The sequence below is a fragment of the Ostrea edulis genome, chromosome 6 (genome assembly GCF_947568905.1).
Source record: "Ostrea edulis chromosome 6, xbOstEdul1.1, whole genome shotgun sequence".
NCBI lineage: Eukaryota > Metazoa > Mollusca > Bivalvia > Ostreida > Ostreidae > Ostrea > Ostrea edulis.
The window spans coordinates 25888512-25953485 of NC_079169.1; the positions used below are offsets into that span (position 1 = coordinate 25888512).

At 36.1% G+C, this 64974-nt stretch overlaps 6 protein-coding genes across 8 annotated transcripts in view; 1 reads left to right on the forward strand and 5 right to left on the reverse strand.

Moving 5' to 3' along the window:
* Positions 1-3780, reverse strand: part of LOC125646719 (uncharacterized) — a 9003-nt gene extending 5223 nt beyond the window's left edge. The window contains exons 1-3 of the mRNA XM_056142179.1: positions 3605-3780; positions 3090-3179; positions 1583-1686 (exon numbers count right to left, since the gene is read on the reverse strand). Of these exons, the coding sequence (XP_055998154.1) occupies positions 1583-1686; positions 3090-3179; positions 3605-3750 (340 nt within the window). The 5' untranslated portion in view covers positions 3751-3780. The remainder of the gene's footprint in view (positions 1-1582; positions 1687-3089; positions 3180-3604) is intronic.
* A 12857-nt stretch (positions 3781-16637) lies between these two features.
* Positions 16638-22453, reverse strand: LOC125647079 (uncharacterized). Its single transcript, XM_048873772.2, has 4 exons — positions 22390-22453; positions 20095-20361; positions 17880-17991; positions 16638-17070 (listed from the first exon to the last, which is right to left on the reverse strand). Exons 1-4 carry the CDS (start codon positions 22451-22453, stop codon positions 16638-16640), a joined length of 876 nt encoding a protein of 291 aa, XP_048729729.2.
* Positions 22454-34081: 11628 nt separating this feature from the next.
* LOC125646303 (uncharacterized) lies at positions 34082-42050 on the reverse strand. The gene is made up of 4 exons (XM_048872536.2): positions 41686-42050; positions 39420-39686; positions 34939-35050; positions 34082-34592 (listed from the first exon to the last, which is right to left on the reverse strand). Exons 1-4 carry the CDS (start codon positions 41747-41749, stop codon positions 34160-34162), a joined length of 876 nt encoding a protein of 291 aa, XP_048728493.2. The 5' UTR covers positions 41750-42050; the 3' UTR covers positions 34082-34159.
* A 58-nt stretch (positions 42051-42108) lies between these two features.
* Positions 42109-48677, forward strand: LOC125646301 (KICSTOR complex protein ITFG2-like). 2 transcript variants are annotated; one of them, XR_008796271.1, is made up of 12 exons: positions 42109-42274; positions 44111-44206; positions 44351-44392; positions 44628-44699; positions 44920-45010; positions 45404-45546; positions 45688-45818; positions 46251-46378; positions 46536-46624; positions 46894-47011; positions 47316-47571; positions 48070-48209. XR_008796271.1 is itself a non-coding variant. In XM_048872533.2 (12 exons), exons 1-12 carry the CDS (start codon positions 42176-42178, stop codon positions 48135-48137), a joined length of 1245 nt encoding a protein of 414 aa, XP_048728490.1. In that variant the 5' UTR covers positions 42118-42175; the 3' UTR covers positions 48138-48677. The 2 variants fall into 2 exon arrangements, 1 of the variants encoding a protein (XP_048728490.1); XM_048872533.2 differs by having other exon boundaries at positions 42118-42274; positions 47316-47483; positions 48070-48677.
* Positions 48678-48947: 270 nt separating this feature from the next.
* LOC125646302 (uncharacterized) lies at positions 48948-56597 on the reverse strand. The gene is made up of 5 exons (XM_048872535.2): positions 56361-56597; positions 52619-52804; positions 50225-50488; positions 49537-49654; positions 48948-49436 (listed from the first exon to the last, which is right to left on the reverse strand). The coding sequence occupies exons 1-5, from the start codon at positions 56383-56385 to the stop codon at positions 48989-48991; spliced, it is 1041 nt and encodes a 346-aa protein (XP_048728492.2). The 5' UTR covers positions 56386-56597; the 3' UTR covers positions 48948-48988.
* Positions 56598-62383: 5786 nt separating this feature from the next.
* LOC125683303 (carboxy-terminal kinesin 2-like) overlaps positions 62384-64974 on the reverse strand; it is a 30826-nt gene continuing 28235 nt past the window's right edge. For both annotated transcript variants that reach the window (XM_056142182.1, XM_056142181.1), the window contains exons 13-15: positions 64238-64377; positions 63620-63769; positions 62384-63457 (exon numbers count right to left, since the gene is read on the reverse strand). In XM_056142182.1, the coding sequence (XP_055998157.1) occupies positions 63413-63457; positions 63620-63769; positions 64238-64377 (335 nt within the window). In that variant the 3' untranslated portion in view covers positions 62384-63412. The remainder of the gene's footprint in view (positions 63458-63619; positions 63770-64237; positions 64378-64974) is intronic.

Sequence of the window (64974 nt, forward strand, 5' to 3'; positions counted from 1 at the left end):
AAACGTACGCTCCTCTTCTCTTTCACCCGTGGCTCTCTGCGTGACAATTTCTTCGTTTCTCATAAATATGCATGACGTGATTCTGCCAATCGCTGAGCTTCCGAGCAAGACTTGATGGGAGATTTAAATTGTTTATAGAATACGGTTATATTACTCTGACCAATCAGAACGCTTGTTCCACTAACAAACGCAAAATCATTGTGTAGACGTGTGTTTATGAAGGTGCTTAATGCATAAAGAATCATAATGATGTTTTTCTGTCACTAAGAACAGACGGTAAGAAGTCTTTATACTACCGGGTGTTTCTAATGCAAGGTGAAGATAACGAACAGTGATCAATCTCATAATGAAATATTCGGAGAATAATGACAACGAGTTTTGTGTATTGGTAACCGCCCTCTCCCCTTTTGGAACAAGTGGACATATATAAGAAATAAACCGCGAAACTGTTCAGATGTCATCGATCTGTAGGACTTTTGTTTACTGTAATTTCGGTGCAAAAAGAACATGTTTTCATTGCCACATCCTTTATAGCTGTTTTACTTCTATTGATAACGGATTACGTCAATCTCGTCATGCATATTTATGAGAAACGAAGAAATTGTAACGCAGAGAGCCACGGGTGTAAGGGAAGAGAAGCGTACATGTACGTTTCAGCCGTGGCGTGCGACGATGATACAAGGTTAACATTGATATAATTTCTATCATATTTTCTGGAATCGGGAAACTTCATCATGACCCCGTCAGTTGACTCTACGGTACATAAATGAACATTTTCTAATAATGCATTATTTTTTTTTCCTGACGATAATAAGAATTTGACAATTCTGACGTTTGAATTATATCGTAGGATAAATGGAAGTGGTGTTATTTGTACCACAGAATAACCACTTTACTCTGTTCACCCGATTGAGATATAGGACTTATGTCGGGTGTGACCAGTCGACAGCGAATGCTTACTCCTCCTAGGCACCTGATCCCTCTGGTATATCTAGCAGTCCATGTTTTCCCAGCTCTTAATTTTGTATTCTTTACAGGAGTTGTGAAATTGATTACTGTTTGTTATATTTACCTTTTCATCTAAGATATTCGATATACGCGAGAGACGGCTTGGGAGTGAAATTTCTAAGTAAACCCATTTGATGTTTATGATGCACCGATTTAGAACCCATCATCCCATCGAGAACTTTTCATTCTTTTGGAATACAGTTTAAGGGAAAGTACATAAATTTAGACCTCTCAGGGTAAGTTAGCAGTGCGAGTTCGTTAACTAACAACTATCGTTACAAGGTTTTTTGATTGTAAAGGATCCGCAACTTTCACTTCTAACGCCAAGCACTTGGCGATGAAACTGCGACCTCTACCTTTTTAACGATTCTGGTATGTCGTGGTCTACGTTCAGAACCGGGTCTTCCTAACACGAAGTGGACGTGCCACGACAGAGAGTAATTTACGCAATCAGAATTGAAGTAGTATAGCTAGATATGAAATACATGTACATCTTCGGTGGAATTTTTTTTTTCAGTTACGGATTAAATTATTGTTCTAATACACAAAATAATTGTAGATATTCATAACTTACTTGCTACGCAACCTTTTTTCTCTCTTTGAAAACCTTGACAACATTTGGTAATGTTGAAAGTCACGTTACGCCGAATAAGTTTCTCTTCATAGACCACATAGTCCCTTAATGTATATTGAAAAAAGGAAAATCATACATAATGTAAACAAATTTCAGCTATCCAATGCTTAATTACCTCAAAGACGGTTTCATTAGTGGAAAACTTTATCACAAAACTCTGGTTTAACATAAAAAGGATCGTCATTGAAAATAATTAGCAAGGTTGGTTGGTTCGTTATACGTGTATATTGTTTAAGGTCCCGCTCGAGAATCTTTCACCCATATGGAGACATCACCATTTCCGTTGAACGGCTGCAAAATTTAGGCCTATGCAGAGCGTTTGCTTCGTAACCAGGAGGTTGCGAGTTTGAGCCCTGATCGTGTCATAGCCGTGTCAAACCTAAGACGTTAACATAGGTAGTGATTGCTCCTACTGCTACGGCCCTGGGCACTAAGCATAGGTCTAAATTTGTGGCACTTCACCTACAGCTACTCAATAAGAGTGAAAAATTCTCGGCGGGACGTAAAACAAATAATCAATCAATCATAGTATAAAGCTCGTCCTTGTTTGGACTATTTCCCTTTAACATTGTTCAAATGATGAAACCGTCACCATATATGGAGACAACTCAAAGTCATGTAATTTTCAGTTTATATATACAGGTCAATAATATCTATATTTTACACACACAGAAAACCCTGAAAAATATAGATAACAAGATGTTTTTGCGAAACACTGATGCCCCCGAATTACAACATTTTAGTGAATAAGTTTGAAAATATGTCAGATGTCAATTGCAAGGTCACAAGGTCAACACATTTGGTTTCAATAGAAAGGTCTTCTCACAAGAAATGCACATGTTAAATATGAGAGCAGTGCCTTGAGATAGCACATTACACTAAAATCTTATCTAATGGATCGTTAGAACACCTCTTATGACGTATGATTTCACCCCGAATGAGTGATACAAGCTCTCGAGTATTTTATATGAATTTTTGTGATATATCCCAGATTGATAAAAAGGTGCTTTCTTTGCAAATAAGAGGCTCTAGAGTCCAAATTTGGCTGTGATTTGATGCATATTATGAATATCTTAGAAAACATGCCTGAACGACTCAGATAGACGATCTAATTTTTTAAATTAAAAAAACCATTTTCCGAAATAACCTGGAGTATTGTTCAAATTGATTGGTTAACAAGTGAAAAAGAAGTGAAGGCTTGGAAAATGTTGTGGGACTATTACTATAATTAATATTAAGTGGAATGAAATGCGATCATGTACAAATAAACGAAAAATACTTGTGGATAAGTTCCGAGTATCCATGGTAGGCGTTTCGTAGGACAAGTAAATAATCAGTAGAGCACAGCGTTGATGTTGTTGACATACAACTCAAACGAGGAACTATCAATGATAATTTCAATTTTTGGAATAAGCGGCTACATTTTAGAAGTGAATACCTTTCTTACTCTAATTCTGTCTTGTATCTTCTACCCTTCTTCACTGCCTTTGTCCTTGACCTTGTACTTTGGACGATCTGTTGAAAATGTTCTTCCCTTCTGTGACAAAACACAAAAGGAAATGAGACATATCGTTTCATTCACACCATTCCGTCCTTGGTTTTTAGAAATAGTAACTGAAACTTGAAATTTTGTATTCACCAAATCATGATATTGAGGAAGAAAAGGGAGATCTTCTGATATTTAAGATTGAATTCCATTAAGGAAAATACACGTAACATAATTTTCGAAATTGTAAAATGTAGGCCTACATGCATGTGCGTGCTGCGTTTTCTATAATTTATGATGTGTGTAAAGATGCCATAAAATAAATCCGAATTAGTCACTTTCAAACTGAAATTATTGCAACACTATGAGTAGTGTGATATTACGTTTCAGGGCAAATTCGTACATGTATTTGAGTATGAAAATTATGTATTGATAACTATTGAGATATTTTACAAACTATACAAAGTAAAACATACGTCTGTAGCTCGTAACATTCCTTTCCAGTCACACTCCAAACGGATCCCCATGAAATTAAACAAAACAAAGAGAGATGTCGCATCTTTGTGACTGAATGTCTGCAGAACTTAGATGTCTCTTCAAGGGGCAGGTTCCTGTGACACATGGGGACACTTAGGGACCTGGAAGTGCGCGCTGTACTGCTGTATTAGCAATGACAGCTAGTGTGGTAATAGTATAAACAACATCAACAAAACAAAGAGGATAAACACGTAAACACCAATACTAGTCATGAACAGTGTATGTATCGACACGAGTACCAGAAATAAAGCACCTGCCTTACAGAGAATTTCTTATCCGGAAAGCACAGGTGCAATGAACAGAAATCTGATTTTTATAAGTGATTTACACGAAGATTTATGTAACAAACATCATTATTTAATGTTGTTAAAAAATTATTTAGCTGAGTCATAACAAAGAAGTACAAGTTAACAGAATGGAGATGTTTTACGGAAACTACAATTTTTAAAACAGTTCTATGAAAATGTCATTAAAATGAAGAATGTCTGAATTAGTGAAGTGGTTGGGTTGTTATTTTCCTCACTTAAAGTAACCGTTTCGTAAGAAATCCCAAGCGACACCTTGGATTCTGCGACTTGAGAAACCACCACAGGACGGTACTGGAGTTATTTAAGTAGTCTATGTTATCAGCCCTCCAGGGAATCACTGAGTCATGTTCTTCGCGGTCATTCAGGGGGATATACCCACCCAAAGGACATGTCTGGAGAATGGTGAGAGTAGTTATACTTGAAATATGGGAAGTTGCGTTGCTTTGAAAGGCTGATGCTGAAATATTGCCTATCTGACCATGTCTCCCTTCAACTTTACCGATAAAAATCACATTACCACCAGATCTATCATTAACGTCTCTATGCACAGGTGCCTCTTATCCGCTCTGTTCTCTAGTACACATATTACTTATGCATTGTGGTGACAACTGCTGTAATTACATCTAATTGTGGGTATATCAACATAAAGTAACACTGTTCGTTTCTCAGACCTAAGTCACAATTATGCAAGTAAAAAAGTGAATATATCGAACAGTGATCTATCTCTTAACTCCTAAAAGAAATATGAAATAGAGAGTTGGGCAAACACGAATCCTGGACATACCAGAGGTGGGGGTCAGGTGTCTAGGAGGAGTAAGCATCCCCTGTCGACTGGTTACACCCGCCGTGAGTCCTATATCTTGATCAGGTAAACGGAGTAATAATTAACGTTCGTGTAGTACATAGATGTGGCTTGTACATTTAGATATTAGGTACAGCTTATGAATTTTAAAAAGAATGGCGTTTTAATTCCCATTTGAGAATCTTCCACTTGTGGAGAGAAGCTGGAGTCATCCCGTTTATCATAAAGTTGAGGTGTTGGTTTACCGTTAACATCTATGTTCAATAAAATATCTAAGTGCGAAGCAGATGTGGAATACCTTGCTGTCTTATTTATTTCGTGTACACCGGGATATATCGAATGGATATACGAATGAAAATGATTATTGTTAATAGATAAAACGTCGTTGATATATCTAAATGTCAAATCGAGTCAGCAAGAGATTTGTTTCTTCTCGTGTAGAGGCTTTTGAATAAATTCTGCCTCATAAGAATATAAAAAGAGGTAAGCTAATAAAGGAGCACAATTCATGTCCATGGGAATTCACAAAGAGTTATGTTTAACAAAGTAATTTTTTGAATGACTTATCACTAGATGTGAATATTTCCATTTTTGCTAAAGAAGCAACTGTCTTTGATGTCAAAAAGTCTAGTCGTTAATTTGTCGTGAGGAATGGTCGTGTAAAGTGTTGAAAGATGCAAGGTGAAGATAACGAACAGTGATCAATCTCATAACTCCTACAAGCAATACAAAATAGATAGTTAGGCAAACACGGACCCCTGGACACACCAGAGGTATGATCAGGTGCCTAGGAGGAGTAAGCATCCCCTGTTGACCGGTCACACCCGCCGTGAGCCCCACATCCAGACCAGGCAAACGGAGTCACCCGCAGTCAAAATCAGTGTGCCAAGAACGGCTTAACAATCGGTATGAAACACGTCAGACAGCATTTGACCCAATGCGAGGTTGTATTGACGAACTAGATCGCTACAACGACCATAGAATTTGCGAAATCCTGACTTCAATCGAGACTGTTGAAATCCCTGTACCATCAACTTGTTTGTCAGTAGCTTACCTCGATTTAAAAACTGACTATACCCAGAACAAGCTCTTGCATATCGAATCAGTTGAGATATATAAACACCATATGCAGATGATAATGGAATATTGCTACATAAATGTGGGAAGTTGACGATGGAGAAGCTGAAATCATCCCGTTTGTCATACAGTTGAGTTGTTAGTTTGCCGTTAATGTCTACTTTCAATAAAATATTTAAGTATGAAGCAGAAGTGGACGACTCTGTGGTGTCTTTTATTTCGAGCTCACAGGGATATATCAAATCGACATATGAATGAAAGCTATCATTGTTAATAGACAAAACGTCATCGATATATCTAAAAGTCGAATTGAAGGTCACAGCGAGAGATTTTTTCTTCTCACGTAGAATTTTTTGAATAAATTCTGCTTCATATGAATATAAAAACAGGTCAGCTAACAAAGGAGCACAATTCGTGCCCATGGGAATTCCAACAGACTGTTGGAAGACCTGATCACCAAAGACCACGAAGATATTGTCAATGAGGAACTCTAGCATATTTTTTATTTCCACTTCAGAGTACTTGTGCGTGGAATCAGAGTGGTGTTTAACAAAGTAAGTTTTTGAATGACTGATCACTAGATATGAATATTTCCGTTTTTGTTGAAGAAGCAACTGTCTATGATGTCAAAAAGTCTAGTCTTTAATTTATCGTGAGGAATGGTCGTGTATAGTGTTGAAAAGTCATAGGTTTTAATGCTATTGATTTGGGAAAAATTCTGTGATTTCAAGTTTACTAAAAGTTCTTTAGAATTTTTTAGAATCCACATTTGATTAACACCACTTCTGGCATATGTAGTCGCACAGTAAGTTTGAAGTTTCTCCTTCACAGCTGTTAACATTTTCGTGAGGAGCAAAGATAGGGGCTTGGTAGAGCACTTACTGGATCCAGCAATGTATCTTTGTTTGTAAGGGTTTTTATGTAGTTTAGGAATCCAGTATAGGTACGGTAACTCATATTCATTCGACCCATTGACTGGAATATTAAATGTGTCTAAAACTGAAGCATGGTTTTGAAGAATTTCGTCTTTTGAAAGGGCAGTTGGAGTATAAGTATGATTACCAAAAGTGGAATTAATGCCAAGTTCGTTTAAAATACAGTTGTAATAATGAGCCTTACAAACAAAGACAATGTTGTTACTAGCTTTGTCAGCTGGAACCAAAACATATTCCTCATGTAACCTATCTAATTCTTTTATCACTTCTGGTTTACTAAACACAGAAGGATAGATGGTACGTACTTTTGTTTTCATGTGTCTAATGCGGGATTTTAATATCCCTCTTATGCTTTTAACCCATTCTGACAATGTATCAAGTTCTTCTTTTTCATATTTAGCCCATCGTCTGGCATGATCTTCGACAGAACTCATAATAGAGATGAAGATCTGTCGCCAATTAAAAGACCGAGGTTCTCTGTATTTAGGACCTTTAAGAATAAGTGATTTGAGGTCCTCATTTTCAACTATATCAACATCACCAGTAATGACATGTCCAGCTGGACTGTAGTTGAAAGAAGATGAAGAACAAGAACATGTTGGTGGATTACGTATAAGATAGTCTATATCTAAGCACTGCAAAGTTTGTTTATAATTAAAAAGTTTGGATGCAATAGTAGAAGTATAGCTGTAGGAAATACAGGGTGTAGACTTGAACTTGAAATAAGTTGGAATACACGACTGAACCCTTTTATGACGAAGAATGTTGCTTATATTGACGGCATCTATTCCTTTGTTTGTAAATTTGAGCTTAAGGAACTGACGGCATGATTTGGAAGGAATATCATCCATGGTCCGTGCTGGTTTATAGAGCCTGTGGTAGGCAACATCCATAATCATAGAGTTCAGTCTATATTCAGGTGTTGAAAAATCCAAGTATAGACTAGCCATAGCTACTTCAAATAACGTATGTAAAACGTATGCAAGATCATACGTTGTTGATTTGAAAAAAAGTTTTGTGATTTCTTTACTAAAAGTTCTTTAGAATCCACATTTGGTTTACTGCACTTCTGGCATACGTTTTGGCACAATACGTTTGAAGGTTCTCCTTCACAGCTGTTAATATTTTTGTACTGCTATTCGTGAAGTCTAGGAATCCAGTATAAGTATGGTAACTCGTGTATTCTTCCAATTGTCTGGGATATTAAATGTGTTTAAAACTGAAGAATGGCTTTGAAGAATTTCATCTTTTGAAAGGGCGGGTGGATTACCAAATGTGGAATCATGCTTGCGATATTATCTGATATAAGTTTAGAAAGTTAATTTATTTCCATTTATAAGAGTTAAAACTGATAAATTATCAAAGAAAATATATAGGTCATCGCACTTTTTAACATGCGAGACATATATAAACAGAATCATATATCGATGTCAACAATTGGAATTTTCCTTCAACAACGTTTTCAAAATTACAGTAAAACTAGTTTTAATGATATAATAGTATTCAAAACAATTTCATGAAACTGTTTCTTTGCAAAAATATACGAAGTGTCTGTGGAAAATAAAGGAAATCTTTCGCATAAAGGACCTAATTAAGAAATCAATGACGACAGAGTTATTACCCTTGGATTCAATAATTTAAAACATATAATTGATTATTCATACATTACTTAGACTTTTGAAATATTTTATGCTAACAAGATTTTGGACAATAACTCTCGGGGAAAAAAACTTCCAGCAAAATGTATGTTCCTATCATGCACATTTCGAAATAAATCAATGACTTTGTAAGATCTTATTACGTCACACGAGGGTAGAATTACTTTAATTAATGTCAAGTTCGTTTAAAATACAAAGATGTTGTTACAGTCGATGCACATATGTCAGTTTGGTGATGTTTACATACCGTCACAATTTCAAAATCTATTCGCACAACTTCAAAATCTATGGGCCATATTCACAAAATATCTATAATCACGATCAAAATTTAAAACCCCTGCAGTTCATTATAAGATTATTCGTGCATCAATTTTCTCCCACCTGTGCTTTGAAGATCACCCAGAATTCAAAGGTTTCTTCATACTAGCTCGGACTTTTAAATGCAAATTTACATCACGTGATTTTCAATGACAGTAAAAGTGTTGTGTAGAAACTCATTTGAATACTCCTTAGGGGGTTCACGCTCGCCTTTCAAGTATGAAATTATTCCCTGCTTCTTATAATCAATAATAAATCATCATCTTAACAGAAACTTCCATGTTCTTTTTTACCAACGTTTTAGCTCACCTGAGGCAAAAGCTCAAATGAACTTTTCTGATCAAAATATGTCCGTTGTTTGTCGTCGCCGTCAGGGTCGTCGTAAACTTTTCACATTGTCGTCTTCTTTTCAAGAAACGCTGGGCCAATTTCAACCAAACTTGCCACAAAGCATCCTTGGATGAAGGGCTTTCACGTTTGTTCAAATGAAGGGTGATAATCGCAAAAATAGGGTGGGGTCATTTAATAATCTTCTCAAGAATCACTGGGCCAGAAAAGCTGAAATTTACATGAAAGCTTCCTGACTTAGTGCAGATTCAAGTTTGTACAAATCATGGCCCCCGAGTGTTGGATGGGGCCACAATAGGGGATCAATATTTTACATACAAATATGTAGGATAAATCTTTAAAAATCTTCTTCTCAAGAGCCACTGAGCCAAAAAAGCTGAAATTTACATAAAAGCTTCCTGACATAATGCAGATTCAAGTATCTTCAAATCATGGCCCCCAGGGGTTGGATGGGGCCACAATAGGGGATCAAAGTTTTACATACAAATATATCAGGAAATTATTTTAAAACCTTCCCAAGAACCACAGAGCCAGAAAAGCTGATATTTACATGAAAGCTTTCTGACAGATTTCAGTTTGTAAGAATCATGACCCCCAGGGGTAGGATGAGGTCACAAAGTTTTGCATACAAATATATAGGGAAAATCTTTTAATATGAGCCAACGTGACTCAGGTGAGCGATGTGGCCCTTAGACCTCTTGTTTAACTAACACGCGACATGTTCAGATAAAATGGAACTTACTTTTAAAACAGTGTCTTCGCTGGTCCCAGTGGCATATTTAGAGGGAGACGGGACCCCCTTCTTTATTTCGCTACAAATTGTGAGTAAAAAGATTTGGCACCCAAAATGGCCGAGTACTTTGGCTAATACTTGACACATACCCCTCCCTTCGGAAATCCGGGATCCACCACTGTCCTATTTGTGTTTTTTTCTAGCTCTTGGTTTTCCAACCATTATGCTGATCTCAATGTAAATTTTAGTTCACGTATGAGTTTTATCTCATTCTATTTTTACCTTTTTTTCTCGCACAATCTGTCAAAATCCTGGGTCTATCCACTACACTTTCTTTCAATGAACGACATGCTGCATTGTTTACCGTCTATGCGCATGCGTTTAAAGACCAAAAGGAGGAGATTCAATGAGCCCTCAAAAAAGTATTAATATTCTAGTTTAATCGAGAATTTTGGAACTTTAGAGAAGTGTTATTTTCGCAAAGTAAATACATTCAACTATGCAACAAAATCTGCGAAACTTCTGAGAAAATTATAATTTCATGATATTTGTGCAAAATGAGCTGTAGTGTCTCTTGAAATAATATCTCCTTTAATGATATTGATAATAAATTGAAATTAAATAAATAGATAGATATTTCGAAGGAGTAGGTAGTCCTTTACGAAAATCGTAAATGCCATCATCCCAGGGGTAAGGATTTTGGTTCCAGGGTGGAGCCTTAATTATTTTAGTGATTAATGTCTTTATCATTTGAAAAGCTTCTTTAAGTTGGCTGATACAGTATAAAAACTAAATGCATATCTAGGAAAAGCAGAAAAGGATGTACCAAAATTGTGAAATTCGCAACCCCAGGGTTTTGACTCTAGGACGGGTCTAAAGTAGTCATATTGTGTTAATGTTACATATATTATATTATGTAAAGTCTTACACCAGTATTTAAAGAACACAATCATCTTGTTTTTTATTGTTGTTGAATATTAGAATTAAGTTTAGATATGCAGAACAGGATCTTTTCAGATTCCATAGCCCTTGGAGTAGTGATACTTTTAACTAATACTCAGGTGATCGATAAGGCCTATGGGTCTCTTGTTTGTGAAACTAAACTTTAATTATTCCTTAAATTCCCATTGTATTTTAACGTTATCGAGAAAAGCTTTCAGTCCTTCGTGTGTATCCTTTTATGTATTCTATTCCACACCTGTTATCCTAATTATCTTATTCACCTGGATGTCTTAATGGACAACCATCAAACTGACACGCGTGAAGCTTGTAGAAATCACTATCTAGTGACCTCACATCTGATTCAGGAATGTCAATCTCTCTAGGTGGATTTGGGATCTTGACATACTTAGAGACATTACGGGGAAGAACATCGTATTTTTATACGCCCGTCTTAGGACGGGACGTATTATGTTATGGCCTTCATGTCCGTCCGTCTGTCCGTCCGTCTGTTAGCTTTTTCGTGTCTGGCTCATAATTTAAATACTATGAGGCCTAGAATAATCAAACTTTGTCAGATGATGCATCTTGGGTAGAAGGTGTGTCGCACATTAAAACCAGGTCGCTGTGACTTTTAATTAAGAAGATATGACCAAATATGGCAAAACCCTGTCCGACTCATAACTTGAAAACTATGAAACCTAGAATCACCAAACTTGGTCAAATAATGCATCTTAGGTAGAAGGTGTGTCACACCCTACTTTAGGATCACTGTGACATTTAATTAAGGTGATTTTTTTTTAAAAAGTGTATGTTTTAATGGGTACAATCCCTTCTGATCTAATGGTTTTTATACGCCCGTCTTAAGACGGGACGTATTATGGTATGGCGTTCATGTCCATCCGTCTGTCCGTCCGTCTGTTAGCTTTTTCGTGTCCGACCCGTAACTTAAATACTACAAGGCCTAGAATCATCAAACTTTGTCTGTAGATACATCTTGGGTAGAAGGTGTGTCGCACATTAAAACCAGGTCACTGTGACTTTTCATTAAGAAGATATGGCCATATATGGCAAAAACTTGTCCGGCTCATAACTTGAAAACTATTAGACCTAGAATCACCAAAATTGGTCAACTAATGCATCTTAGGTAGGTGTGTCGCATCCTACTTTAAGGTCACTGTGACATTTAATTAAGGTGATATAAAAAAATGTTTTAATGGGTACAATCTAGACTGTTAACAATATGTGACGGGCGTATCATGTGCCGTGGCGGTGCACTTTATTTAGGCGTAGCGTCACTTAGAGAAATACAACCACATGCAAGAAACGATACTGAAAATTTGTAACTCTTACATAATTCCTTGCATGAAATATAAATGTATAAAACAGTTTTTTATCAACGTGAACCAAAAACAAGAAAAGCATATTTATAAATTTGACTTCTATAAGATATAGCGGTTACATGAAAGTGGATGCCTTAAAATGCCAATGTGAAGGACTAATATCAAGTATACCCGCCTCTTGCGTCTATCACTGCTCTCAATCTGCACCTCATGGACGCAATTAGTCCTTGCATTGCAGCCTGTGGGATGTTGTTCCACTCTTCTAGCAATGCGGCTCGTAAGTCGTAACTGTTCCAGTGGATTCGGGGGTCTGCCCACCCGTCTGTCAAACTCATTCCAGAGATGCTCCACTGGGGATAATTCTGGAGATGGACGTAACGTTGTATTGAAAATACAAAGCATCTCTTCAAACGTTGAAAAAATCAGTCTGCAACCACCCATCTCTTTCTTTACAAGTTATAGTCATTGTCGTGGATTTGTTCTTTCTATGAATTATTGAATGAGGATGTTTTCGAGTTTCATCACATTAGAATATAAGGGTGCTAGGAACTGAACCCACCACATGAGAATTACCCCTTCCACTCATCAGGAAACTATAGGTCCATTACAGAAATTGAAGCAAGTTTGATGTTTAGCATCCTAGCATGTATCCAAACTCCGTATAGTGTCAATTCCCGAGACTAGTCTCCCCTATGAATAATGGAGTTGTGGCGTAACGGAATATACTGAGCTAACCAAAACTTGACATCCCACAAGTTCCATCTTTCTCAGAATAACTCTTTAATATAGTCACTCAGCCGAGTTTGTAGCTTCCGGTGTATCATCAACTCTGTCTGCCATACTTTCTTGTCAGTAGAATTAACTACTCTTACATTTAAAGAGGGAACAATGCAGGTCATTTTGCATGTAATTCGGCACATCTTTTAGATGTGCAATTGATTGTTTCAATTTAAATTCCGAGGGTACGAATAGGAACAAACTTGTATTCTTAAAGGGTTTTTATGGCCCTGTAATCGGAGATTCGGAGGTGCATATCATTTTTGGTTTGTCCGTCTCTCTTTTTGTCCTCAAAATCCTATCCTTGACCATAACTTTTGAATGGATGATGAAAGGTCTTTCATATTTCATAACTGTATTCCTTATAGCAAGACCTTTCATTGGGCACCAACGTTTTTTACCTCTTGACCTTGAAGTTTGACCTACTTTTGAAAAACTTTCACCTATTCATTATCAACATAGCTGTCATACGGCGGCATCAGTGTTTCATAAACACGTCTTGTTTTTGTTTGTCATTCCCTTTACCTCTTTTAAAAAAAATTCACATCACCAGCTGTAGGAGAAGTGTCATGAATTTAGACCTATGCTTCACGTTCAGTGGCGTAGCAGTGAGGGTTCTAAAGACCTGTGATTCTCACTTCTAAATGCCGAACGTTTGGCAGAGGAGTATTCGTTACGCTGTACCTAGGTTTATATCTTAGGGTTTAACTGGCCACGGTATGAGCGGGACTGGTTTATATCTTAGTGTTTAACTGGCCACGGTATGAGCGGGACTGGAGCCTACATCCTCCACGAAGCAAACCCTTTAACCACTGAGCTACCGCGACTGGTATCCAATTAAGGTATTGGTATAGTATTATACGATACAATATGTCCAGTAAAGATTTGGATGCAGCGGGTGGTCTATATTATTCGATAGGTTACAAGTTCAGTTCCAAGTAACTGTAAGTTAACAATAAGTTCCAGAATACGGAAACCATTGCGGATTATACCTGTTGGGATTCATGGCATTAAACGTGCTTCAGATGCTGCAACGTTGCAAGTGGGCTATATTTCCAGATGAATGATAATTTTACGAGCAGATTCAATCTCTTGTAACTGTATTGATTGATTGATTTATTGTTTTTACGTCTCGTCGAGAATGTTTTACTCATATTGAGACATCTACAACAGTAGGTGAAGTACCATGAATTTAGACCTACTGTGTATGCTTAACGCTCAGGGCCGTAGTAGTGAGGGTTCTTTATCGTGCCAATGTTTGCGGTTACACGGGACTTCCAAGGTTATATCCAAAAGACCCATGATTCTCACTTTTAAATGCCGAGCGTTTGGCGAAGGAGCAATCACTACCTATTTTAACGTCTCTTAGGTTTGACGCGGCCATGGCACGAGCAGAACTCGAACTCAAGAGCTCCCGGTTACGAGGCGACTTGTAAATGTACATTTATTGACCATCATTGACCAGTGCAACCAGGAGCAATGATCAAAAATCTTTGGTTTAAAAAAAAACTTGAAAAAATTATACACAAGAAAAAGAAGTCCATATGTTGATTTACTCAGAAAAAGATCTGAGAGATCTTCTCTTCGTAGAATTAGATTGAGTGCATGCAATAGAAGGTGGTAGATATAATTCCACATCAATGAATGAAAGATGTTGTAATGCTTGCAATACTTGTATGATTGAGGATGAAATTCATTTTCTTTTGCAATGTAAATCTTATTCTAAGCTAAGAAACACCTACCTTAGAAACATTTATAATATAACACAGAAAAATATTACTCTGGACAATGAAAGATACATGTTACAAATATATTTTAACAGTGATATACGTCTTAAAAATTACTGTCAAATTTATTAGAGAGTTTTGATTATGTAAACATTATTTAATGATGTTCAATGGGCCTTTGCCAATTATTGTAATTGTGCCAATAAATATTTGTATAATGTAAAGTAATGAAACTGTATAGCAATTTTAAGAACGTAGGAACTGATTAAACTTCTAGTACCTATACATTCTACTGTGAAGAGATCTACACACATCATGTATGTATGGATATATCCAACGACGGCATATGATCAAATTAATTTCTAAAGTCCAATAACAAGAATACAATGTCACAGAACTGGTTGAACATATCAATATTTTCTTTCATTAGAATTGATATATTATTTTTTAAGATGGTGTGCCCAGTGTGTTTCTCTCCTTGGCAGCATGCAACAATAGCCAGTGCTTTCTACAGACTATACCTTAATATCACTGATGTATAGGAAGAAGGACATTTGGCGATGTTCAGAATTAAGTGCACCCACCGTTTCATAACCGCAAAACTCCAGGACTTCAGACTATAAACTAAGAATAGACTTAACGCTCTAAATTTCAAATCTAGCTAACTTTTGAAATAATTTTCATAAACAGATAAAATTTTCAGTATATGTTTGCATTTGAATTTTTTGCAAAAATGCATTTTAAAAAAAAATCTGTGCTAGATAAATTTTCAGATGTAAGTAATCAAAATTTTGACTTAAGTCTATTCTCAGTTTATAGTCTTCGGGCCAGATTTTGCTTATTTTGAAGTCGCTTCATTCACACATACAACTGACTTCTAAAGACAATTGAATCAGCGTTAAAAAAGTAACTCTAAAATGTAGAGTACAATCGCCGATTATGGAAAATGAATGCTTGAATTTTACATCCATTGAATGAATTCACAGGGGGGAAACTCTTCGTTTATGTAGTATGCAAGGTGAAGATAACGAACAGTGATCAATCTCACAACTCCTACAAGCAATACAAAATAGAGAGTCGGGCAAACACGGACCCCTGGACACACCAGAGGTGGGATCAGGTGCCTAGGAGGAGTAAGCATCCCCTGTTGACCGGTCACACCCGCCGTGAGCCCCATATCCTGATCAGGTAAACGGAGTTATCCGCAGTCAAATCAGTGTACCAAGAACGGCTTAACAATCGGTATGAAACACGTCAGACAGCATTTGACCCAATGCGAGGTTGTATTGACGAACTGGATCGTTATAACGACCATAGAATTTGCAAAATGCTGACTTCAATCGAGACTGTTGAAATCCCTGTACCATCAACTTGTTTGTCAGTAGCTTACCTCTATTTAAAAACTGACTATACCCAGAACAAGCTCTTGCATATCGAATCAGTATGTTTTACGTTATTATAAACATCAGGCTTTGTATCTGATGTCTTTCATTTTAATCAGCATTTCATTGTATATGTATCTCGAAATATTTTTCTTATTTGGTGAAAATTAATCTAATCAAAACTAGATTCTTAAAAGGATGTCAAATCAGACCGGGTGATAATTGAACTGTATCTCTGTCAGGCAAAAGATATAAACCCCACCGAGATCTCTATAACTAGACCGACTGAGTACAACTAGAATGTCGGAGTGGTGGTCTTGTTATAGGACTTCAGTTACCACTAGATTACGATACCAAAAACAAGGCAATCGTTAGGTAACAAACATGATATTGAATTAACAAGAAACATGCAAAAACAAATAGCAAATACAGTATAGTTTACAGATAATTATAGCATTTTTAAAATTGAAGCATTCTTCTTTTGTTTAATGAACGGACCTTTTTTTAATGATTTGTAAACGACATCTACTAGTCTCCGTCCGTGAACAACTGCTTCTGAAGACTTGATCACCGGATACACAAATCAGGCTATTAATAAAAAAACGGGACTTTTGTACCAATTACATTATTGTGAAGAGCGCCTAAAATAGTAGATCGGTTGGTTGTGTCCCTCACTGCACGTGAAGTAACCGTTTCCAAGGGTGTCCCACGCGACAGCCTCGCCCTGGTGTTCTTTGACATGAGAAACCACCACGGGGTCCACAGTACTAAGGGTAGTTAAGTAATCCATGCTATCAACCCTCCAGTAAAATAGTGAATTATGAGTCCTCAGCAGAACTTCACGGCCATTCGGGGAGATATCCCCACCCACGGGGTCGTTATGGGTTGTCTGCGGAATGTTGAGGGTGGTTGAAGTTGAAATTCGATAAGTTGCGGAGCTTTGAAATGCTGACGCGGGAATCATCCCTACCTGGCCAATTCCTCCATGGACTTTACTAACGAGAATTACATTACCACTAGGATCTATCATTAATGTTTCGGTATCTAAGACACTCCATCTGTAGTAAAAATATAAACAAGATTCGCATGTAATATATTATATACGAATGAACTTTGAATTTAAACACAAAGTACATATATCCGATGCCCTCGACGCAGATGGGGTTGGATAGGAGTCATATATACCAGCTAACTATTGTTTAAATTCCTATTCCTGCATTTTTTTCTATAAGGGGGTATGAAAATATGGAACCATGGGCAAAACTTATAATCGGTGCAGCCGATTATGCAGAAATACCATTCCCTTCAAAGAAGACATTCTAGTCTAAATAAACTTGTATGTTACTTTTTTCTTCTTTAAATACATGAGAATTGTCTTTCTTTCTTTACATCAAATGTTAATTTGAAAGTTTGTTTTCTGGAGTTACAGGAACAACGAAACATCAAAGGCTTTTTTATTTGCAAACATAAAAGACATTCTCATAATAGAAGAAAACTTATACTTACCTGGATAATTACGATCGCGCTCGGACTTCCGTCTTTTAATTACTAATATTCAAAGGTAACGGTCTGTGCGAAATTCCATCCCTTACCAACTCAAAGTGGATGGTAACAATTGGGTTCAGACCCCTCTCTTTACTTACTCGTAATGAAGGATACGGAACCAATATTTTGTCTTCATCATGAAGGTATACGATCTGGCTCGGACTCGTCCATCACTTACGTAAACTCCTCTTCTTTACTTACTCATAACGAAGGAAAACTATCGTTCCCCTTACTTATTTGGTAACGATCGGTTTCAGACCGCATTCTTTATTTATTTATAACGGAGGGTAACGATCGGGTTCAGACTCCGTAATTTACTCACTCATAATGAAGGGTAACTATGGGGTCCAGACTCCCATCTTTTAACAGGACTGGTTCCTTCACCACGTAAATATTCTTCACACTTCCATCTCCAGCGTGATCACCTGTGTCTCCTATAAAACATTATTCAGTGGTGACCAGTGTTTGGCGTAAAACATTATACAGTGTATAGTGGTCACCAATGTCTGCTGTAAAATATTATATAGTGGTCACCAATGGCTGCTGTTAAACTTTATATAGTGGTCACCAATGTCTCCAGTAAAACATTATATAGTGCTCATAAATGTCTCCTGTAAACATTATATAGTGGTCACCAATGTCTCCTGTAAACATTACATAGTGGTCATCAATGTCACCTGTAAAACATTATATAGTGGTCAGCAATGTCTCCTGTAAAACATTATACAGTGTATAGTGGTCACCAATGTCTGCTGTAAAATATTATATAGTGGTCACCAATGTCTCCTGTAAAATATTATATAGTGGTCACCAATGTCTCCTGTAAAACATTATACAGTGTATAGTGGTCACCAATGTCTGCTGTAAAATATTATATAGTGGTCACCAATGTCTCCTGTAAAATATTATATAGTGGTCACCAATGTCTGCTGTTAAACTTTATATAGTGGTCACCAATGTTTCCTATAAAACATTATATAGTGGTCATCAATGTCTCCTGTAAAACATTATACAGTGGTCATCAATGTCTCCTGTAAACATTATATAGTGGTCACCAATGTCTCCTGTAAAACATTATATAGTGGTCAGCAATGTCTCCTGTAAAACATTATGTAGTGGTCAGCAATGTTTCCTGTAAAACATTATACAGTGGTCACCAATGTTTCCTGTAAAACATTATACAGTGGTCACCAATGTCTCCTGTAAAACATTATGTAGTGGTCACCAATGTCTCCTATAAACATTATATAGTGGTCACTAATGTCTCCTGTAAAACATTATACATTTATTGCATGATAGTGAGGGAAATGTGAATATTTATTCACCCAAGAAAAATCATATTCCCCGAGGGCAACGCCCGATTTTGGATTTCACTTGGACACAATATTGCCAGTTATGCAGTTATTAATTTTTTAAACAGAAAAATATTTATGATCCTTATCAAATTTTGAGTAGTATATATAACAAATTACAAAATATATCCAGAAGCTGTACAAAAAAGAAAAGTGGGGGTAAATATTAGAGGATAGATATACATGAAGAAAGTTATAAGTAAAATGTAAGTAATACGCCATGCATGAGTAACAACCAGATACTGGACGTGCAGTGGTAACAAGATGAGTAACAACCAGATACTGGACGTGCAGTGGTAACAAGATGAGTAACAACCAGATACTGGACGTGCAGTGGTAACAAGATGAGTAACAACCAGATACTGGACGTGCAGTGGTAACAAGATGAGTAACAACCAGATACTGGACGTGCAGTGGTAACAAGATGGCCAGTGGACTGTGAGACACGTTGGAAAAACAGGCACGCAAAACAAGGGGGCATTTTTTACAACGCTAATATTCCGTCAATTTTACATTTTTTATTTAATTAAAACTATTTTTCAAGTTTCACGTGCTGAGTAAGATATATTGACTGACCTTGAACTGATGAATTGAGCCAATGTAGTGATGAGAGAAGGGCGAACGCTGCCCCTCCCCACGATTTAGGATTTTATAGGTTGGTAAAACAATATATTTTAGGTTGTTTTGCTTGTCAAGAATTTTAGATTATTGTGAACTCAGCATCTCCGGTTGCTACCACCCCCTCTTGAAAAATGATGCTACATGCCTGAACAGTTTAGGTAAATTAACATTGATAGTTACCTTTCAATAAGAGTTTCTAACCCCCCAAAACACCGTGCTTTATAATATTTAAGGCATATAGTTGATTTTAAAGCTGTTTTATACTTTTATTCCCGTCTTCTCTCTAACAAATTGCACTATTTTCGTACGAAAAAATGTTGTATTCGATCTATGGTACACCAGCTAATTGTAAAATGTAGACGTTCTGTTTCCTTTCTCAGCCTTTATAGTTTAATTTAGTGCTAGTTTCCATTTCTATTCTATCTATTTCATTTTGTAAATATCTTGTCCTTGGGAAGGGAAAGGTCGTCCCGGTGACAATGCCCTATTGTTCGTGTCGTTGGTCATTTTTGTGGTGTTTTATATGTCCAACAATAAAGAGAATGTTCGACAGACATCACTTACCTATGTAAATACAGGATTTTGTAAGTGCACCGGGGCATCCACCCACGGCAATATCCTCCCAATCATAATTCCTGGCATTGTTGATGTTCAATTCCGCTAGGACGTTTCCGGAGTCAGCATCCACAGCAAAGATCCTGGACGAGTCACCCTTGTCGTTATGTGTGTAGAGGACATTGGGGTGGATCCGACTAGAGGCCAGACCAGAGGCCTCTGTTACGTCGTGGTCAGTTATAACGCCGACATTAATCCCATGACTGAAGATCGGGGCTGTTGAAGATAATATATTATATATATATATATATATATATATATATATATATATATATATATATATACACTGGTTGACAGGGTATGCTTTCTCCTCCTGGGCACCTGATCCCACCTCTGGTATCTCCCGGGATTCGTGTTTGTCCTACTCTTAATTTTGTATTCTTTATAGTTGTGGGATTGATCACTGTTCGTTATCTTCACCTTTCATATTTCATTACTTAGAATACATGAGGGTATGAATTGTGACGCTTCACGTTGGCATACTTCTTGAAGTGTGTCATCGCTCTATATTTAATATTTACATCATTTCTTTCGGAATTCCCAGTCGTTGAAATAGACGTACTATATTTATTAAGATTCATACGCGCATTTATGAGGAAAAGGCTATTATTACAATTTATAAAAATACCAAAGGTAAACACACTGGAACTATTGTCAAATTAATCATATAGAACGATGTGTTTGTGAGACCTGTTTCCTATACCTAGTGAGTTCTTCAGATATTGAGCCCATGTCAACATGCAACATTGTGAGGAGTTTAAGGCACGAGCTTTCAATTCATAACAGGTTTGTGTGAAGTTGAAATAGACTGACGGACTTTAAAAACGCAGTTAAATTTATTAGATAATTTTCTATGTTACGTATTAATTCATGAAACAAATTTAAGTGGTTTATATTTTTTTATGATAAAACTCTACTATCCATTGATTTTAAACGTCATTGTTATTCCATGAGAGGCTACATGTAAAATGAAGGTCAAGAGGGGTGTTTCAATATGCGACTTTGGTCACCAATTCCGGATTTGCTCACCATTAGCCTCTGATAACGGCGTGTCGGCGACGTGTCATTGATTGAAAACTCCAAATGGTCCGTTGGGGAATGTTCTGCCACTCTTTCAACAATGTCCTTTCAAGTCCTTGCGGATTCTGAGATCGGCGCCTGCCTACCTAGCTTGTCCCATAAATGCGTAGCGGACCAATCAGGAATGTTGATATCGTTCGTTTGTAGGAAATTTTGAGTCAATGTTGCTCATGCATTGTTTTCCGACTGAAACTTTTTCATATGCTGCTGCATTAATGGTACTAAAATAGACTGCAGAATTTCGTCTACATACCGTCTGGCAGGTAAGGTTCTATTCAAAATGACCAACTGTGAGCGAAACTTTGTGTTAATCTCACCCCAAACCATGACGCTACCTCCACTGACCTTTCCACGTTCAAGAGCACAATTGGCTACGTAACGTTATACATGACGGTGAACACGAGCTCTGCCGTCTGCTTTACTAACATTGAATCTGGACTCGTCCGATAAGACCCGTGTCCAGGTGTGTCGTTGTTTCAGTCCCTGTCTGGCTCACTCCACTCTGTAATGTCGGTGACGTGGTTTAAGTTGTAAACCGTTGTAAGCTTTTCTGCAGCGGATTCCATGGAGTTTCAATATGCTGGATACTGTTCTAAGATGAATGGACCTACCTTTACGTCCAAGCCGTAGTCGCAGTAATCGTAAACCTATCCCACACGCGACGTTGGCGTACGTATGCTTGTTGTCACAAACGGTCGACCAGGTCTACTGATCCAGTCTGACAACAACCCGGTATATTGAACAGGGATGAACATTAGCTTGTAGTATACCGGCGGTTTGATTTTGCATTTCATTGTTCAAACGCGGCTTGGTTTTATTTGTGACCTTTACTGTTGTTTTTCCACCAGCAGTCACCAGCAGAATATTGTTTTATCACGACAAAATTCGTTTTTACCTATTCACAAGTTTTGAATAACGCCCAGAAAATGTCTTGCAATATTACTCACACCATGTGAATAATCAACCCGGGTGCGACAGATAATGAATTTTAAAAACAGCACAATTTATGGTGAATGAAGTATGCAATAGATATAAAAATATATCCAAAAAAAGTTTTTTGGGAAAAATTTGTGTTTCGTTTTTAAATTCCATCTGTATATTTTAAATAATCTCGCCGATACCGTTAGACAATACACGAGAAAATTATTAGTTTGATGTACCAACCTGCGGGAGCTGGTTGTAGTAACGATGATCCTATCAAAAGAATGAATACGAAATTGGTCACCATGATGATGTCGCGATGATAGAACTAGTATCGTGATAAGAAATCCTTATATAGAGGGTTGCATTTACGGTCGTAAATCACGTGATTCAATAGTGTAATTAGCATACATAGAAAGACTTTAGTGCATATTTCACATATTATACAGAATAACTTCGGTAAGCAAATGGTTTTGTTCAAAGTTTAGTTTAAACAATCTTTTATTCATTTTTCATGTATACATGCATAATTATATAGTACAAATATGAGACAAAATTAAGAAACAATACAATAGGCTCAGATTAACCCTTCTCTTTCTGTACGCTTGATATTGATCAGAAGTATATTCATTATTATAGTGTAAATGATTACAAATATACATGATATTAGCAAAATATAGAATATAACTGGAATTACATTAAGGAAACAGTTCCTTATTAATAAAAGTAAGTGCAGTATTGAACAACAAATGTATATACAATAACGTGTTATAGACAATGTAAATTGATTTCATAAGTACAATACAAATTATAGTATATATAATGCATTGCATATTACATTGTATATAGGTTTTAATAGATACAGAAAGATGTTAATACATTTTACAAATTATTTCAAGTTCATATTCAGTTTAAATGTTGTACAAATTTTGAATAATCTTTGGCTGTGATTGTACTGTTTTAGATAAGTGCTATATCGTTTGCGTAAGAAGATAAATCATTGTACTGTTTGAAACATATGACGATTTTCAATGTCATTAAGATCATTAACAGCAGTAAATCAACGTCAGTTGGATGTGTAAGTGTATTAAGTGTAAGGTTACATATTATACTATATTTTGGACACTGTATAAGATAATGACATTGAACTACCAGTGCTTAGAGGGGAGCCGTAAAGATCTCTGTGAAACCTGTAGAGATTAAGGTCGCTGCAATCAAGACTTAATTGTGTATGTTGTATATGAACTCTTTTAGACTTTATTGTGTATGTAGTAGTAGAACTCTTCTAGACTTAATTGTGTATGTAGTAGTTGAACTCTTCTAGTATTAATTGTGTATGTAGTAGTTGAACTCTTCTAGTCTTAATTGTGTATGTAGTAGTTGAACTCTTCTAGACTTAATTGTGTATGTAGTAGTTGAACTCTTCTAGACTTAATTGTGTATGTAGTAGTTGAACTCTTCTAGACTTAATTGTGTATGTAGTAGTTGAACTCTTCTAGACTTAATTGTGTATGTAGTAGTTGCACTCTTCTAGTCTTAATTGTGTATGTAGTAGTTGAACTCTTCTAGTCTTAATTGTGTATGTAGTAGTTGAACTCTTCTAGACTTAATTGTGTATGTAGTAGTTGAACTCTTCTAGACTTAATTGTGTATGTAGTAGTTGAACTCTTCTAGACTTAATTGTGTATGTAGTAGTTGAACTCTTCTAGACTTAATTGTGTATGTAGTAGTTGAACTCTTCTAGTCTTAATTGTGTATGTAGTAGTTGAACTCTTCTAGTCTTAATTGTGTATGTAGTAGTTGAACTCTTCTAGACTTAATTGTGTATGTAGTAGTTGAACTCTTCTAGTCTTAATTGTGTATGTAGTAGTTGAACTCTTCTCGTCTTAATTGTGTATGTAGTAGTTGAACTCTTCTAGACTTAATTGTGTGTGTAGTAGTTGAACTCTTCTAGTCTTAATTGTGTATGTAGTAGTTGAACTATTCTAGTCTTAATTGTGTATGTAGTAGTTGAACTCTTCTAGACTTAATTGTGTGTGTAGTAGTTGAACTCTTCTAGTCTTAATTGTGTATGTAGTAGTTGAACTCTTCTAGACTTAATTGTGTGTGTAGTAGTTGAACTCTTGCGTTTTAATTGTGTATGTAGTAGTTGAACTCCTATAATTCTACATTTAAGTCTTGATTGTGTATGTAGTGCTCTTCTAGTTCCTGCATTGTAATATTCATCAATCTTTATATTGTGTTGATCCCGTGGGGATCCGATTTAGAATAGGTCTTCAGTACCCTTTTGCTTGTCGTAAGAGGCGACTAAATGGGCAGTACTTCAGATTAGACCGCGAAAACTAGGGTCCCTAGTCACAGCAGGTGTGGCACGATAAGGATCCCTCCCTGCTGAAAGACCATAATCGCCGAATATAGGCCTAACTTTTGCAGCCCTTCACCGGCAGTGGTGACGTCTCCACCTAAGTGAAAAATTATCGAGAGGGATGTTAAACAATATACACCCACTCACTTAGTTTGTGTTGATTTAGATTTTTTTTTTAATTTACTCAGAGAAGGATTATTTTATATTTCATTAGGTATAGAGTCCAGATCTTTTTATATTTGAAAAACAAGAACCATGCAAAAACTGTTCATTTCTCGTATATAATTTGAATTTCTGGAATTATACGAAAGCTGTTCGATATGTAATGTGTATTGAACGGTATCACAAAAGCATTCGACTCAAATAGTGAAATGAACATTACATCCTTTCAAAGTATTCTCCGAAGTTTGAATTCATAATTTCAATCTCTGAATCCATTTTTGAAATGTGTCACGGTACGCTGATTTAAGTAGACGTCTGAGGCCCTAACTGATGGCTGAGCCAAGGGCTTGTCGGGACTTGTAACGACGACCAGATAAGAACTATTTAAGTTTTGGAAAAAGGAAAAAGTCGCAAGGGGCTAGATCTGGAGAGTATGGTGGGTGTGGCAAGACGGTAACCTTCTCCGACTTCAAAAATTGCTTCAAAAGCTCAGATGTATGTGATAGAGCATTATCATGAAGTAGATGAACATGCCTAAATCCTGACACAGGGCGTCGTTTATGATCATATTTCTTGAGCATTTTAGTATAACATCTCAGTAATACCTACCTGTAACACTTTTGCCCTTTGGCACCGGACTTTGTACGGCTATACCATCACATGAGAAGAATATGCAATAAAGAACCTTCTTTGTGCTTATGGTTCTTTTGGCAACTACAGGGCTTCTACCGTCGCTCGGGAGGTCCCAGGTTCAATCCCTATCCCCGGGGCTGTGTGAAATTGTAGGTAGTGACTGTTCCTTCACCAACCGCCCGGCATTAGCAGTGAAAGTCACGGGTCTTTGGGATATGGCCATAAAATTGGAGGTCACGGTAGGCGCTAGCGCGATAAGTAACATTTATGGACTCCACCCTCAGCAAGTGATGTCTATAAATGAGTGAAACATTTCTCAAATGGAAAGTAAAGCAACAAACAACTAATTTATAATTGCTTGTTTTCATTAAGTCACTAATTTCTAAGTTACTTGAATTCATTAACTCGTGTTAAGTCGTTGGATTTTATTAAGTCACTAATTGTTAGGTCGCTTGCTTTCATTTGTTCTCTAATTGTTAGGTAGCTTGTTTTTATTTGTTCTCTAACTGGTAAGTCATCTTATCTAATAAACACACTACTAGTACTTGATAAAGCGGCCGCGCTAGACTGGTGTTTAGAGCGCTCACTTCACAACCTGAGGAGGTCCAGAGTTTGATCCTCGTATAATTAAAACAAACTGCATTCCCACAGTGGTGTTTTTAGTTTAAACAATATTTATTCGTAAATAATTAGATAATGTTTACAAACAATGTCTTATACATGAATTAGATTGAGAAACAAGCCAAAAGGCTTATATTAATTTCGCTCTAAATATCTTACAATTAAGAGGTGAATGAAAGTTCTAAGTAAAATAAGTCGTATACTAATTATTACAATACATGCAAAAAGAAATAGGAATAAGAGAGAAAAGCTGGAATTGAGTATTGGGAGAAAAATAACACACGTTTATATGTATGATAAGTGTCGATACAGATCAAATGCATATAAACTATAGACAAAGTTGAAATAATAAATTGTAGCGTTGTGCCATATAAACAATAAGTAATAAACACAGGTTTTCCACTTATTACAACCTTGGTGCACATGAGTATATTTTATATACAATATGACAGTATTACATGTAGATGTAGTAGAACAGCTTTCAGAACCTTTTACTTTCAACAAGAAATTTCTGGGCTAAATAAAAAATGCTGTTTTTCTCACTTTCAGATAAATTTTCATTACCGTATAACAATAATTCTACATTAAGCGGATATGGCAGTGTCAGAATTGTATTGGTCCTAACTCTTGAGTACATATTACAGCGTAAAAGAAAATGATCAATACTTTCTACTTCTCCACAAATGCAAAGGGGTGAATTAAATAATTTTCTTTGAAACATATGAAGATTAAGAGCACTGATTTCTAATCTCAATTTTGCATGAAGAGTTTGTCCGATTCTTGTTCCTAAATAAAAATAGTTTGGAATATTAATGACACTTATATCAAGATATTTCTTAAAGCTAGATAAAGATGGATTTAATTGGACATTTCGAGGAAGTGCATTCCATTTCCTTATTGTAGATGGAAAAAATGAATTAAAGTATAGCTTGGTTCTAGAGTTGATTTCTTGCAGTGAGTTAGTTGCTCTTGTGTTGTAGTTGTGACCTTGATTTCTCAGAAACTGGTGTTTTTCAGGTGCATTAACAAGCATACAAAGACAACTCTACCATATAACAAAACAAATCTAAAAACAACAACATATAAACAGAAGAGGGCATGGATTAGTCAATCAATGTAAAGAGAGAACTTAAAAGGGGGATTGGTTGTTTTTAGTTGGACGAGACATGGTGGGTTGAGTTATTCACGATCTGTGGAAAATTTGGATCGGGAGTTTATTTTTCGTTATTACTTGTAACCTTGTCCTCCGTGTCGTCGCAGTTATCTGATATTGTTCATGTGTGAATATACACATAAATGATAAAAATATTACTGTCATCTAAACGAACATACGTGATGTCTATAACACTCACTATCTGATTGTGATTTCTACACACATGATGCCCTGCGTGGCTTGGAACTTATATACACGCCATAGAGAGGGCCTAATCACAAACCACTGTGACTTTAAACTCGTCAGTTTCATCCATTGTTTTATTGCATAATAAAAGCTATGAAATTGAACTTAGCATTTGGATGAATATCGAAGATAAGAACATCCTCATGAATGAAGTCATTAAAGGACACATCTCATGTTTTTAAACTTTTTAATTTTTTCAGCAAAATTAATTCATTTCATGCCTAAAACTACTTTACATGTGTTTTAAATGAAACAGTTTGCGTAGTTTTCGAATTTGAAAGCGATGAAATTCAAATCTTGCGATATGCATATTTTCTTCGATATTTTACGCGCCATTATCTGTGACGTCATATGCGACCTCGAGCGAGAAGATTTGAAAACAGTTGATAGCCATTTCATAAACAGATTAGATTTAATTGACAAACAAACAATTATCACATTAACAGCTTGTAAATAACACTGCATTAGGGTGTTTTGTGCCGTTTAAGCGTGTACTTGCTGTCAGTAGAGAGGATTTGGACTGTGTTTTTTTCAATTTTCGAAGGAAGGTATGAGGGACAAGCCGTGAATATTTTTTGTCGGCACAACGACTTTGCCATAAAAACTCCCAGTAGAATTTGTCCCTGTACTTTTCCAAACAAGCACTTGGACAAAGACGTAGATAAACTGCAAGAAAATTGTTCTATCGAAGCTACGCACTGTTACATATAGGCCTACGGCATATGCTTTCCGTTCTGCTCTCGAATTCAATACACACTCTCGCACCAACTGACCTTCACCTTGTAACAACATAGGCAGAACTTTGTTAGCAGTGTCTACCAACTGGTAGTTTTAAAAAGGAAATTTAAAGATAATTGAACTTTCAATTATAAATCAAAAAAAATATAATATTTCCCGACTTTTGAATTGAATTATAATTAATGCTTTCATTTTTTTTTAAGAAAAGTGTACGTGTTTACAACAACAGCACGCCGCGCTCCCACTTCGTAAGTAACAACGTGTTGATAACAAAAAATAATTATTAGGCCTAATAAAATTGCTTTAATAAAATAATTTAAAAGTATTGTGATTTTCACAATAAGTTTGATCATTATTATTTTTTTTTCCCGAAATGCACCCGTGACAGTAGGCCTAGTTGTCAATGATACATAATCGTATCATAATTTAGGCCTATCTAACTTCTCCAAAAATAAATTTAATAATTATTGCACTGTTTATTTTAGAAAAGCAAAAACGCTAATTACAGTTGTTTACAGAAATGGCATTACCAAATTGTGTTTAGACAGTGATCCCATGTATACATGTAAATATTATTTACTCGCAAATTTATGCAGATTTCATACTCGCTTTTCTCGCACTGGTGGCTAAAAGATATAAGACTCGGGAAATTTGTCAACATCGAAATAAATGTTATCCATGGTAAATAAATTAGGCCCCTAAAACCCGAGTTTTTAAAAATATCTAACACTACTTTTACAACAAGTTGATCGACGAAGGTCGCATATGACGTCACTGTACCACGTGACTACCTATCTAATTAACTAGGCTTTTTGAAATCGGGGCTTAGATTTAAGTCCGTATTGTGGCTAATTATCGCAATACTTCAGCGAACGAACTATTACAATTAATTTCTATAAGCATAAGGAAGACAAAATGCATATAATTCTGTATACTTTGAAAACACGAGATGTGTCCTTTAATATATCTAATATTACAATTACATGTATACATATTTTTATCAGAAAGCAGTGTTCCCTTGAATACTGGGATATCGGCATATCTTGTGAAACTCTGTTACCTTCACGAAGGTAATATTTATGAATTGATTCAATCCATGACTTGAAAAATCAACCCAGAATTGTTTATTTTTTTCTCCTACCCTACAACCCAAACGTTTTGCAAGGTCAACGTTTGGTTGAAACATAATGAAGATATTTATCTGAAAATATTACCTGCCTCATCTGAAATAAAAAAAAATTCAGATCTATCACAAAAAAGCTACGAGCATTGATGAAGTTTCCGTCCAATTTTTATACGCTCGTTTTAAGACGGGACGTATTATGGTATGGCGTTCATGTCCGTCCGTCTGTTAGCTTTTTCGTGTCCGACCCGTAACTTAAATACTACAAGGCCTAGAATCATCAAACTTTGTCTGTAGATACATCTTGGGTAGAAGGTGTGTCGCACATTAAAACCAGGTCACTGTGACTTTTCATTAAGAAGATATCCGTCCGTCCGTCCGTCTGTTAGCTTTTTCGTGTCCGACCCGTAACTTAAATACTACAAGGCCTAGAATCATCAAACTTTGTTTGTAGATACATCTTGGGTAGAAGGTGTGTCGCACATTAAAACCAGGTCACTGTGACTTTTCATTAAGAAGATATGGCCATATATGGCAAAAACTTGTCCGGCTCATAACTTGAAAACTATTAGACCTAGAATCACCAAAATTGGTCAACTAATGCATCTTAGGTAGAAGGTGTGTCGCATCCTACTTTAAGGTCACTGTGACATTTAATTAAGGTGATATAAAAAAATGTTTTAATGGATACAATCTATACTGTTAACAATATGTGACGGGCGTATCATGTGCCATGGCGGTGCACTTTATTCGTTTGATACATTCATCAAATTATAAATTTCATTTCTAAAATATAATAAAATAATTATTTCAAAAAGTTCTTTCATACTCGATTGTTCGTCCGTCCGCATGTTATATTTAAACAATACCTTATCCAAAATAAATGGGAATGGACAGCAGGCACAGCCTATTTAGCTCTCTCCCTAGATCACTTGAGGTCAGAATGGAAGTGGAACACAAAATAAGTATAAATGCAGCATATTTCCATTGCGTTTATCATGATCAAAAATATATTAGATTGCAAGCAAAACATTTTTAAAGCAGTTTTTTTAAATTATGAAAATGAAGGAAGATTTTTAATATGTATAGATAGATCATTCCATAAGCTAATGGTTCGCCATAGAAAGCTATTCATATACGATACGGTCCTATCTTCCTAAATTTAAGGTTATTATCATATCTTAAGAGTATATGAATGTTGGGCTGATACGCTTGATAGCAGTGTGTCCAGTAGGTATTGGGGGCATTTCCGTTTACTATTTTGTAAAATAAGGTTAGTGTTTTGAATTTTCCGTCGACATGATCAGGTATCCATCCAAATTCATGAAAAATTGCTGATTTGGAGAAGTTAATCCGCAATCTAGTAATTATTCGTGCTGCAGAGACGGGTACGTCTTCCAACGGGTTGATTTCTCTCACTATACAGGTATTCCACGCTACATTACATTTACAAACATAGGACGACATCCGTCAACATAGGCAACATTCTTCGTCATAAAAAAGGTTCAGTCGTGTATTCCAACTTATTTCAAGTTCAAGTCTACACCCTGTATTTCCTACAAATATACTTCTACTATTGCATCCAAACTTTTTAATTATAAACAAACTTTGCAGTGCCTAGATGTAGACCATCTTATACGTAATCCACCAACGTGTTCTTGTTCTTCATCTTCTTTCAACTATGGTCCAGCTGGACATGTCATTACTGGTGATGTTGATATAATTGAAAATGAGGAATTCAAATCACTTATTCTAAAAGGTCCTAAATACAGAGAACCTCGGTCTTTCAATTGGCGACAGAACTTCATCTCTATTATGAATTCAGTCGAAGAAGAATGGGCTAAATATGAAAAAGAAGAACTTGATACGTTGTCAGAATGGATTAAAAGCATAAGAGAAATATTAAAATGCCGCATTAGATATATTAAAACAAAAGTACGTACTATCTATCCTTCTGTGTTTAGTAAACAAGAAGTGAGAATTAGATAGGTTACATGAGGAATATGTTTTGGTTCCAATTGACAAAGCTTGTAACAACATTGTCATTGTTTGTAAGGCTCATTATTACAACTGTATTTTAAACGAACTTGGCATTAATTCCACTTTTGGTAATCGTACTTATACTCCAACTGCCTTTCAAAAGATGAAATACTTCAAAACCAAGCTTCAGTCAATGGGTCGAAGAATATGAGTTACCGTACCTATTCTGGATTCCTAAACTACATAAAAATCCCTACAAAGATACATTGCTGGATCCAGTAAGTGCTCTACCAAGCCCCTATCTTTACTCCTCACGAAAATATTAACAGTTGTGAAGGAGAAACTTCAAACTTACTGTGCGACTACATATACCAGAAGTGGTGTTAATCAAATGTTGATTCTAAAAAATTCTAAAGAACTTTTAGTTAACTTGAAATCGCAAGTTTTTCCCCAAATCAACATCAAAACCTATGACGTTTCGACACTTTACACAACCATTCCTCACGATAAATTAAAGACTAGACTTTTTGACATCATTGACAGCTACTTCTTCAACAAAAATGGAAAACAGAAATATTCATATCTAGTGATCAGTCACCCAAAAAATTACTGAAACACCATTCTGATTCCACGTACAAGTACTCTGAAGTTGAAATGAAAAATATATATAACTAGAGTTCCTCATTGACAATATCTTTGTAGTCTTTGGTGATCAGGTCTTCCAACAATATGTTGGAATTCCCATGGGCACGAATTGTGCTCCTTTGTTAGCTGACATGTTTCTATATTCATATGAAGCAGAATTTATTCAAAAACTACTACGTGAGAAGAAAGACTCTCTTGCTGTGGCCTTCAATTCGACATTTAGATATATCGACGACGTTTTGTCTATTAACAATATCAACTTTCATTCATATGTCGATTCGATATGTCCCTGTGAGCTCGAAATAAAAGACACCACAGATTATTCCACTTCTGCTTCATACTTAGATATTTTATTGAAAGTAGACATTAACGACAAACTGACAACTCAACTATACGACAAACGGGATGATTTCAGCTTCTCGATCGTCAACTTCCCATATTTGTATAATAATATTCCATTATCACCTGCATATGGTGTTTATATCTCTCAACTGATTCGATACGCAAGAGCTTGTTCTTCGTATGATCAGTTATTAAATCGAGGCAAACTACTGACAAACACGTTGATGGAACAAGGGTTTCAACAGTCTCGATTAAAGTCAGCATTTCGCAAATTCTATGGTCGTTATAACGATCTAGTTCGCCAATACAACCTATCATTGGATCAAATGCTGTCTGGCGTGTTTCTTACTGATTGTTAGACCGTTCTTGGCGCACTGATTTTGACTATGTATAACTCCGTTTACCTGATCAGGATATAGGGCTCACGGCGGGTGTGACTGGTCGACAGTGGATGCTTACTCCTCCTAGGCACCTGATCCCACCTCTGATATGTCCAGGGGTCCGTGTTTGTCCAACTATCTATTTTGTATTGCTTATAGGAGTTATGAGATTGATCACTGTTTGTTATCTTCACCTTTCATTAGCATATTCGAAGAGAGGGAATAAAAGAGTACTATATTTTAACCAATGATGATTCAGTGAATATTTTATCATGCGTAATATGTTTAATTGACTTGATGCTTTTTCATGTGTATTTAATGTGCGAGTTTTCCAACCACCGTGTGACTGAAAACTTATTCCTAAATGAGTATGATTATTGACACTGTTGACTATTGAACCACTAAAATACCAAATCTTATTCTTGGATGAGTAACATTTTCCTTGTAAAGTCTAAATTGATCGTTTTATTTTGGGATAAAATCCATGGCCCATTTTTATAACTATTGATTTACAGTCTCAAGGTCATTAGTTAGTAAATTTGCTGAACTAATAATATCATCATCAACAATAACATAAAGGGATGTGTCATCTGCAAATAGCCTGATTTTGTAGATTTTCGGAGATGTCATCATTATATAATAAGAACAAAAACGGCTCTAAGACAAATCCCTAAGGAACACTTGAAGCTGTAGATGTTGAAGAAGATGTAAAACCATCTAGGACTATCCATTGCGACCTATTTGTGAAATAATTTGTTTGGACATACCATAGGCGTGTAACTTATAAAGAATACCTTTGTGCCAGACTCTATCAAAGGCATTTGAAATGTCACAAAATACAAACCTTCAATATTTGCCTTTGTCAAGATTTGAAATAATTGTATTATGAATTTCAATGAGTTGATTTGTTGTTGAATCACTTGGTTGGAATCCAGACTGAAATTATAGATAATATCATGGTCTAAACATAGTTATAGAAATGATGAATTATGACCTTTTCAAGTATTTTACAGAGAGCTGATATGACTGATATGTGTCTGTAGTTGCTGACTTCTCGTGCACTACCTTTGTTAATGAAGATTGGTGTGATACTAGCTGGTTTCCATATAATTGGACGTTGCCAAGAGACAGTAACAAATTAAATAATTTTGTGAGAGGTTTACAAATGGAAGAGGCGATATTTTAAAGTATAAATGGGGATATACCATTTGGAAATGAGGACAGGGGAGGGGGGTTGTAAGTGATAAAAGAAGTTGATCAAGTACTTCCTAATCAGAGATGATAAAATTTATCAAGGTGAGAATTTATAGGTGATCCTAGGCCATGTAGTGATAACTCAGATTCTTGGTCCATGGTAGAAACAATTGGAAAGAAGGTATTAAATGCATTTTCTTTTCTATAAATAGTGTTTTCCAGATGATTTGGTAGATGACATTGGCTTATCATTTCTGAGTTTTGACAGTGATTTAACAATCCTCCACCATATACCTGGTGGGATTGTTTTCTTGGTTTGATCAGTAAGTCTTTTAATATAGTTTTCTGTAGAGTTTCTAATTTCATCAATGACTTTATTGCGTAAAGATCTATATTTTCCCAGTGTACAGGTAGTCACATCTACTGCCATGTTAATTGGAAGCACGCCTGAAATAGTAGATCGGTTGGTTATGTCCCTCACTGCACGTGAAGTAACCGTTTCCAAGGGTGTCCCACGCGACAGCCTCGCCCTGGTGTTCTTTGACATGAGAAACCACCACGGGGTCCACAGTACTAAGGGTAGTTAAGTAGTCCATGCTATCAACCCTCCAGTAAAATAGTGAATTATGAGTCCTCAGCAGAACTTCACGGCCATTCGGGGAGATATCCCCACCCACGGGGTCGTAGTGGGATGTCCAGGGGATGTTTAGGATGGCTGACTTCGGTATTTGGTAAATTGCGTTGTTTTGGAAAGCCGCTGCAGGAATTTTTCCTATCTGGCCATTTCCCCCGTCAACTTTACTGATGAGAATCACGTTACCACTAGGATCTACCATTATCGTTTCGCAGTCCACAACATTCCATCTGCACATATCAATATATACAGCTGAATTTAATGTATAAATTACTGTAATTTGTATTCCAAATATTGCGTACGACGCCTTGTAGCAGCACTACTTGAATAAGTTTAAAATATGAATACTATTAATTACCCAAAATTTAAGGTAATGATCGTGTTCAGACCCCCGCCCTTTACTTATTCATAATGTAGGGTAACGGTTGGATTTAATCTTCCACCCTTAACTAATTGATTATGAAGGGTAACGATAGGATTTAATCTTCCACCCTTTACTAAATCATAATGAAGGGTAACGTTCGTGTTCAATCTTTCTTACTCATGATGAAGGGCAAAGATCGGAGTTTTTCTTACTCATAATGGAGGGTAATAATTGGGTTCAGGCTTCCATCCTTTAGCAAGACTGGCTCATTCACCACGTAAATGTTTTTCACACTTCCATCTCCAGAGTGGTCACCAGTGTCTCCTGGAAAATATTAATTATAGTCTAAGAGTGGTCAACGATGATTCCTGTAAAACATTATGGATGTTTATACTTTCGTGTACATTTAACGAATTTGATTGCTTTAGAAACACTTGCTAAAATGTGCCCATGGTTACAGGAAATAGTGTCAAACATTATATAACATTTTACATGAGACATATAGTGGTCACCAGTGTCTGTTGTAAACATTATATAGTGATCAGCAATATCTGCTGTAAAACATTATATAGTGGTCACCAATGTCTCCTGTAAAACATATAGTGGTCATCAATGTCTCCTGTAAAACATTATATAGTGGTCACCAATGTCTCCTGTAAACATTATATAGTGGTCACCAATGTCACCTGTAAAACAATATATAGTGGTCATCAATGTCTCCTGTAAACATTATATAGTGGTTATCAATGTTTCTGTAAAACATTATATAGCGGTCACCAATGTCTCCTGTAAAACATTATATAGTGGTCACCAATGTCTCATGTAAAACATTAGAAAGTGGTCACCAATGTCACCTGTAAGACATTACATAGTGGTCATCAATGTCTCCTGTAAAACATATAGTGGTCATCAATGTCTCCTGTAAAACATTATATAGTGGTCACCAATGTCTCCTGTAAAACATTATATAGTGGTCACCAATGTCTCCTGTAAACATTATATAGTGGTCACCAATGTCTCATGTAAAACAATATATAGCGGTCACCAATGTCACCTGTAAGACATTATATAGTGGTCACCAATGTCTCATGTAAAACATTAGAAAGTGGTCACCAATGTCACCTGTAAGACATTATATAGTGGTCATCAATGTCTCCTGTAAAACATTATATAGTGGTCACCAATGTCTCCTGTAAACATTATATAGTGGTCACCAATGTCACCTGTAAAACAATATATAGTGGTCATCAATGTCTCCTGTAAACATTATATAGTGGTCATCAATGTTTCTGTAAAATGTTATATAGCGGTCACCAATGTCTCCTGTAAAACATTATATAGTGGTCACCAATGTCTCATGTAAAACATTAGAAAGTGGTCACCAATGTCACCTGTAAAACATTATATAGTGGTCATCAATGTCTCCTGTAAAACATATAGTGGTCATCAATGTCTCCTGTAAAACATTATATAGTGGTCACCAATGTCTCCTGTAAAACATTATATAGTGGTCACCAATGTTTCCAGTAAAACATTATATAGTGGTCACCAATGTCTCCAGTAAAACATTATATAGTCGTCACCAATGTCTCCTGTAAAACATTATATAGTGGTCACCAATGTCTCCAGTACAACATTATATAGTGGTCACCAATGTCTCCAGTAAAACATTATATAGTGGTGAACAGTGTCTCCAGTAAAACATTATATAGTGGTGACCAGTGTCTCCTGTAAAACATTATAAAGTGGTCACCAATGTCTCCAGTAAAACATTATATAGTGGTCACCAATGTCTCCAGTAAAACATTATATAGTGGTGAACAGTGTCTCCAGTAAAACATTATATAGTGGTGACCAGTGTCTCCTGTAAAACATTATAAAGTGGTCACCAATGTCTCCAGTAAAACATTATAAAGTGGTCACCAATGTCTCCTGTAAAACATTATATAGTGGTGACCAGTGTCTCCAGTAAAACATTATATAGTGGTGACCAGTGTCTCCAGTAAAACATTATATAGTGGTCACCAATGTCTCCTGTAAAACATTATATAGTGGTCACCAATGTCTCCTGTAAAACATTATATTGTGGTCATCAATGTCTCCTGTAAACATTATATAGTGGTCACCAATGTCTCCAGTAAAACATTATGTAGTGGTCACCAATGTCTCCCGTAAACATTATATAGTGGTCATCAATGTCTCCTGTAAAACATTATGTAGTGGTCACCAATGTCTCCGGTAAAACATTATATAGTGGTCATCAATGTCTCCTGTAAAACATGTAGTGGTCACCAATGTCACCTGTAAAACATTATATAGTGGTCACCAATGTCTCCTGTAAAACATTATATAGTGGTCACCAATGTCTCCCGTAAACATTATATAGTGGTCATCAATGTCTCCTGTAAAACATTATGTAGTGGTCACCAATGTCACCTGTAAAACATTATATAGTGGTCACCAATGTCTCCTGTAAAACATTATATAGTGGTCACCAATGTCTCCCGTAAACATTATATAGTGGTCATCAATGTCTCCTGTAAAACATTATGTAGTGGTCAACAATGTCACCTGTAAAACATTATATAGTGGTCACCAATGTCTCCTGTAAAACATTATATAGTGGTCACCAATGTTTCCTGTAAAACATTATATAGTGGTCACCAATGTCTCCTGTAAAACATTATATAGTGGTCACCAATGTCTCCTGTAAACATTATATAGTGGTCACCAATGTCTCCAGTAAAACATTATATAGTGGTGACCAGTGTCTCCAGTAAAACATCATATAGTGGGCACCAATGTCTCCTGTAAAACATTATATAGTGGTCACCAATGTCTCCCGTAAACATTATGTAGTGGTCATCAATGTCTCCTGTAAAACATTATGTAGTGATCACCAATGTCTCCCGTAAACATTATATAGTGGTCATCAATGTCTCCTGTAAAACATTATGTAGTGGTCACCAATGTCACCTGTAAAACATTATATAGTGGTCATCAATGTGTCCTGTAAAACATTATGTAGTGGTCACCAATGTCACCTGTAAAACATTATATAGTGGTCATCAATGTCTCCTGTAAAACATTATGTAGTGGTCACCAATGTCACCTGTAAAACATTATATAGTGGTCATCAATGTCTCCTGTAAAACATTATGTAGTGGTCACCAATGTCACCTGTAAAACATTATATAGTGGTCATCAATGTCTCCTGTAAAACATTATGTAGTGGTCACCAATGTCACCTGTAAAACATTATATAGTGGGCATCAATGTCTCCTGTAAAACATTATGTAGTGGTCACCAATGTCACCTGTAAAACATTATATAGTGGTCATCAATGTCTCCTGTAAAATATAAACTATAATATTCCCAATTCTGTCAGATTGGTAGCCATGGATTGAATTTAATTTTTATTGTCATTGGCAAAATATCTCTGCAACAAATAAGACGGGTGCGATTCTTTCTTGAATAAAACAGAGAGCTAGATAGTGTATCCTTCGTAGTTTCTGGTATTTGTTTGATATCAATATATAATTTTGGAGCATTGTTTAACTAATGGTTAAATGGATCGGATATTATGCATAACTAGAAAGTATCTTGTATGTGAATCATGTATTAAAATGTTTGTCTTCGCTCAAGACTACATATACAACAAATATTGGATTAAGATATCATGTTGTTTCATTTAATGAAGAATGAATAAAAGCAAACGATTCCCCAAAAATGTAAAGGAAAAAAAATATAGCCCACTCTTTGTAGAGAAAAATTCTTTAAACTTTTCCATCCACATCAATGGAGAGCCTGCTAGTTTGCATCTTTCTTTTTTCTTTTGTATTAAGCCACAGGCAAAAACGTATATGAAGTGTACACGAGAGCAGAGAAAATGGCCTAATATTGATACTAAAATGTTATACCTACCGACTCATAGGTCAGATTGTGGATTGGAAAAAGGAACCAACATTTTCAGAAATTTTGAAGGCAATTTATTTTAATCGAACATTTTGTTTGACTAGTATTCTTGCATAATAAATTTCTTCCGATAGGAAAAATTAGCTAAGTGATATGATCCCAAGTGCTAAGGTTTACACTATAATTATTCTCAACGGCTTTTATGAGGATTGATGCTCATGATGTGAATATGAAATATATGGAAAGAAATATTCGCTACTTTCGTCTGATATCATATAAATATTGGACTTTTTCACTTCTTTGAATGATAGTATCCAGAGATGACAGACCAAACTTGGTCCAGAAACATACGCTTAATAAAAATCTGAAAAGGAGATGGAGAAAATTCTATTCCACGGCGATTTTTCCGCCAGGGGGTTATACTGACATTTTACATGGATGAAATTCTAAACCAGGACACATTTTTCTCATAGGGAAAATCCAACCACGTGGCGGATCTAGACAAAGGGTGTTACAGGGGTTGCACCTCCCTTTCATTGATAACATGTATTTGAAAAACAAAACTGGTCATTTTTGCCAATTTGGAGTCTTCACCATCACCCCTTTTGGGATGGAATAGGTTTAATTTGGGTCGCACCTCCTTAAAACTTTTCTGGATCAGCCACTGAGAACTGGCTCTGCTTTTCCGGGGGGGGGGGGGGATTCTATGCTACAACACCGAATTTATACGCAGAATTATTACAAACTGTATCATTTTAAAAGGCAGAATATCACTTACCTATGTAAATACAGGATTTTGTAGGTGTGCCTGGACACACCCCCACGGCAATATCCTCCCAATCATAATTCCTGGCATTGTTGATGTTCAGTTCCGCAAGGACATGTCCGGAGTTGGCGTCCAACGCGAAAATCCTGGATGAGTCACCCCTGTCGTTATGTGTGTAGAGGACATTGGAGTGGATCCGACTAGAGGCCAGACCAGAGGACTCGGTAATGCGGTGATCACTTATATCGCCGACATTGATTCCACGACTGAAGGTTGGGGCTGTTGGGTATATTTCACATTAAATTAATCTTACAGTAAAGATAAGGGTTTCATGAAATGGGAATATACATGTATATGAATTCCAATGAGGATCCCATCACTCATAAGTTTGTTATTCGGTCGTTGCGAGTATTTGTTCACGGATTGATTTTTGATTCTGCTGTTTATCTGGTGGCGCCCAGTTTTTACTGGTGGAAGAGAGAACCCAGATGCAATGTACCTGGGAAGAGACCACCAACCTTCCGAGAGTAAACTGGGAAACTTTCTCATTTACCGGTGCGAGCGGGATTCGAACCCGCGCTGACCAGAGTTGAGAGGTCGTGTGATTTTGAGCGCGATGCTCTAACCACACGGCCACGGAGGCCCTTTGGTCACGGAAAAACAAGCCAACTGCTGAATGGAAAATTCAGCACTGACATCCGTTTAGTTCTTTTAAGTTGAAAAAAATCAGTTGTTCTATCTATGGTAGAACATCTGCAGATTTCAAAACTATCTCCCTTTATTGTAGGTAACTCACAGCTGTCAGGTTAGAAATTCAACCTGAAAGGAATCTTTACTGTATGTAACTTACATCTGTCAGGTCAGAAATTCAACTGTGAAAGGAATTCCTTACTGAAAAAAAACAACTTTTCTCTTGGGATTTTAAAAGAATGATATGAAATTTTAAAAATCCTATTCGTGAATTTTACACACTGCTCCAGAAAGTTGATCTTGTGGAAAAAGTATAATATTTCAACAAAATCACAAAATAATTCCATTTTAGTGCAGACAGAATAATGTTGAAGGAAATTTATCTCCAGTGAGGAATAGAATTGAATTTCCTATATAAAACTTCAAAGCCCTACATGATTCCTATGTAAAAACTCAAGAATCCTACAGGATTTTTGAATGCCATAAGATTTTGTTAAAATGTTATAGGAAATTTACAAATAATGCAGGGAATTTATTTTTCCCTTATGAATCTTTTTTCTCAAAAATGCATTACTTACCAGTTGTGTGATAAGGGTCACCTATAACAATGGTAGATTGAGAGAGTGTAGATTTATTCTATGGTAATTTTGAGACTGTGAAAGGCGAAGATAACGAACAGTGGTCAATCTCATAAAGTTCTCCTATAAGCAATACAAAATAGAGTTGGGCAAAATCGGACCCCTGGATATACCAGAGGTGGGATCAGGTGCCTAAGAGGAGTAAGCATCCCCTGTCGACCGGTCACACCCGCCGTGAGACCTATATCTTGATCATGTAAACTGAGTTATCCGTAGTCAAAATCAGTGTGCCAAGAACGGCCTAACAATCGGCATAAAACACGTCAGACACCATTTGACCCAATGATAGGTTGTATTGGTAAACTAGATCGTTATAAGAACCATAGAATTTGCGTGTGAAGATTTGATCTATGGTAAGTTTGAGAGTGTAGATTTATGCTATGGTAAGTTTGACAGTTTGTAGATTTATGCTATGGTAAGTTTGAGAGTGTGTAGATTTATTCTATGGTAAGTTTGAGAGTGTGTAGATTTATTCTATGGTAAGTTTGAGAGTGTGTAGATTTATTCTATGGTAAGTTTGACAGTGTATAGATTTATTCTATGGTAAGTTTGAGAGTGTGTAGATTTATTCTATGCTAAGTTTGACAGTGTGTAGATTTATTCTATGGTAAGTTTGACAGTGTGTAGATTTATTCTATGGTAAGTTTGACAGTGTGTAGATTTATTCTATGGTAAGTTTGAGAGTGTGTAGATTTATTCTATGCTAAGTTTGAGAGTGTGTAGATTTATTCTATGGTAAGTTTGACAGTGTGTAGATTTATTCTATATGGTAAGTTTGACAGTCTGTATATGATAATCTATTTAAAGGTAAGATTGAGAGTGCCTAAGATAATGATCTATTCTGTGGTTATGATGACTTTCCAGAGACGTAACGGGGTCAATAATTCTATAGGCTACAGATTTTTGCTAGAATGTGTTTTTGCACGGAAGAATTGTGAAAATGTTCTAACCTGCTGGGGCTGTCTGTGTTATCAATAGTCCCACCAACAGAACTAGTATGAAATCTGCAACCATTCTAAAGGCGCCAAAACGGTAAAACGTTTATCACGATAAGAACGTACCGCCAAACGCAGGGACAGTCACGATCGTAAATCAACCGAATCGAGAATGTATACTGATATCTCTTCTTAGGCCTAACATACAAGTTTTTTTTCACCTTAATAAAAAAAAAGAATATGTAAAATAAAATAGATAAAATAAAATTTAAAAAAAAAGAAGATCGTGGTGTTTGTTCAAAGTTATCGTGTCTAATATTTAAAAAAAAACACACCACTAAACCAAATAAAAAACCCACTGATCCAAATTAAAAACAAACCCAAATAATAATAAAAAAAAAAACCCACAAAAAAAAGAACAATACTAGCCCTACGTGGGGGGTGTCATTTGGGTCGGGTTCGTTGTGCCAGTATTTTCTACTTGCATTTTCTATTCATCAGAAAGATGTGGCGTAATGTATCATTTGTAGAAAGAATAGAACTAGACTTTTCTGGAAATTTATTTAACCATGCCATTGTCCTTGGTGATGTAGATAATGACCAGGTAAAGAATCGACGTGGAAAATCTTATTCAGTTGATGACGCGTGTCGTGTTGTATACACGGGCACTGGAAGTTAATGTAAATATATAGTATGTACATGTATTTTTATACCTGCACATACTATATATTTACATTAACTTCCAGTGCCCGTGGTTGTATACACCTGAAGTGTGGATAGCTTGTATTATGTATAGGTTTTATGTACATACCCCCTTCTAGAAAGAAATTATTTTTATACAGAACCAATAATTTATCCAAAATATGTTATTTCCCAATCGATCACCCTCATAAGTCGTTCTGAATAATCAGCTTCTACCTTGCTCTTTTGTAATCTCTAGAGATGCCCACTTGTGAGATACTAATTATGTAAAGGTGTGCTACAAACCATGTAAACAAACAGGGGGCTATCTCCTTCAGGACTGATTCACGGGGTATAAACCAACTTTATTGAAGGAATTTCTGCGAATATATTGTCGGGGCTAATGTAGTTCTACTTATGTTTTTCGTCTAAATACCATGCCATCCGTTTTATTTGTTGTATTCTGCCATTCATTTCATCGTACCTGAGCTTTTACGTCAGCCTTAAGGAGGTTGTGACATCACTTTGCATCTCGCATTATCTGATTGGCTTACACTTGCGTCATCTTTCTAAAATATACTTCGGATAAGCATTACAGCTTAATTAATTTCGATTGATTATCATCTTCAAATAAGTTATGTATCAAAACTAGCTTTTTACCGTGAAATAATCTGAATTGATATTTCTATTAGTTATTTTCGTTTTTAAAACCATGCACCTTTGAAAAATTTTAAATAGCTCTTTCGTGTATTTTCGATCATTGCTAAGAAAAAGACCGAGGTGGTCGGAATATTGAAGCTCTGTGTAATTGAAATCAAGTCACCCAATTAATGAAGGACAACGTGTCAAAACAATTCCCAGGATGTTGTAAAATGCAATCCCAAGCTCCAGTCAGTTCAATATATTCCGTAACACTACAACTCCATTATTCGTAGAGGAAAGTTGTCCTGGAGAATTGACACTGTACGAAGTTTCATGCAATACGGTTATTAGAAAATCTGAACCATTATGGTCAGACCTTAATTTCTGGATTTTTCTTGACCTTCAATCTATCGAAGTTTTATCAAGGTCCCTTGGACTATGAGTTATGGCGAGTCATTTGTATTTCACCTATCCAGTAGATATGGTGAGCGTGGTGATCCAATTGGTTATGACAGTTAGAGAATGGGTATAAGGACATTAACATATGTATATTTCTTCTGCCCCGAGACAAGAACTGTTGTCCAAGGATATACAAGACCATTGAAAATGGGTTACAAAAAGTTAGTGCGAGATCTCGAATTTTTTAATTTTCATTCTTCGTGTAGTAAATGAAAATGTTTATCATTGGAATATTCTAGATGAGTAGAGTTAAAAATTATCACCCCAGGAGTCACTAGGTTCAAACCTTATAGAAAGATGGTCATGTGACATATAGTTTTAGAGTTCTGGAGTGTTAGCTTTGAATTTGCTCAGGGATAGACCAGACCCTGGAATCGTGAAATAGACTTAGGCACAAATCGAATATCAATTGTACATGTAGGTCACTTTTTTAAAAAAACTGAAACTCATGAATGGTTGATTAAGCGCAATGTGGTGATATAATCTTGCAGAATAAAAACAGCATAATCAGAATAACTACAGAATAAAGCAACCTGACATAAAACGTATAATTTATTTAAGCAGCCTTACCTGTATAACTACAGACTGTATAGTAACCAAAAAATTTATTCAGAACAGCCTTAATACCAGTAAAACTACTGTGAACGATCTTTTCCAGGGACATGAGCTAGTGGTTGGTAACACAAATGGTGACTTGGCAATTTTTAAGGGTGCCTCAAAATCTCCATGGAAGCGGTGTTCTGGTCTAGGAATGGTACATATCCATTGTGTATATATTTGCTCAGAAATTTTAAAGTAACATTCAGTGCAATTGTTTGTGTTATGTATCCGCTTGTACATGGATAGCTATAATGCAACTGTCACATTTAAAACTGAAGATTTTATTTTGCTACTGCAGATAACATGTATAGGAGTTGGAGATGTTTTCAATAAAGGAAAGGTAAATGGAATGAGGAATGTGTATGTTGAGGAAGAATTTAGTTTTTTTATTTAACTTTTCTTCTTCTGATTTTGCAGTAATTGTAAAGATAATAATTCAAGATATCAAGAAATTTGGCAGAAAATGAGTCAGATTTCAAACTCTGCTGTACACAAAGCAAATATCGTAAATCTCTCTCAATCTGGATTAGTACAATTTTACTACATGACAATAGGTATGTATGTACTTATTTCAGAATGTGTTGGTTGTGTTGACAGCAGAAGGATGGTGCAATATATTTGATATAAAGTCGGACCCCTCAGCTGAGGTAAGCTGGTATTGCCTTCTAAAGAAAGATGGTGTAATCTGTTGATGAAAAGATAACGTTGCTGAATGCAAAATAACAATTGAGAGTCTTTATGTATTCTCTTATCATGTGTAATGCTAATTAAAGACTTTTAATATTTGAATTCTTATCATTTGAAGGAAAAAAAATTGATTCCATAAGGCTTTAATTATAGATATTTTAAGAATGCTGCATATTATAGCCCTCCACAGATACAGATCTAAGTAACCTGGCCCCATCCTTCACTCAACACCTTCCAGCCAATGGCAAAGTTCTATTAATAGAAGACGTTGGTACGTAAAATAAAGTCTCCCAACCAATGGTAAAGTTCTATCGACACAAGATGTCGATGGATGATAATATGTACTAGTCTTGTGTCTTCCATCCAATGGTAAAATGCCTAGGTCTACTGATAGAAGACATTGGCAACATGAATGCAGTATTTTTCTTCAGCCAAATGTTTGCGGTTTGAAAAAAATAAGCAAATTTGTGTTTCTTGGTTGAAAAGTTTTCATTCTTTGATATTGTTCAGCTTTTGTTATTGTTGGACAGATTTAAATTCGTGAGTATGACCATACCATGCAAATAACAAATATGATTTATTTTACAGTATGTGATAATGAAAAACTTTGAAAAGTATTTTGAATGTAACAGTTACTGATAACGCCATGATACCATGGTTTCAGATGGGGATGGTAAGGTAGAGCTGACAGTGGCGTATTCGGACCGTGTGGTACGGTGTTTCAGATGGAGCGCTATTCAGGACCCCGACACAGATATCACCACAGATAACCTGATACAGACACAGAAATGGCAGCTAGCCGGCCAGGTCTGCCTTCTCTCTCTCCCTATCTCTTTATTGAAATATTAAATTCACACTTTTATTTAAAATTATATAGCTCATGTTGTAACAGTGTCTGCTTGAAAAGTTAGTAAAAATCAATAAAGATATAATTGTATTTTTCATTAGATTGGTTCTCTGACAGTCAATTTCACAGATGAGGGACACCCAGAACTCTTAGTAGCTCAGCCAGGAGGAGAGTTTGTGACCATGACCTTCAAACAGGGGTCAGAACTTGACCTCTCCAGTGGCAAAGAAGGGTACATCAGCATATCTTGAAAGTTGTAAACAAAATTGAATTTGCTTGCATGGATGGATATGATATTTTATTGTGAATATTTAAAGCTGTTTGACATAAGATTTTTCATCCAAAGCCAAAAGAAATATTTCAATGTGACTGAATTAGTGTGAAAAGTTAACAACTTTCTTTAAATTACATGGCTTTTAACATTCATATTTAAAAGAAAATACATGTAGTGGAACGATTATATTTTGATAAAGTAAAGATATTGAGGCAACACCTTTGTCAGTAAGATTTTTAAATAGAAGGTAATTATTTTGAGATAGCAGGAAATCAAGTCTCAGTGAGGGGTCTGGGGGCTGCCTTGGGCCCCTAGCTAGTCCAGGCTGAAAACGAAAATAATCATTTTAAAATCAATTTCTGGCACCATTTGGGTTTGAAAATATTGCAGGTATAGTGAGGAAGTGTTAAAATCTGACCAGAGGACAAACCAGACTGTATCCACAGAGATCATCGGAGGGATCTCCAGAAAGGGTTCCAAACAGCCAGGGACATACTACGCCATCTGTACTCTGGACGGTTAGTCTCAAGTCTGATTGTTTTGTGGCAAGTCTTGGTAACAAGTTTGATTTGTTTGTTTTATGGCAGGTCTTAGTAACAAGTTTGATTTGTTTGTTTTCTGGCAGGTTTTATTAACAAAAATATACATGTTCTATTGATACTATTTTGTCTCCAGGTAATCTACTGCTGGTGGAGAAGAAACAAATCTTGTGGTCCCTACAGGTTGACCATCAGCTGTTCTCACTGAAGAAGCTGGATGTTACAGTAATGTCATTATGCTCTTTTTGTTTAAAAAAAAATGTAGGCCAACTTTTTTATGCTGTTGTAAATGGACAATCTGATGAATTTTAACAATGTATTTTGTTTAATGATGTCGCAAAAGGGAATAATACATTTGTTTTGTTTTAGTAATAACAACTTTATAAATATTAATTGTAATAATAAGCTACCTGTAATATTACTGATTATGATTCACATTAATATTAATCTGCCCTTTATTTGATGCTATATATGATTTTTAACTTGGTCTCCAGGGTAATGGTAAAGAGGAGGTGGTTTGCTGTTCGTGGGATGGTCAGACCTACATCGTTAATCACAACAGAGCCGTGGTCCGATATCAGTTTGAGGAGAATGTCACTGCATTCACAGCAGGTACATGGATACAGAAGTTTTTCTAAATCCGGATCTAATCAATGGATTATCTCCCTTTGCGTTACACACACGTACAATTAAACTGTCTAATCCAAAACCTGTAAATTCCATTCCAGTGTGAATTCCGACCTTACTTTCATTCCCAATTATTTTTTCCCATCTTCTTTACAATGTGTAAACCAACTAATCCTGGTGGTAATCCGACACCAAATTTGTCTCCAAGTGTGTGTTGGATTGGGCAGGTTTCACTGTATACACATGTATTATACTTGTACATGCCTATGTAACAAATATTTTTTCACAGGCCTTTATGGAATAGAAAACAACCCTAGTTTTGTTTACGCCACCTACAACAAAAAGATTTACATTTACAACAACATACAGTTGCCACAGGTGGAATCCACTAACCTGATCGAGGTGATGGAGAAACGAGAAAACACGCACGAGCTGCTGGAGAAGATAGGAGTTCAGGGTATTTAGTCACCACATACTGTTTACACATACTGTCTATTCAATTCCTCACTCTGATTTCAATCTACAGGAGAAGATAGGAGTTCAGGGTAATACTGATTTAGTCATCACATATTGTTTACACATACTGACAATTCCACATTCTGATTTTAATCAGATCTTTGATCCACTCCTGGTTTCATATGTCACTATGCAAATCGGGAACAGATCAAAGATCTGATTTTAATCAGATTGTAGATGCCTTACCATACCCAAGATATTGATAATCAAATTGATTTCCTTAAACCCTTTCACAAAATCAACATTCTTGAAATTAATTATTGTCATTAATTTGCTTATATTTAGTCATATGGAATACAGCACTTGTGATTTTATATTCTCACAAGTTGAATGAAGTAGATATAAGGACTTGCATAGTTACTTACATGTAGATTTGACATATGCACTGGTGGTACAGTGTATGATATTGGCACAGAAATTATTATGCATTCACTCCTGTTAAAGACTTGTTCTCCACTAAGAGATTCACAACTGACAATTATTTTTGGAACAAATGTAAATTGATATAAAGTTTGGAATAATTTTAGATCCACACCCAAGCCAGTTACGAGATCTATACCATTGGTTATTGTATGGATGGAAAGACAATACGTGAACGTTGTAGATCAGTGTGACGTGTTCTTTACACTCCTTCCTCAGAAATTGCCAATACCTACCCATGAACTGTTGGTGATGATCAATGAAATAGGGAGGCCTGGATGTACATCGTATCATCACAGACTGGATCTTCAGCTGTGAACTAGCCCTGAGTGTACAGTTTTTTTTATATTACAGACTGGATCTGTGAAGTGGGTTCAGGCTTCATATAATGTTTTACTGTAGATTATTACAGAGTTTGAAAGTTTTAGGGATACACTTTATAGAGAGTAACCAGAATTTTACTGAACCATAAGCCATGAGACAATCGTTATACAAATAATGACAGACGTATATTTTACATCTACTGCCAAAAACTTAAAGAATGCATACTTACAGGATTTAAAATACATAGAATTTGAAAAATGTGTCATATGAAGGTATTGCTTTGCTATGCAAAGACCGTGGGTGGGCATATTTCCCGATATTTGGTCGACAACCTGTTATAATTCACTGTGATAGTATATATTTCATATACATAAACATATAAAGGACTCCTTTTATTTGTCATGCCTTATTTTTTATTTGTCGTGCCTTATTTTTTCAGTAAGACAGACTTTTATTTGTCGTGCCTTATTTTTTTTCAGTAAAACAGACTTATTTCTGACCAATGTAGATTTACCTTCTCTATATACAAAAGCATGACACTAAAATAGAAAGGTCAATGGAAGGGACTTAAAAGTCTGTCTGATTTACCTCCTTCTCTCTGACGAGTAAAAGGAGGGGGGTAGACTGCTTAAAATTGAAGTTTTTATCGTTTGATATCAAGTACCGGGTAAAATTTTTTTAATGTTTATATTTTCATAGCATTTATAACAGCCTCCTGAAAAAGTAGAGTGGTTGATTTTCCCTCTCACTAAGGGTGTAGTACCCCTCCCCTCGGGCATCCCACGCCACTGCCTCACCCTGAGGCTCCTCTAACTGCGGAACCTCCGTGGGCATGGTGGTATTGAGGGTAGTGAGGTACTGTTGGCCATTAACACTCCAGTAATAGACCTTGTGGTGTGTTCGTAGCACCACCTCTCGACCATTGGGGGATATGTCCCCACCCAAAGGGTCCACGTCATCTGTTAGAGGTATAGCCAGTGTGGTGGAGTTGGTGATGTTGTAGGAATGTGGGAATGGGAATTGCTGCGCGGTGTAGAAGGCTATGGAGGGAATGATACCGATCTGGCCACGCCCCCCATGCACCTTTGAGATCAGAATGACGTCACCTGTGGGATCAACCATTAGTGTCTCTGTGTCGTACACATCCCAGCTGTAACATATTGAAGATAACGGACAAAGCATTATTTACATTTCAGAGTTATATAACGTGTTTTATTGTAAACAAATATTTCATGATATTCTTTACGTACATGTAATGCAGTTTTGCAAGGAGAGGAAGGATTCCGTTGCCATTAATGACCCGGGGTTCTTCTACGACGTAAATGTTTTTAACACTTCCAGTTTTGCCGTAGTTACCACCAACATCACCTACATGTATACAGGAAATCACAACATTACCTACTTGTATACAGGAAATCACAACATCACCTACTTGTATACAGGAAATCACAACATCACCTACATGTATACAGGAAATCACAACATTACCTACATGTATACAGGAAATCACATTACCTACATCTACACGTGAACAGATTCAAATCTCGTAAAACCACCTCCCCTAGATCCGCTAATGCGTGTGCAACGTGATCGTCAAAAATTAGTGAAGCTATAATCGAAGGACTGATAACTTGGTTTGAAATTTGTCTCTGCGGAGACTTTACCCCGAAATAGTACTGTATTTTGGAATTAAAGACTGATATATGTGGAAAAAAAACAAAAAAAACAAAAACTTGGTTTGAAATTACAATTCAAAAGTGTTTTTATAGTGTAAAGATGTAGAAACGTAATTTACACAGAGTTTACAAATGGTGTATTGGTATAAATTTCATTTTAAAAAATTGTTTCATCTCTGGTAAAATGTTATGCAGTTCCTGTTTGCATTAGACTTCCCTCTATGAAACTTTAATCGTGGGTATTTTTGCTCATTCTACGTACCGATATAGATACATGACCCTGATCCTGAGGGGCACACGCCCACTGCCATGTCCTCCCAGTCGTAATTGTCAGCAGGGACAGCATCATACTCTGCCAGCGTCTGACCACTCTCAGAGTCCACGGCAAAGATTCGCGCCCTGTCCCCACTGTCGTTGTGTGTGTACAGTACACCCGGATGTAGGCGACTTGCAGCTAAGCCGGATGCCTCATTAATCCGGGTGTTTGGAATAACGGTTAGGTTTATTCCTCTTCCAAAGATAGGAACTAATGAATACATATTATATAGATATATGTTTTAATTACTGTAATCGCTAATGCAATATTGAATTATTTATCACTAATGTAATAGGAATAAATAACGAGTTATAATGTATTCGGTTTTTAGCTCACCTGAACCGAAGGTTCAAGTGAGCTATTCTGATCACATTTTGTCCGGCGTCCGTCTGTCTGTCTGTCTGTAAACTTTTCACATTTTCGACTTCTTCTCCAGAACCACTGGGCCAATTTCAACCTAACTTGGCCAAAAGCATCCTTGGGTGAAGGGCTTTCAAGTTTGTTCAAATGAAGGGCCATGTCCCTTTCAAAGGGGAGATAATCACAAAAATGCAAAAATAGGGTGGGGTCATTTAAAAATCTTCTTCTCAAGAACCACTGGGCCAGAAGAGCTGAAATTTACCTGAAAGCTTCCTGACATATTGCAGATTCAAGTTTGTTCAAATCATGGCCCCCGGTGGTAGGATGGGGCCACAAGGGGGGGATCAAAGTTTTACATACAAATATATAGGGAAAAACTTTAAAAATCTTCTTCTCAAGAACCACTAAGCCAGAAAAGCTGAGATTTACATGAAAACTTCCTGACTTAATGCAGATTCAAGTTTGTTCAAATCATGGGCCCCTGGGGTTGGATGGGGCCACAATAGGGGATCAAAGTTTTACATACAAATATATAGGGAAAATCTTTAAAAATCTTCTTCTCAAGAACCACTAAACCAGAAAAGCTGATTTTTACATGAAAACTTTCTGACATAGTGCAGATTCAAGTTTGCTCAAATCATGGCCCCCGGGGATAAGATGAGGCCCCAAGGGGGGGGGGATCAAAGTTTTACACACAAATATATAGGGAAAAACTTTAAAAATCTTCTTCTCAAGAACCACTAAGCCAGAAAAGCTGAGATTTACATGAAAGCTTCCTGACATAATGCAGATTCAAGTTTGTTCAAATCATGGGCCCCTGGGGTTGGATGGGGCCACAATAGGGGATCAAAGTTTTACATACAAATATATAGGAAAAATCTTCTTCTCAAGAACCACTGAGCCAGAAAAGCTGATTTTTACATGAAAACTTCCTGACATAGTGCAGATTCAAGTTTGTTCAAATCATGGCCCCCGGGGATAAGATGGGGCCCCAAGGGGGGGGGGATCAAAGTTTTACACACAAATATATAAGGAAAAACTTTAAAAATCTTCTTCTCAAGAACCACTAAGCCAGAAAAGCTGATTTTTACATGAAAACTTTCTGACATAGTGCAGATTCAAGTTTGTTCAAATCATGGCCCCCGGGGATAAGATGGGGCCCCAAGGGGGGGATCAAAGTTTTACACACAAATATATAGGGAAAAACTTTAAAAATCTTCTTCTCAAGAACCACTAAGCCAGAAAAGCTGAGATTTACCTGAAAGCTTCCTGACATAATGCAGATTCAAGTTTGTTCAAATCATGGGCTCCGGGGGTTGGATGGGGTCACAATAGGGGATCAAAGTTTTACATACAAATATATAGGAAAAATCTTCTTCTCAAGAACCACTGAGCCAGAAAAGCTGATTTTTACATGAAAACAATCTGACATAGTGCAGATTCAAGTTTCTTCAAATCATGGGCTCCGGGGGTAGGATGGGGCCACAAGGGGGATCAAAGTTTTACATACAAATATATAGTTAAAATCTTTTTCTCAATAACCACTGAGTCAGTAAAGCTGATATTTACAAGAAAACTTTCTGACATAGTGCAGATTCAAGTTTGTTCAAATCATGGTCCCCGGGGGGGGTAGGATGGGGCCACAAGTGGGGGGGGGGGGGTCAAAGTTTTACATACAAATATAGAAAAAAGCTTTAAAAGAACCATTGGGCCAAAGAAGTTGACATTTACATGAAAGCTTTCTGACATAGTGTAGATTCAAGTTTGCAAAGGGTAGTTTGGGTCATAATAGGGACCAAGGTTTTACATGCAAATATATATGGAAAGTCTTCAGATATGGGTCAAGGTGACTCAGGTGAGCGATGTGGCCCATGGGCCTCTTGTTGCATTTATTATATCGTGTTGTAAAATACGTAATAAAGCAGCTCATTAGGTAACTATGTATTATAAATGGTTTCGTGTTCCCCAGTACATACGTACTACTGACGTTCCTAGACTGGAAATTCACAGCACAGCAGTCCTCATTGTAACAGGCAAAGAGATGAATGGAGTAGCACTGCTGACCGGAACAGTTCGTGTGCAGGTCCCGGAAGCGTGGGGGCGGTGTTTTCACGCACATCCAGTGTCTTTGCAGACCAGACACCAGAGCGAACAGTACGATGAAGACTGTTAATGATAATATAAAGTTGTTATTTTGTATCTCGAAGATTTATTTAAAGCGACTTAATCGGAAAACCAACAAAAAAACAAAAAACAAAAAAAAACTGAATAAAATTTCCTTTGAGACGTATCCTGGCTGAATGAAGCTGATATGTTGTGTGCAAGTGCTAATGGTTTGCTACAAGCATGTCTACAAGAATGTGTGATTGCTACAAGTAGGTCCATTATGTTTCTAGATGTTTTGAAAAATAGAGTTTAGAATTGAAATTTCTAGTCCTTGTCTAATGAACAAGGTCGAGAGAGAGAGAGAGAGAGAGAGGTATTTTGAGGTACAACTTGTATATGTCAATCGATACTTGCTTGAAATGTGATTTAAGGTAATTCCATACTCGCATTGTTATCTGATAAAAATCTAGAAAGTGTATATATTTCCATTTATTAAAACTAATTAATTATCAAATAAAATATATAGGTTATCGCATATCATTGATTATTCATACATGTTTAACAAGATTTTGTACAGTAACTATCGGATAAGACTCCCAACAAAATGTTCCTGCTGTACATAAATCTAAATACATTGATTTTGCAAAATCTTAGCGTCTAAGGACTGATCACTTTCAATTTTATTTTTTCATTTTTTGTCTTTTTGTAATTATAGCAATATTAAATAGGGCATTCGAAAACCTTTTCAAGAAATACTGGTTGACAGGAAATTATCACAGTGCAAAGTAACTCGGGTATTGGATGCCGCCGTATCGACGAACATTCTGCGTAGATCGGGCGTGTCAATTAGCAGGAATAAAAGACGCATGCTATGTGTCATTGAGACGTAAAGATGCATGTATTTTGAATATGAACAAAAGTAAGTTTCCTTTCATTCATTTATTCGCTCAAACCACAATGGCAATGGTTCATGAGTTACAATACAGAAATGCCATGTATCAATACAAGTAACGTCGGAGGAATGTATTAAGGTATGCAAATAAACAAAGTGAAATATGTACATAAATATGTACAAAAAGTGGAAGTTATGTGTTAGGAGAACAGACTAGTTCGTATATCTTTAAAATAAACGTGCACAGGTTTTTAACATCATTCGTTGACATGATTTCATAAAATTACATTTGGTCTCGTACAATATTTTCTATGTAGGTATTCTTTTCTTATACTGGATAAAGCACTACACTCTAATACAAAATGATATTCATCTGCAATTTTTGTTTCATTACATAAAACACATAATCTTTCGTTATATGGTATACTAATCCATCTGCCAGTCTCTACTGGGAGGCGATGGTTCGTGGTACGAAATTTCAAAAAAGATGCTACTGAGTTTCTTAGGTAGATTTTCAAGATAAGTTTCCAGACCAAAACTTGTTTTAAAAATTCTGTACATTGTACCCTTGGAAGAGCTAAAAACATCCCTTGACCAAGTTTGGACAAATTGATCCATAAGACTTAGTTTTACAGCGTTTGTTATCCATTTTTCATTCACAGTACCTTGTTCATACCATATAATAGAGTCCACATATGTCAAAATTCTATGAATACATTCAAACCATGGATTTTTAAATATGTCATTATAATACTGTGTATATAAATATTTGTAAAGAATATTTACTATATTGTTTTCATGACTAAATGCTAATTTGGCCCAGAAAGAAATCATTCTACTAAACAGGGAAACGTCCCGTTTCGCCATATACCATAAATGACGGAGTGGAGCTTTTTAAACGAAAAACATGTTTCAAAAATTTTAGATGGAGAACTTCTATAATTTGCAAGTTTTCATATCCCCAAATTTCACACCCGTATATTAAAACAGGTAAAACGACTTTGTCAAACAGATCAAGTAGGCATTTAACTGGTAAATTAAATTGTCTGATTTTTCTTATAACTCCATATATAGCTTTCTGGGCTTGTTCGCATAGATGTTTTTTAGCTTTTCAAAAAGAACCTGGCCTGGAAAATACAATGCCTAGATACATGTATTTGAATTCTCTCACATTCTCAATAATACTTCCATTATAATAAAAACTTTTCTTCAACATAGGACCCTTTAAGAAAATTAAAATTTTAGTTTTTTTCCACATTAACAATCAATTTCCAACGCGCACAGTACATAAAAAATTCATTCAACGCGTGCTGTAAATCTTCAGCAGATTCAACCAAAATAACTGTGTCATCAGCATACAATAAAATTAAGTTTTAGATATATCATTAATTACTCTTCAATTGATTCAGAAATACTTTGAAGGTCAACTATTCCTTTATCTTGTAAAAATATATCAAGATCATTAATGTATAATGAGAACAAAAAAGGAGATAAATTCTCCCCTTGTCTTACTCCAACATTGCATGTGAAAAAATTACTGGTCATATCATTCATCTTAATAATTGATTTTATCCCCATGTACATATTTCTTATATAAGTAAAACATTTCCCTTTAATACCATTCACAATTAACCTGTTCCAAAGACCGTTTCTCCACACAAAGGCCTGTTTAAAATCTACAAATGCACAAAATAGTTTCTTCTTTCTATTCATGAAAATTTGTGACAAAAATTGTAATGAAAGAACATGGTCTAATGTTGAATAATCTTTCCTGAAACCAGCTTGGTTTTCATTTATTAAATCAACTTCTGCAGCGTAAGCTTCAAGACGGTTATTTAAAATACATGTGAAAATTTGCCCAGACAGCTTAACAAGTAATGGGACGGTAATTTCCTGGTGACGTTGGATCGCCTTTGTTTTTGTTTATAGGTTTGACAACTCCAAGTAACCATTCATCTGGAACAAATCCATTTTCAAATATCATGTCAAAAATTGTTTTGTACAAAGGTAAAAATATTGATAGAGTTGATGTGATATGTTCATTTATCACATTGTCATAACCTGGGGCTTTTCCATTATTAAGTTTTCTAACAGCCCTTTTTATTTCGTCTTCAGTAATTACACAATTAAAAATCTCATCAGAAATATCTACTTCATTTGTACAAAATTCAAAATTACCATTAGGTTCATCATCACAATCACTAGCATTAATATCGCTCATTAATCAAACATTTCATTAATATCGGCAGCGCACTTACTAGACTTTCTAGAAGAATTTAAAATTTTCTAATATTCTTTCGAATTTGTAGAACGTAGTTGACTAAGTTTACGTGCTATTTCCTTACTATAATTTCTAATACAATTATCCATTATATGTTTGTAGTCTTTACTTTCTGACTACACCAGAATCTAAAAGAATGTCTTGACGAATGGAATCATTCCTTTTTTACTTGTGTCAATTGCAGTCATTTTACTGGAAGCCCGGTAAACGGCCTGTTTTAACAAATTTCGCCTAGCGAAGAGGGTCACTGGACCGCAATCTGTACGCTGATGTTTCCTATCACTCATTGTTTAAATATTCTTATATGTATTAAACAAGAACAAAACATCTCGATTCTGATTGCTTTCGTATTTCACAGCGCGTACTTTGCATACAAGTTTCGATCATTTTGAAGAATATATTTATTCCCCGCACCCCAGAAACCTTGCAGACAGAATACTCACGTGGTAAGTTGCCAGACATCGCCATTGCAAATTGTAATTCTCGCCAAAAACAAAAAAGACAACGGGATGCGTTTTTAAAAAGGACAGAATTAATGCAGATAGGATTGCAAATTCTTGTTAATTGAGTCACATGAAAGGTTTGTTGATGACAGTAGTTACATGATGGATTTTAAAGAGCTCTTAATTAGACCCTCCTATAAAACCTGCATATTTCGCGGAAACTACTCAAGTTGTCAAACCGGCCGATAATAGCTAGCTTTTTTTCTTCTTTTTTGCAAGTTGAAGTTGTCGGCCATGTTACAGCATAAAGTAGATGTATGCTCCACCAGATAATTTTGATGTAGATTAACAGTGGAGGATATGTACAACAATATTTTGAACTTGAACATTTTCAAATCTAATTAATTTTGTCATAAAATACAATTTTAGTAGAAAGTAATCTGGAAAAAAATTAAAACCCCTGCTGAACTCGGACCTACGACTTACAGTTCAGCAGGCGGTGATCTAACCCACTGAGCTACTCGGCTATGTATTTAAATTGAAGAAAGAAAAATGAAATATTGCTGATAATGATTTTTTCATCTATGTTTTTAAAGGAAGTCGGCCATTATGATGATGTAGAGTACCTCCTTAAATATATTTGTAAAAGATTAAGTATCCATTTTGTGTGTTATTATTGAAAAGGCCTTCTTGCATGCATTACAACGAATAACTACTTTGAGTTCAAAGGTATTCGGGTGAAAGTTCAGCGTCGCGGTCACAATAGTCTAGGTCACCTACACGTTTGTCAATGCAGTGTTCTATGAGTGGGGAGTCAAACGGCTTGCGTGACCTAGGCTACGGTCACAATGGATGTGTCCTACTTTGATTGGAAAGCCCAATTTAATTTGGGTTCATTTAAATACATAATGGGCAAACGAATTTGCAATAGTTGTGTCTCATGTAAACACAAGAAATATGTAAATGCAAGCTTCAATCACTTGTTTCATTTCACCGACCATTTAAAATGTTAATTTTTGCACGAGAACAAGTATCAAAGATGCAGATTAATTTCATATCGTATATTGCCATTTTTGATTCCTATTCTCGTCTTAAACCCCAGGGCCATATTTTGAATACCCGATGAAGCCTATATTGATATGACTAACCACTGCCCTGCTGGCCTTGAGAAGACAATTTCACCATATATGATTACCATGTAAAACTTTGATCCCCTATTAAAGCCCCATTGTACACTCTGGGGCCATGATTTGAACAATTTTGAATCTATGCTATCTATGGATGCTTGTATATTAATGGCGTTGTGGCTCTACAGATTAAGGGTTTTCCTTACGTATTGAAATACAAAACCCTGTTCCTCAGTCGTGACCCCCCAGATATATCATTTGAACTACTTGAATCTATACCATATAAGGATGCTTGCAAATCAACATGACTCCAAGATCCATTATATCACTTGGGGTAATGTGAAACGCGATTTGTTCATGTTTGCTGAAAGCGTCATCTTGTACTATTCTATGTCTCGAGAAAATTAAACAAGTTTGTTGTAAAAAGTTTACCTACGGAATGGTAAGCATGTACAGATTCACGAAAATTTTAAACATATATTCGTCATCAGGAGGCTGTAAGTCGGATAACACTGAACCGCACACAAGCGGAATTAACCCATGTACAAGAAATTGAAAACTGGAGGGAAATCTGTTGCAATGAATTGCGTAAAGAAGTTGTCAGTAGAGACCTGCTTGATTTCTTCGAATCAGCCTCGTCCGCGGAGATGGACCATTTGGCAGGGATCCATAGAAGCATCTATGATCAACTCATGGCCACGGGTGGTCCCTATCAGAAACTCCTATAACACACCCGACTGGAAAGGGAAAGAAGGTTGACATAAATAGAAGATGAATCTAAGGCATACAACAAACAGCGGCATAATCTAGAAAACACTGTCAACAAACAGAAGCAGTTGATAGACAATATGAAGCACGCAAGGTAGATTCCTTGAACACAAAGATGTCGGATATCAAAAAACTTATTGAAACAACCTCTGCAGCATGTATTGAAGCTGAGACAGAGTACCGTTCATTCGTTGGTAGTAAAAAGGAAATTCTTCAGACAATGTTTCAAGAGCTCAAAGAATTAGACAAGGGTAGACTCACTTTGATTCCTGATGTAATTTCACAATTTGTAAAACATATCGTTCCGCCATATGACTTAATTCGTGAAAATATAAATGAGATACCTAAATCCTTCCAAAACCAACAAGAGATTGATATTCTGGTAATTCACAACCAGATTTGGATTCAAACAGAAGAAAGGGCAAGACTCAAGAAGGCGTGTCTTGTTACTGGGGTTGACATGTTTTGGTGACCAGTCCTTCGAATCTGGATTCACATGTTACAGGGGAGGGAACAGAGACCAGGAAGATGCAAATGGTTTCACCTCATCGTTTACCCCGTGGACAGCGAGATTCACTAGAGAAAGAGAAGGGTACCCACACTGCTCAACACACGATAACCTCTCCTACAAAATGCTGATACAATGCTAAAAAACAAACTAATCATGTAAGTCCCATCACCGTTGTGACAGAATATTCGGAAGATGACATAGAAACCTTAGAACTACCAGACGAGACTTACTGTCGTCTACCAGAGCCATTCAAGGTCAAGGGATTCTGTGTTGATGAGTCTAAAACAAGCCAGACGATAGAAGACAATCACCCCTGCAGAAAAGCGGAAGGGGATTATTTAGTGATGAACAACGATATTGCAAGACTGCGTGTAATCGCCAACACCAACTATAACGCTCAGAGCAGCAAACAACCCAGTTTCAAAAAAGGACAAGTTATAAAACAGATCATGGGAGATGGCGAAGGATTTCCTTATGGCTACACTCGAAGACATAAACTAGCAATGAAACGATATGGATGGTACCCAGTCAATATCGTTTCGCGCAAATAAAACTGTCAGATTTAGAATTGACGGTACCGTGCATTGGTACGTTCTGTCTAAGTATGATATTAAGTGAAGAAATAAAGTTTTTCAAGCATTGGAAATTGTTATCACATGTTATATTACTTTATGTATTACCCTTACGTTGGGAAACGGGGGCGTGAGTCCCATGAAAACGTAATCTATACTATATTTTAAGAAATAGAATATTGTTTACATTTTATTTCTTAACGATCTCGAGCAAGTCCCTGAGGTAGGAACTTCAAAAAGAACTGGAATCCGAACATGATAGAGAAACACAGTATGAAACCAAATATTGATTGATATGATAAAGGTGTAATAAAGTGAGCAAAGGCGTTATAACGCAAAAAGCCAAAGCCGCAAGGACGCGAAACCAAGGCGTATTAAGAGCGAGGTCAAAAATCCAATGAGTGACAAAAAGCTAAATTCACATAGTTTTACTGTTTATTCACAAATGAAAGGGTTTTTACACCCCCCTTCCCTATTTGAATTTAAGATTTTTATCCGACATCGATCTTTTGATCTCGTCCCTTAATTTACGCGGATTAAAACTATGCGTTAACGTATCAAGCGAAATTAAGAAACCCCAAAGATCAAAGATATTTTCTAATTATCTGACGATATCATCAATTCAATTATTACTCTTATCAATAGAATTAATGTGCACATCATGCAAATTTATTATTTCTCTGATCAACTGGATTAATGCGCGCTTCAATTCAATTATTGCTCTCATGAATTGAATTAATGCGCGCATCAATTGAATTGATGAGAGCAATAATTGATTTGATGCACGTATCATATAAATTATTGCTCTCTCATCAACAATATTTTCAAATATATATATTGCTCACAATTTCTCCTGAACAGGAGCAAGCCCCTGTACCTGCACAAAGCAAAATTTATATTGAAAGGTTCCATTACACACGGGGGTGCAAGACCCAGATCATCATATTTGATTTAAACAATATTTCATTATGTGTACCAAAAACATTGTGGATTGGAAGGTATTCATTTTCTCTCTCTCCGCCTATATATTCGCGATACCACGCCTTTCAAGGTTATGATGTTTTAAAACACTTTTGTGATTATACACAGGTGGGAATTGTCTATTCTGACCATTTAACCGACAGATGAAATATATAAACGCATTATTTTGATTCCATGTGTACATGTCTCCGTTACCGTAGCTGCATTAAACCACAAGATAAAAAAAAAAAGGGGGTGGGGTAGAATTGTTCACACTGAAAATGACACACAACATGACAGAGACATAATGTTATACAAGTTAAAATTCAAGCATTACTGCATGTACACACACACAACACACGCACATCACCGACAGAGTTCTTAATATACAGGTCTTCAAAATAATCATGTTGAACCACAGAAGAAAAGGGAGGGAGGTTGTGACAGAATGCCAGGGCAATACCTGTGACCATACAGAAAAAAATATCTGGAAAATTGTTTGGCCTACTCCTACCCCTAAAGTAGGTCATGATGCACCAATCCAACTGAAATGTTAACTGCACTTGTATTCCTTTGAGAGGAAGCTTAATTGTGACTATTTCAGGGCAATATCTGTATCCGTAACGGAAAAAGTCCGGAAAACTGTTTGACCTACTTTTAGCTCGAAAGTAGGTCACGGTACACTACTAGTAATCAAGCTGAAATGCAAACTCACTTTTACGCTTCTTTAGGAAAAAATTGTGACCAAATTTCAACGCCGTGCATGCTTCTGTTATGAAGAAAAGTCTGGTAAACATTACCTTGGACTGACACACAGACAGACCAATCCAGCTGAATTGCAAACTGACCTTGTATTCCTCCGAGGGGAAGCCTGTGACTAAATTTCAGGGCAATATCTGTATCCGTGGTGGGGAAAAAAGCCCGGAAAACTGACCTATTTTAGCTCAAAAGTTGGTAAAGGACGGATCAATCCAGGAAGCCTGTGACTAAATTTCATGCCAATATCTGTATCCATAATGAAAAAAAAAGCCCGGAAACTGTTTGACATTTAGTCCTAATGTAGGTCACGGATGGACGGGTCAATCCAACTGAACTTGTATTCCTCCAAGAGGAAGCTTAGGATTAAATTTGGGGCAATATCTGTAACGAAAAAACTTTCGGAAAACTGTTTGACCTACTTACCGTATAGCCCTAAAGTCAAGGTGCACCAATCCAGCTAAAATGCAAACTCTCTCTTACGCTTCTTAAAGGGGGAAATTGTGACTAAATTCCAAAGTCGTTCATGCATCCATTACGGGAAAAAGTCCGGAAAACATTACCTGGCTGGCTCTGGTGATCAAAATGGGGGTTCATGTATGCTATCAAACAACTAGTATATTCATATGGAACAGTAGTGTATTTTCATTCACATTTGTGTACAAATCGGAATAAATGTGCACCGCCTTCAGCGTACACGGCTGGCTGTATGCTATGTACTTGTGTTTTAATGTAAATAGGTAATAGTTAATACTCGTAAGTTATGTCATGACACAGTTGGAAATTACAAGTTATGCCATGACAGAGTTGGAAATTAGAAGTCATGTCATGACACAGTTGAAAGAAAGTGCAAGTACACTCAATATAAATCAGTTTTTGTCATCTACAGACAAACTACAAGATGAATATAACTTGATTTATAGTGATCATAACTTTCTTGTTGAGCAATTACTATACATAGAAACATCAGAAGGATTGTTTGCTGTCTGGCAGCTATCAGACATCCTCCATTTCTATTTTCTGAATTCATAATATACATGTACAGTCTTCAATTCATAGAACTACTTACTACTGTATACAGGGAAAATTTATTGCGGTGGACATTTTCAGTATATTCGTGAAATTAAGAAACAGTGAATATTTTTATTATTCTTTAATACACAATGTGTTTGGTCTAACTGCTTATAGTGATTCGAATCCTGCAAATGTGTTTAAAATAAAAAAACTGCGAAAGTTACAACACGTGAAATTATTCCCCTATACAGTATAGTATACATGCATTATATCTGCAAGATCGCTGGTGTGGTAAATAAATTTCAGAAAACCTACTACTATTGTAAAACAGTTTATTTGGCTCTGATGAACGAAAGTACACAAAGGATAGAAAGAAAGAAAGATTTACCATCAATGATGCCAATTTACAAACCTTGCAACATTTTAATTGGGTCATTGATTTAGATACAATACAAATATTCTCATCAAATATACAATATTGGCAGATACGACTTTAAACATATAAAAAAATCACTTAAAATGCAAATTCTGTTTTAAATAAAATGTGTCAGTTGGACATCACATTTAAAAATGAGTTAACTACACTCTCTGTACACATGAAATGTGTTTTTATAAACTCTTCACAGAATAAACAAGATTGGAATCTATACAGAATATATTTTCCTATATTAAATTACTGCATGCACACTTACTCTAATAGCATGTGTTTGTGAAACATTATGCTCCTAAGAGTGGCCAATTCCAATGTCAAAGATTTGATAGATAACTAATAACTGGCCTTAAATTATTAGTCACCTAACTTCAGGACACTTGATACAAACAAAAAATAGAAATGCATGGAATGGTATATTTTTTTTTTGCTTAGTTTGGTTATATGTAGAAATGTAAAATTCCTGAAAAAATAAGAGACTTGCAAATTTTTTATGATGTTAAAAATTTGAAATATATCACCCCTTCCTATATAATTCTATTCAAAGTTTTGGAATTGAAAAAGCATAGGAATCAATTACATTCCATCCAGCAAATTGTTTGAACTTTACTTTTAAAAGCATGAATTCAGTTTTCATTTCTGAAACAAGTTTGTTTGTAGCAAGTGTCTTTAAAACATTAAGTCTCTATCAGGTACGATTCAAATGTTGTTGTCAAGGTTAAAGTCGCTGCAAGACACAGTTATGCCCCTTTGATAGATAACAGATTGCAGTCGGACCACCGATGTGTAACTGTAATCATGAAACACCAGCATTCCACAATGAGTAATTTCATAAAACAAGGGCTCTATGACATAAATCCCAGTAAAAGAAGAGCACACATGGTTAAAACTTCTTTACTTCTGTTATAAAGTCCTCATTTTAACTTCTTCTGGGCTGTGCCAATATTGCACTGGTTCACCTGAAAATATGGACACTCATGTCTTAAAAGTAAAACATGACTAATAAACCAATTTCTTGCAGAGTATATGAATATCTGCTAACCCAATTTATCAGATTCAATTTACACTTGAAAGACAAAAGGTTAAAACACTTTATATATACACTGCCTCTGGAAACTGACCTTTGTGGCAAATCTGAGCGAGTTGAGTGTTTCCTGGAAACACTCCTCCCTAGGAGACACATTTACAAACATCAGCGTTTTACTGTTTCCTCCTAGGGAGTTCTGGAGGAGGTAGGTCAGCTTAGACTCCCTGTAGGGGATATACCCATCCTGTAAGTAAACAATTTTCATTTCAAATTGGGCTGTTAGGAATAAGTTATACCTCTGGTGTGTCCAGGGGTCAGTGTTTGCCCAACTCTCTATTTTGTATTGCTTGTGGGAGTTATGAGATTGAACACTGTTCGTTATGTTCACCTTTCATGTTTAACTTCACCCATGTGTGTAGGTTTAGGTGAAATCACCATTTGTGAAAAAAAGAAAGAAATGAAACAAAAACCAAATGCAGTATTAAAAATACACTTATAATGAACACGGTTTAACAAATTCATGCGTATTGTGAAGCCCAGTCTGATTAAAACCAGATTACCACCCCTCCCTCTTATGTCCACTCATTGAAGCTTCAGGAAGCAGACACAGAAAGGGTGGGTGGGTTCTGGTTTTAATCAGACTGGGAAATATCCTATATTGCAATCATGTCTTTTTTTTTGAACGGGATTAATTGGAATATGGTATAGTGACCTTGTTTGCAATGGCCATGATGACTTTACTGAGTGTACTTAAACTCTTGTTGATGGCCTGTGTCTCCTTTAATCTGGCGCCCTCTGACCCCGACTCCTTTAGCCTCTCACTTCCTGCCAAGTCCACCAAGTTCAAAGTTCCTGTCAAAAGCAATTTCATTTCATGATTTCACCAATGACAACCACAGGGACATACATGTATATGAAAGATATGCTAAGACTTTAAGATATTGAATTGACCAACTGATGATATTCACTCAGATTCAAGAAGGTAAGGATATCTATTGTTGCAAACCATGCCTACTGTCTCCCTTCACACTTCGTCATTAAGAAAGCCCTCAACTTTCTGAATATTTATGTTTATATATCAACCAATCGTGGAGCTTCCTTAATATTTTTGGATGCTGATTAGATGCACAGACCCCCCCCCCCCCCCCCAAAACCCCAACAAACATGGGACATATCGCTCACCTGAGTCACTGTACATAGCTTTATATGTTGCTTCTGCTCTTTTTATCTATGCAGCGTTTATGTGTGTGTCTGCATGGCTCAATAGACCTTTCTTTTCTATTTTTACTTTTATTATTTATTTTTTAGTAAATTCCATCAGCAATGAAATTTTAAATATTTACATGATTAATTTACTACCATCATTTATTTTAATTACATTTAAATTATTTTCAAAAACTCTTATACTATACAGCTTTTACTTGAAACAGCAAACATAGCTAATTGGTT

Excerpts from the sequence above, each read along its gene's own strand:
- LOC125647079 (XM_048873772.2), bottom strand. The coding sequence starts at position 22,453 with ATGGTGACCAATTTCGTATTCATTCTTTTGATAGGATCATCGTTACTA. Across the intron at positions 17,992-20,094 it reads AAAATCCTGTATTTACATAG|GAGACACAGGTGATCACGCT; the intron begins GTAAGTGATGTC and ends AATGTTTTATAG. Across the intron at positions 17,071-17,879 it reads ATAGTTACCCTTCATTATGA|ATGGAGTGTCTTAGATACCG; the intron begins GTGAGTAAATTA and ends TTTTTACTACAG.
- LOC125646302 (XM_048872535.2), bottom strand. The coding sequence starts at position 56,385 with ATGGCGATGTCTGGCAACTTACCAC. Across the intron at positions 52,805-56,360 it reads GATGTCTGGCAACTTACCAC|TCTTCATCGTACTGTTCGCT; the intron begins GTGAGTATTCTG and ends TATCATTAACAG. Across the intron at positions 50,489-52,618 it reads CCAGTCTAGGAACGTCAGTA|TTCCTATCTTTGGAAGAGGA; the intron begins GTACGTATGTAC and ends TGTATTCATTAG.
- LOC125646301 (XM_048872533.2), top strand. The coding sequence starts at position 42,176 with ATGTGGCGTAATGTATCATTTGTAGAAAGAATAGAACTAGACTTTTCT. Across the intron at positions 44,700-44,919 it reads AGTCGGACCCCTCAGCTGAG|CCCTCCACAGATACAGATCT; the intron begins GTAAGCTGGTAT and ends TGCATATTATAG. Across the intron at positions 45,547-45,687 it reads AATGGCAGCTAGCCGGCCAG|ATTGGTTCTCTGACAGTCAA; the intron begins GTCTGCCTTCTC and ends ATTTTTCATTAG.
- LOC125646303 (XM_048872536.2), bottom strand. The coding sequence starts at position 41,749 with ATGGTTGCAGATTTCATACTAGTTCTGTTGGTGGGACTATTGATAACA. Across the intron at positions 39,687-41,685 it reads AACACAGACAGCCCCAGCAG|CCCCAACCTTCAGTCGTGGA; the intron begins GTTAGAACATTT and ends TATACCCAACAG. Across the intron at positions 34,593-34,938 it reads ATTATTACCCTCCATTATGA|ATGGAATGTTGTGGACTGCG; the intron begins GTAAGAAAAACT and ends TGATATGTGCAG.